This window comes from Euphorbia lathyris, chromosome 10, assembly GCF_963576675.1.
Source record: "Euphorbia lathyris chromosome 10, ddEupLath1.1, whole genome shotgun sequence".
Taxonomy (NCBI): Eukaryota; Viridiplantae; Streptophyta; class Magnoliopsida; order Malpighiales; family Euphorbiaceae; genus Euphorbia; species Euphorbia lathyris.
In genome coordinates, this window is record NC_088919.1 from 64,947,106 (window position 1) to 65,019,194 (window position 72,089).

At 34.6% G+C, this 72,089-nt stretch overlaps 3 protein-coding genes across 3 annotated transcripts in view; 1 reads left to right on the plus strand and 2 right to left on the minus strand.

The window, feature by feature from the left end:
• Nucleotides 1-28,012: 28,012 nt before the first annotated feature.
• LOC136208483 ((+)-borneol dehydrogenase 1-like) lies at nt 28,013-30,275 on the minus strand. The gene is made up of 3 exons (XM_065999396.1): nt 30,087-30,275; nt 29,749-30,005; nt 28,013-28,718 (listed from the first exon to the last, which is right to left on the minus strand). Exons 1-3 carry the CDS (start codon nt 30,128-30,130, stop codon nt 28,084-28,086), a joined length of 936 nt encoding a protein of 311 aa, XP_065855468.1. The 5' UTR covers nt 30,131-30,275; the 3' UTR covers nt 28,013-28,083.
• Nucleotides 30,276-39,933: 9,658 nt separating this feature from the next.
• Nucleotides 39,934-43,134, plus strand: LOC136208402 ((+)-borneol dehydrogenase 1-like). Its single transcript, XM_065999262.1, has 3 exons — nt 39,934-40,131; nt 40,199-40,455; nt 42,424-43,134. The coding sequence occupies exons 1-3, from the start codon at nt 40,088-40,090 to the stop codon at nt 43,059-43,061; spliced, it is 939 nt and encodes a 312-aa protein (XP_065855334.1). The 5' UTR covers nt 39,934-40,087; the 3' UTR covers nt 43,062-43,134.
• A 28,842-nt stretch (nt 43,135-71,976) lies between these two features.
• LOC136209931 ((+)-borneol dehydrogenase 1-like) overlaps nt 71,977-72,089 on the minus strand; it is a 3,376-nt gene continuing 3,263 nt past the window's right edge. The window contains exon 3 of the mRNA XM_066001564.1: nt 71,977-72,089. This exon is cut by the window's right edge and continues 631 nt beyond it. Coding sequence (XP_065857636.1) covers nt 72,080-72,089 — 10 coding nt within the window. The 3' untranslated portion in view covers nt 71,977-72,079.

The window sequence follows — 72,089 nt, forward strand, 5'->3', positions numbered from 1 at the left end:
TCAATACCTTCTGCACTTCTATTGTCTTTTGCTTCTTCTTCCACATGCTTGCTCTGCTTCTCTTCTGATACTTTGATTTCTTTTTCAAGCCTCTGCCTCTTCTTAGATACTTCCGAATTTTTCACATTTTTCTTCTCTGGTTTTACTTCTTCATCTTCATCCTGATCGTCGTCTCTGTCTGAAGACTCTGAATTCTCATCAGCCCATTGCAATACGTCATCTATATGATTGCTTATATATTTGTTGAATGGATCAAGTGCAAATTTCTCAATTCCCATATCTTCCTCTAATAGTCGACAAAGACGGACCGTTGTAAGTTCCTCATAATTGGCTTTAATATAGGAAACTCTCTTCATCATGGCCTTGCTAATGTTGAACTTACTTGGAACTTCTTTCTTCTTACTGACTGGATCAGTTTTTGGCAAAAGACCCATCACAGGAGAATCTTCCATTTTCTCCTCATCATCAGATACATGTTCTTGTACCTTCGCATGTCTTTCACCAATTTCTCCTAAATCCTTAGAATTCTCATCATCATCATTTTCTAAGGATTCCACCAGACATCGCATGACAAATTTCTTTTGTTCATCCAAAGCATATTTCACCAATCCCAAATCATTTTCCAACAACCTCCTGATCTCCTCAAAGGTCAAAGAATCAACTTGTTCTTTGATGTCATCTATGCATAAGCGCATAGCTTTCCAAATCTGGGACTTGGTCTCCCACGAATCAATGGTGATTTCTCTTTTCACCATTATTCTCAATTTTCAGGAGAATTTTTGTCTGGCTCTGATACCAATTTGTTGGATCAAATAAATAAACTTTCACAGGTAACAGAGGAAGAGTATAATTGTTGGAAGAAAATTCTCTTGCCTTACTACATGTATTGATAGGTATATATAGATTACAAACATGACTCTTAGTAAACCACATTAACTCTCTATAAATACAGATACAGACACAGATACAGAAATGACTCTTGGATAATACACTGAACCAAATTAAACACTATTAATTATAAGTTTATTATTTCAACATTTAAAAGTTCAGGAGCCAATCAAATTTTTTAGACAAATTCAGGGGTAAATGATGTATTAAGCCTAAAATCAATGTGTATTATTATTGTATATGGGTTGATTAATTTGAGGCAACTAACTACATTTATATTTGCCTAGCACGTTATGACTTTTATAAGATTCCTCATTATAAATGTTAATACAAGTAAAAATATATGCAAATAATACTAAAGGAATAAACAACCATTCTAGAAAGACTTTTTTTTAAAGTTGAATTTTCATTAAATATATTCATTAACATATAAAAAAAATTCAAATTCTTATAACCATACTAAATTAGTTTGACAATTTGACTTATAACAACTACTAAATAAGGATATAATGCACTTAACAATCTCTCATTTAATTTGAAAAAGACAACTAGGTTAAGTTGCAAATAGGACATAAATTATGTGTTGTCAATTGGGATTCGTTATAAGGTCATCTTCAACCCATTATGCTATTTTCATCTTCATTTTTATTTTCTATAATCAAATCCTATTTTTTCTTCAACTCACAATACCATATATTATAAGGTAAATAATTTATTAGTCATCTCCTTTTTACCTAATACACTGTTTAGTCCCCCTATTTTGAAAAACATATTATAAGTTCCCTATCTTTTGTCAATATTAACCCGTTGGTCCTTCTGTTTAACATTTTCTATATTTTTAACCGTTATATTTGGCATAAACAGACAGACGGAAAATAACGGAGTAACATGACCATTTTGTATTTACTATGGCTGTCTTGAAAACTAAGATATGTTTAATTAAAAATCTAAAAAAACTAGATAGAATGACTAAATGATTAATATTGATAAAAGATAGGGACCTTATAATGTGTTTTTTAAAATAGAGAGACTAAACAGTGTGTTAGATAAAAAAGAAGGGACTAATAAATTATTTACTCTTTATTATATCAAAAAGAATTTTCCACACTTCATTCCATTCTACATAACACTTTTATTAATATTTTATTCTTTTATACGTATATTATTATTATTATCATTATCAATAATCTATAATAAAAATTAATTTGAGAACCAATTAAAAATAATAATAAAAATACAATAACAATGTTATTTAATTTTTAAAAATTAGTAATAATTATTTAAATTTATTTAAATAATTAAATATACTTAACTTTCGTGATAAGCCAAAATTAATATCGCAAAAACCTAAAAGAGAACAAAGATAATGAATTAAAACCATAACGAATTACATAATATAAGAAAATCGGCATACAAATAAAATGTTACTTAGAACTTTGGTATATGCCATACACAAAAATAACACAACACGAGTATTAGAAAACATAAATTTTCATCAAAATAAAATATTAGAAAACATAAAACAGATTTTAAAATACTTAAAAATAATAATAAAATAATGTTTCTACAAAATTGATGGAACCCAACTTCAAACAAAAATGCTTGAAGTTGGCACTCCACACCAAAGTGGCGTAGAGTTTTGACCCTGTCTAGAGCCTCTTAAATACTAGAGTCGACCTTGAAGACGACCATCAATGGTAGCAATTAACAAAGCATAATCAACATTCCTTATCAATCCTTTCCGGAAATGAATTAAGTTTGAGGAAACTAAAAATAGAGGAATAATCAAATAACAATATAATTCAACTATAAATAAAAATAAAACCCACAAGAACAAGCATAACACGCGTTTTTTACGTGGAAAACCTCATCAATGTGAGGAGTAAAAACCATGGGACCCTAGTCCTTTTAAATATTCCACTATATTAAATAATATTTGGTAGTACAATAGTTAATCTCCAGACTAAACTAGAGGCAAACACAATGATACGTACTAGTTGAGTGGATAAACTGATGGTGTAGATTGTGTCCTGATTGTTTGGGATTCTTATTGGTTAAATTATTCAAATAAGTTGTTCCTATTTTCTAGATAAGTTGTTCCTATTTTCTAGTTGGATTTTATTTGTTATGGTTGTTTAGTTGCTGTATAAATCCTTTTGTTTTATCATAAGGGGTGAATAATAAATCCAAAAACACTCACTTCTTCTCCAATTTCTTCTCACTTCTCCTGTTTCTTATAATCACATTTCGTGCTATTAAATTCAGTCTTATCACTGGTATCAGAGTCTGGTTCCAATTATGGATACATGTGGCAAAACTAATGTCGAGTTTCGCAACGAAGTCAATGACATCCTAGCCAAACACGAGTCCTCCTTTTATCAAGTTAATGCGAACTTACAAGTTGTGTTAACTGAGCTTCAAGCGCTGCAAACCACACGAACCAGCCAACCAGAAGTTACTCCGTTTTTGCGAGCAGAGTCCTCTTCCAACAACCACAATACTATCAAATTGTTCTTCCCTAAATTTGATAGTGTTGATCCTACTGGATGGGTGTATAGAGCTAAATAGTACTTTGATTTCAAAAACATTGCCCCAGGACAATAAGCACAACTTGCTTCCTTCCATTTGGAAGGTATAACCCTCCAATGGCACCGTTGGTTAGCAAAGTTTCGCGGACCGCTGACATGGGGGGAATTTACTAAGGCTCTCCTCCTCCGTTTTGGGCCAACTGACTATGTCGTTGAGTCGCCTCAGACACCGTTGGTTAGCAAAGTTTCGTGGACCGTTGACATGGGGGGGAATTTACTAAGGCTCTCCTCCTCCGTTTTGGGCCAACTGACTATGTCGTTGAGTCACCTCAGACAAACCTCAATAGTAGTTGTTTAATAAAAAACCTTTGAAAAGTTATCGCACCGGGTTGATGGATTGCCAGAAACCTTTGTCATTGGATGCTTCATTGGGGGACTTCGCGATGACATTCATATTGAAGTCAAAATCAAACAACCCAAAACATTAGCTGATGCAATAGGTGTGGCCCGACTCATATAGGAAAAGACCCAAATACAAAGGAAACCAAACCAGCCACTCCGCTTCAATCCTACAACCATCCCTCCCAAAGAAAACCATAACCCAACTGCTGGTATTTTAGGCCTTCCACCAAAAAGCAATAACTCCAACCCCACATTCCGATGAATTACCAATCAAGAAGCTAAAGATTGACGAGATAAGGGACTTTATTATTATTATGATGAGAAGTTCACTCCGGACCATCGCTGTCAAAGACCCCAATTACAGGTACCAATCACCCCCAAACCTTGCGAGTAGAAGGGAAAATACAAAGTACATCAGTAAATGTTCTAATCGATGGAGGTAGTACCCATAACTTTATTGATGAATCTATTGTTTTTAAGTTTGGTTTACCTGTAGCTCGAGATAAGAAATTTCAGATTATGGTGGCCAACAGAGACAATATAGTTTCTTCTGGGCAATGTCAGGCACTCACTATCACCATCCAAGGGCACGTCATAACAACAGATTTTTACATCCTCCTAGTGGTAGCGTGTCCTCTAGTTTTGGGTGTTCAATGGTTGGAAACTCTTGGTCCCATTGAGACAGATTACAAAAGGTTGACTATGAGCTTCAAAGTTGGAGGGAATTCTCACATGTTTAATGGGTTGAAGCAACCGGACATGGCCCCTTTTTTCCAAAAAAAGAATGTTGTCATCTATGCCACATACACGGTATGAGGTTCTTTTTTCAAATTGTTCCCTCTGTCGATGACAATGTACCACAAACACACCCACCTGAAATTGACCAAATTCTAACCAAAATTTTCCACGTTTTTGAACCTCCCAATTCATTACCTCCAAAACGTTCACATAATTACCTAAAGCCATGGTTGTCAGAACCGGAAAAGACAAAGGATGAAGGGTTAAAGGTTTAACCGGGGTTCATAAAATCATGTAAAATACTATATTTTATTCACATTTAACCTTATAATATAGTAAAATATCTTTTTTTTTAAGAAAATAGTAAAATATTAACATTATTATAAAATATATACTAATAAAATTATTTCTTTAATATCAATTAACAACTTTTAGAGATATCAAATTTATAAATTAAAAATATATACTTCTTAAACTAAATAATTATTATTATTAAAATTACTTACATGTAAATATAATAAAATAGTAGAGTGTATATTTTATAATCCAACTTAAATTATATAATTTAGTAGACTTTTAATTTTATTTTATATAAATATATAAAGTTTAAAAACTTTATTAATATTAGAAAAATAAAATAATTTTTGTATAATAATAATCAAATACAAAATAGAAAAGCTAGTATTAAATACTATTTTAAATATTTAAGTTGTAAATATTATTATATATATATATTAATTGTTGATAAATATCATAACTTGTATAGTAGTCTAGTGGTTGAGAAGCATATTTAGTATTAAGAGGTCCTGGGTTCAAGTCCACTTGGTAGCAAAGTTTTTTTAATTAAATAGCAACCCTGGTCAGACCGCTTAACCGTGACCGGTTCAACCGGTTCGTGGTTCAGCCGGTTCGTGGTTGAACCGATCGGTTCGAGCGGTTCTGGCCGGTTTTTACATGTGTTAAAATATAGCTCTCTCCGAACCGGAGTAGTGACCGGTTCTGGTTGAACCGGGTCGAACCGGCCAGTTCGTTCCGGTTCTAACTCGAGCCCTTTCTCTTCCCCAGTTCTTCTTGTGAAAAAACTGAAGGACAAGTATCTGATTCCAGTTATTGACGAGCTCGTTGATGAGCTACATGGGGCCAAATATTTTTCCAAATTGGATTTAAGGGCAGGCTATCACCAAATCAGGGTACACGATGAAGACATTCCAAAGACCATTTTGAAAACACATGAAGGGCATTACGAGTTTATTATGATGTCATTTGGTCTTACAAACACGCCAGCAACTTTCCAAAGTCTCATGAATGACCTTTTTCGACCTTATCTTCGAAAATTCATATTGGTTTTCTTCGATGATATTTTGATATATTCACAATCTTGGGATGAACATTTGGAACACTTGCAGGTTGTTTTAAATATACTGTCAATAAACAGCTTATATGTCAAGGAGTCAAAATGACAATTTCGGGTCTCACAAGTTTATTACTTGGGTCATGTAATTTCGGACCAGGGGGTAGTTGTTGATCCAACTAAAATCAAGTCTGTTCTTGATTGGCTAACACCAACCACAATAAAAGGAGTTCGCAGGTTTTTTTTGGCTTGGCTGGCTATTATCGGAAATTCATCCGTAAATTTGTAACATTGCTCCACCTTTGAACCAGCTCCTAACCAAAGACGGATTCCAATGGAATGAAAAAGCAAAAACAGCCTTCAAAACACTTAAAGGTGCTCTAACTACAGCACCCATCCTTCGCCTTCCTGATTTTACACAACGATTTATCATAGAATGCGATGCGAGCGGGATCGGAATTGGAGCAATTTTGATGCAAAATGACAGGCCAATAGCATACTTCAACGAAGCATTAAAGGGGTCAGCTCTAACCTTGTCCACCTATGAGAAATAGATGATTGCAATTGTTAAAGCAATTAAAAAATGGCGTCCCTATCTGCTGGGCTAGGCATTCACTGTTTGCACAGACCAAAAGAGCTTAAAGTTTCTATTGGAGCAGCGCATCACTACTCCTGCTCAAACCAGATGGCTTCCAAAAATTCTTGGATATGACTATAAGATTGAATATAAGAAAGGATCTGAAAATCAAGGTGCAGACTCCTTATCCCATGTAGTCGAATTTCAGTTTCTCTCTATATCCATGCCAAATGCAGATTGGTGGTTTGAACTACAGAAAGAGGTCAACGAAGACATTTTTTTATAAAAGCTTAAGGGAAGAGTCTACAAACCACTTCGCTCCCAAATTGGTTCAGAGGGATGGAGTATGGTTCAAAGATGGCAAGGTTTACCTCAGCTCTTCATCTACTTTGATTCCAAAAATTCTTACTGATATTCATTCTTCACCAGCGGGTGGCCATTTTGCTTTCATAAGACTATTGCTCGTATCCGGCACAGTTTCCTTTGGACAAATATGAGGCAAGATGTGAAGGAATTTTTGAAACAGTGTTGATAACTTGTGAAAAAATCCTTGATCGGAGCACTTCCCTGTGAGGCACCGTTGGGATCGGCCGGGGACACTCCGATGCCAAAGTCAATAATATTTCTGAGAATAAACTGTAAGCACAAAAGTAGAGAATCAGTAAGTGTACCTCAATAGCTTGGGATGCAAGCTATTTATAGTCATGTAGTTGTAACCCTCGGTAACTAGAAAGTCTCCATTAATGCTCCATTAATGGCGGTTACTGATCTTATTCAAGTATGACCGTTAGCACATTAATGAGTTATTAGTTGCCTTTATTGGGAACCGGCTCTGCCGTTGAGTTGGCGTATCGAGGTATGATGGCGGGTCTCCCAAGGCGTTTGACTATTTGTGGCGTGTTGGAGAATCTATAGATCCGCCACCTATGAGTCTTGCTTTATACGCCATCTAGAGATTCGCCAGTGGATCCTTATCCATAAGAGTATTGATGGCGGATCCTTCATTCTTTGTCTAATTATCCTTTTTCCCCATGTATGATATTTGGATGTTATGGAGATGTAGATGAACAGTCATGTCATTACTCATCTTTAATTGCTATCAATTCTCCATTAATGTCAGCATTTATCCTTGAAACCCTCAGAGTTGAGGTATTCGAACAGTCAAGTCTTTATTCCGCTTTAATGACTATTAATTGCCATTTAATTGTATTTATTCCCATTCATGGATGGTAATAAAGGCGCCTTTTGGTATTCTTGGATCCGTCAAGGCGTATGTACGCTCTCCTTGAGAACAATGGCAGGTCTCCGCTACTCGCTCTCATCGGGCGTATCTCGTTATGGCGTATCTCGCCATGGTCCACGTGGTGTGGCATAATGTTAGAAACTCCTTCCTTTTCCTCATTATTTGCATATTCACCCCTGCATTAATCCTGCATTAATTATCATTAATTCCACATTAATCATGCATAAATATCTCTTTTAGAAGGAATAATGGTTTGTCATTATCTCTATTAATTTTCCCTTATTCCTTATTCAAGAATAATTTGGGTTGTTATCAGAAGCCCCCCCTAAAGGTATAAAAAGCTCTTTAGGGCTGTTTAAATGGTGTTTCATTTTTCTATCTTGGAGGAAAGTGGACCCTCCCTAGATGGGGGATCACATATGGATATGATACGCTTTTAGGGGATTTTGCTTCTTCGTGGATAGGTGGCCAACCGTATCCATTGTTAGCCTCTAGGGGCTTCTTGAGAGTTATATTTCCTTTAGAAAGGAATAACCTGCCCTTTATGGGACCATTTGTTCCTACCGCATAGGATTATGATTTGCCTTAGGGACTTCTTTTCTTCAGTTCTGCCATATTGAGGAGAATGACCCGCCCTTAGGGATCAGTAAGAATGATCAGCCATTTAGGGACTTTTGTGCATTTTGTGGGGGGTTTTGACACTCTAGGCATTTGCTTTTTTAGCCTTTACTCATTTTTCAAAGTGTTTTACTTTGCATTTGTGAAGGCGAGACTTCGTTATTTCTATGATGAAGATGAGGATTCATTACTTCGATGAAGACGATGCTTCATTGTTTGGATGAAGACGAGGCTTCATTATTTGGAGATGAAGACGAGGCTTCATTATTTGGAGATGAAGACGAGGCTTCATTATTTGGAGATGAAGATGAGGCTTCATTATTTGGAGATGAAGACGAGGCTTCATTATTTGGAAATGAAGACGAGGCTTCATTATTTAGAGATGAAGACGAGGCTTCATTATTTGGAGATGAAGACGAGGCTTCATTATTTGGAAATGAAGACGAGGCTTCATTATTTAGAGATGAAGATGAGGCTTCATTATTTGGATGAAGACGAGGCTTCATTATTTAGAGATGAAGACGAGGCTTCATTGTTGGATGAACCCTTTTCTTTCCAGAACTATTTTTACTAATGCATTATATCTTTTAGCAAGTAACTTTTTAGAATCTGGTTTAGGATTTCTCCGATTGTTTAGGGTAGGTGGCCAGCCGTACCCCAATGTGTGAACCTTTGTGAAGGTTAGAAGCTTTTATTCCTGGTGAGGAAGTTAAGCTGCCTTAGGCGATCGATTTTGCTTCCTATCTTTGAGGTGAATCGATCCGCCGCCAGGTCTTGAGACTCTTCTTTGGGAAGAGTATTTGAGAGTGTAAAGTTCTCACGTCTGAGAAATGTTTTAACTCTATCTCTGACGATGATCAATCGTTTCCTATCTTTGAGGTAGATCGATCCGCCGCTGAGATTATTGTTCTCCTATCTTTGAGGAGAAAGTTTAGGGTGTAATTTTCTAATGTTTGAGATAATTTTAACCCGCTTTTGATGGTGACCAATATTTTTCCTGTCTTTGAGGAGAGAGTTTGAGCTCATTTGAAAGCTCCTGAGGGTCTGTGCTTTTTATCTTTGTGGAAAGGGGATCCGCCCGTGATGGGGATCAATTGTCCTATCTTTGAGGTAATTGATCCGTCTGTGGAACTTTTCATTCGCCAGCCACTGGGCGTATATCAGGAATAAAAGCTAGGCAACTGAATATAAGAAGTATGGCGAGAAAGAATAAATTATAAAATATAGGATACTATAACAGTTTAATGCACATATAAGAATACGTAAAAATACTGATTTTTAGGCCTATGGTTCCGTCTTTTCTGAGCAACTAGAACCGCATCCTCAATGATGTTTAACTTATGAGTAATCACATCTGGGCTTACTCCTGTGGGGATCTCATTCTCCTATGCAAATAGGCTTTCAGACTCAATGAGAACTTTCGTAACATCCTCCTTAATCTCAGGTTTTAATCCTTTGGCGATCCGCACCCGCTTTCCATCAGCAATAAGGAGTGTTTCTGTGTCGCCCAAAGCTGTAGTGACAAGTTCATCTTCCTCACCTTTGTCATCTTTGAATAGTGGGCGGATCGATAGCGACGCCGAGTAGGTCTCTTGAACCGCCTTTTGGTTCCCGCTAATCATTATTCCTCCTTTGCTGGTGGGAATGTACATTGCCATACGACGGATGGAAATTAGGGCTGCAACCTCTGAGATGAACGTCCACCCAAGAATGATGTTATAAGCTGATTGTCCATTCATAATAGAGAACTCCAGATCACCAATCCACGCTTGATCATCATCCGCCAGCTTGCATTCCAAAGTTACCTGGTCCTTGGTCCAGATAGTGTGACCTGTCACTCCCATGATGTCAACAATGGTTGTTTCTATTTGGATCGGATCAACCTTTAGTTTGGCGAATGCACATATGGTGATGACATTGCAAGAACTGCCCGTGTCTACCATTACTCGCTTCATTTCATCTCCCATCCTTCAATTGTCAACGCATCTGTATGTGGAGAGATTACTGGACCTGTTTCTGCAAAAGGGGCAATTGAGGGATGTTTTATCCAGAACGGATATTTTTGCTTTTTCCACGGGTGGCTGATACACTGGTCCATCTGCTATGACATTAATGACACTTTTGAATTTCTTTTTGGGATCTGTCTTTTGCTTGTCGTCTTGTTATTTGTTATTCTGGACAAAGCTATCTAGTTTGCCAGCTCCCAGCAAGCTTCAGTGTGGTGGCCAACCTGTAGTACGCTTTGGCGTTTCTTCCAACGGTTACATGCTCCCCTCCTTTAGGTTCGGGATATGTAATATCCCGCTTATATTGATTCTTTTCTTTTATATTGTGGCAAGTTGGAAGCTTTAATCATTTTTTCCGCCTCGTACCCCATGATTCGCGCTGTGAATGGCGAATTCCTGTTAACTGGATGGCGTATCTTTCTGCATTATTCTCTTGTCTATCCAGAGTGGCATGCACTCGCCTTTCAATCTCATCATTCGTGTGTTCAATGTTGAATCATGATGGTGAAGCCGGCTCTTGATCTTGATCTCGATCATGTTGAGGTTATGCTTGGAGCTATGGTTTAACACGGATGGATGTTGTCACAACCGTGGGAGCCATTTTATCTAGCTTCGAATATCTTGTCTCCGCATCCTTCAACATTTTGCTAACATAATAGATGGAGAACTGCAGACCTTCTTCTTCTTGAATAACCACGGTGCACATAGCTTTATCCATGACATATTGATACAAATGCAGGTCTCCCCTTCAGATTGGTCTGCTCATCAAGGGTGGTTCTGCTAGGAATTGTTTTATACCTTGATATGCTTGTTGACAATCTTTCTAGTACGATGATCCGCCCGTTCAACCTCTGGATCTTTCTCACCCATAGTGGGGCTTTCATTTAGGCGCTCTTTTCACCTTTTTCCTCGCATGGCTTTTATTTAGGCGCTCTTTTCACCTTTTTCCTCGCAGGGCTTTTTACTTTATCTGGATTTGCTCTAACTCCTTTTTTGCTAATGACATAGTCAAGGAATTTTTCTGAAGTGACTCTGAATATACACTTCTCTGGATTGAGCTTTATTTTTCATGCTAGTGTTTGGCACTGGTTGCATTGTTAGCAATTCCCTTGTACCTGTGGGTTAGCACTGAAAGAACTCCAGAAGTGGGGCATACCCTGTCCATTATTAAAAGATTGTGGTAAGGCATAAAAGCTATATTCACTTACCTTGGGGATCAGTGGCTTAATCCACGGAACATACTTCATAGCAAAAGACTGTTTGCATTGGCCTTGTTGGCAAATATCATGTATAATGCAATGTCTCTTTATGGAATTTTTAGTTCATCTTGGAATCAACTTAATAATTCCTTCACGTTGGTCCCTGACTCTAGAATGAACTTAGTCAAAGGATAAAACCGAGTAAATATTATATGTCAAACAAATTCATAATAGAATTTTAATCGTTCTTGTTTTAATAATAATATCACGTATAACGGTCATAACCATAAAGATTTCTACTGCACATGAATATCATAATGAATTCTTAATAAATAGCCATAATGAGAATGGCTTAAGAATAATGTCTTTTTGTATTTCAATGCGCATTAATATCCAAGATAGCATATTTATTTTAAACATCATAAAAGTTATGACATTCTATATTGGGTAAGATATCTTACATAGTTGCTATTTACTTGCAATTAATATTGTGCATCCATACATTAATGGCATTCAGAGATCATCAATGCCTCGTTTGGATGAAATATAATTATAGTAAGGTAAGTGATGGTTTAATAATGTAGTTATATATGAAATTACTCTTATATCATTTCATTTGTATAAATAAAATAAATACAAAGGGTAATTTTGGAAGAAAAAATACATGTACCATGATTCTCCTCCAATTCGGGGTGTATGGAAAATTACCCAAAATTCATCCTCACATACCTTCATATACCATCATCCAAACAATCTCTAAGGAATTATCATGTATATCCTAAGAATTTTACATAAATTAATGTTCTGATCCAAAACTGACACTTGCACTATTTTGTAGTTAGCTCAGGGTATGAAAGTTTCGTTTATCCAATTTGGTAATTCATCAGTCCATAATGGCCTTAATAATTAGAGACAATTACATGATAATCACAAATAGATTCAATATGTTCAAGTCTCTTACGTTGGTAAAAGAAATTCTAACAATGTCAGATAAACAGTTTTTATTATGAATAAACACATCCTTGTAAAAAAGGGAATGAAATAACTGTTTGACAAAACAATATTCAAAAATATGAATTTCTGATATTGAAAGTACTATATATGAGAAAAGCCATACATAGATGGTGAATTGTACAAGAAAAACCAAATATGATTTTTTGTAATTTCTTCTAATAGTTGTATGCATGTTCATCCAAAAGACTGGTCAAACCTAAATTATCTGTAATTACACGAGCCTTTTATGGTATCTTAATATTAAGTGATGAAATCACCTTGAATGGATGAATTTTTTATAAAATTCCAAGATTACGGATCTTATACATGCATCTTGTACTAATTCAATGATAATGACATATTATATTCGTCATGCATAAAAATATAAGGCATATTGAGCATGCAAGATTTAATGAAAGATTTATGTCTATTACTTTATCTTTCACAATTTATTAGATTTATCATAATAACATGTAATGATATTCATAGCACTTTATAAGAGTGAGAGATCTCAATTTTCTTTAATTAAAAATGGAATAAGAAAGGGGAGAAAACTTATCTTTTTCATCATAAAATTCCAGATTTAATGTAGAAAACTATTTCTCACCAATATATGGAGAACTGTATCTTTGGATAGATTTGTTGTACTGATTGAGCCAAAGTTTGAGATTGTGATTTCTATTCCGTTAACCCCATTGTTTTGTTCTTTGTGAAACTCTATACAATCAGGATTTTGTGATCTTCAGTTTGTTAGAGATCCACCTTCACCGCACCAATTGATAACTTGTGGAAAAATCCTTGATCGGAGCACTTCCCTGTGAGGCGCCATTGGGATCGGCCGGGGACACTCCGATGCCAAAGTAGTAATATTTCTGAGAATAAACTGTAAGCACAAAAGTAGAGAATCAGTTAGTGTACCTCAATAGCTTGGGATGCAAGCTATTTATAGTCATGTAGTTGTAACCCTCGGTAACTAGAAAGTCTCCATTAATGCTCCATTAATGGCGGTTACTGATCTTATTCAAGTATGACCGTTAGCACATTAATGAGTTATTAGTTGCCTTTATTGGGAATCGGCTCTGCCGTTGAGTTGGCGTATCGAGGTATGATGGCGGGTCTCCCAAGGCGTTTGACTCTTTGTGGCGTGTTGGAGAATCTATAGATCCGCCACCTATGAGTCTTGCTTTATACGCCATCTGGAGATTCGCCAGTGGATCCTTATCTATAAGAGTATTGATGGCGGATCCTTCATTCTTTGTCTAATTATTCTTTTTCCCCATGTATGATATTTGGATGTTATGGAGATGTAGATGAACAGTCATGTCATTACTCATCTTTAATTGCTATCAATTCTCCATTAGTGTCAGCATTTATCCTTGAAACCCTCAGAGTTGAGGTATTCGAACAGTCAAGTCTTTATTCCGCTTTAATGACTATTAATTTCCATTTAATTGTATTTATTCCCATTCATGGATGGTAATAAAGGCGCCTTTTGGTATTCTTGGATCCGTCAAGGCGTATGTACGCTCTCCTTGAGAACAATGGCAGGTCTCCGTTACTCGCTCTCATCGGGCGTATCTCGTTATGGCGTATCTCGCCATGGTCCACGTGGTGTGGCATAATGCTAGAAACTCCTTCCTTTTCCTCATTATTTGCATATTCACCCCTGCATTAATCCTGCATTAATTATCATTAATTCCACATTAATCATGCATAAATATCTCTTTTAGAAGGAATAATGGTTTGTCATTATCTCTATTAATTTTCCCTTATTCCTTATTCAAGAATAATTTGGGTTGTTATCAAGTGTGACATATGCCAATGCTGTAAATCAGACTGTATGCGACCAGCGAGATTACTACAGCCCTTGCTAATCCCTAAAAAAGTTTGGACTGATATTTCAATGGATTTTGTGGAGGGATTACCACCATCGAAGAAGTGCACCGTGATCATGGTAGTGGTTGATAGGCTAACTAAATATGCCCATTTTTTGGCACTCAAACACCCCTTTACTGCTGTTGATGTTGCTAAGGCTTTCATTGACAACATAGTCTGACTCCACGACATGCCCAGTTCAATTGTCAGTGACCGTGACAATGTATTTGTTTGTTCCTTTTGGAAGACTCTCTTTCAACTCTAAGCCAACCAAACTTTGCATGAGTTCCAACTACCATCCACAATCTGACAGGCAAACGGAGGTAGTTTATCGGACACTTGGACAATATTTGTGATGCTTTGTAGGTAATCAGCCACACAAATGGGTGGAATGGCTTGCTCGGGCTGAATATAGTTACAATACTTCTATTCACTCCTCAACAAAGATGACCCCATTTGAAGCGGTGTATGGCGTCGCACCTCCAAGTGTATTAAACTATGTCATAGGGACAGCCCGTGTCCAAGCTATTGATGAGTACCTTCGAGACCGCAATACCATTTTGTAAGAGCTGCAATATAATTTAGTTGTTGCTCAGAATCGAATGAAGATTTAAGCAGATCAGAAGCGAAGGGAAGTGATATTTAAAGTTGGAGATTATGTTTACTTCAAACTTCAGTCGTATCGACAAACTTCAGTGGCATTCTGCAAATCCTTGAAGCTTGCCCCTCGGTTTTTTGGGCCGTACCAAGTAGTAGAAAAGGTGGGAGAGGTTGCATACAAGTTAAAGCTTCCACCAGGTTCTCAAATTCACAATGTTTTTCATGTGAGCTTGTTGCGTAAGCATATTGGCACGTCAACTCCGATTTGCAACCAACTTCCTTCTGTCACTGATGATTCTGCCATCCTTCCTCAACCTGAGACTATACTTGATCGTCAGGTCATTACTAAGGGGAAGTATTGGCCTAAGCGGGAAATCTTAGTTTAATGGAAAGGTGCCCCAATAGAAGATGCGACTTGGGAAAACGAATGGCGATTCTCCAAATCTTATCTGAACTTCATCCTTGAGGACAAGAATCAATTAAAAGGGGAAGGAATGATGCATACTAGTTGAGCGGGTAAACTGATGGTGCAGATTGTGTCCTGATTGTTTGGGATTCTTAGTGGTCAAATTATTCAAATAAGTTGTTCCTATTTTCTAGTTGGATTTTATTTGTTATCGTTGTTTAGCTGCTATATAAATCCTTTTGTTTTATCATAAGGGATGAATAATAAATCAAAAAACACTCGCTTCTTCTCCAATTTCTTCTCACTTCTCCTGTTTCTTATAATCACAGTCTGTGCTATTAAATTCAGTCCTATCACACAATCAACATCACATTCTTGGAAATCTTCTTGAAGAAGTATTGGGAAAAAAGCAAAAACACAAAAGCAATGAAATACCTAAAGAACTCTAATTCGTCCCCAATCTTCGTTGTGGATGAAATACACATCGGAGCAGACAACTTGATCTTCGAACACAGAAAAAGAACAAATTTCAAGAAGTCTCAAATTTTACGATAATCCAACGGTTGAAACTCCGGGAAAGCCTGAATCTTTGCTAATGGTCGGATGGAGCAAAAATTAGATTTTCTCCTCCCTTTTGTGTTTGTGGCTATGTGTACTTATCCCTAATTTTTCCTCGAAAGGTTTAAGTAAGGGAAAAATAGTGTTTAATCTATTCTCATGGATTAGAAAAGCCCAACAAACAAACAGGTCCTTAAATAGAAATAATGTTCAGTTAGCCCCCTGAACTTGTGCAAAATATAATCAATTGATCACTTGGTTGCAAAAAAGTAAGTTAAATAAGGAAGATGTATTGCACGAGTTTTAAAAAAAGTAAAACGGCTAAAATCGGGGTATGCAGTTCTAATATTAAAAAATACAAGTTTTATAGTTAAGCAAGTAATAACTTCATTTTTAATATATTTTTGAATTATGTAATAACATTCTAAGATGCGTGGAATACATCTTCCACATTTAACTTACTTTTTCATGACCGAGTGATCAATTGATTACATTTTATGCAAGTTCAAGAGGCTAACTGAATATTTTATGCAAGTTGAGGGGGCTATCGGGACACTTTGAAAGTTTAGAGGGCCAATCAACCTTTTTGAACAAGTTGGGGGCAAATGATGTATTAAGCCTTATTTATATATAAAATTTATCATTATACATATATAATTTATTATAATTATAATTATTTGATGCAACTTGTTTGCAAATTTTGCGAGAAGTAAATAAATATTATACCAACATATATACGTGACAATGCTCTACATAATTAACTGTCTCAACTAAATTTTATTTTTATAATAATCTTCTTCAACTTCATCATCATCGTCATCTTCATTCTCCGCTCGCGCTTCATTCTCCTCTAGCCATGATTGTCAAATTTGTTGCGCTGTATCATTCCGCACTGTTAACATGGCTGCCTTACGATTTATATTAAACATATCTGAATCTACCCTTCCTTTAACATTTGGACCATGTTGTATAATTGGTATCCCAAGCATGCACAGTCTTATGAAATTATGTATTTGTATTTAATTTCATAGGCTTTAAATAATATTAAATAATATTTATTCAAATATTATTCACGAGCTTTTATCGAGCCAAGCATCAAGCTGCTATAATTGGTATTTTTAATAATATTTATTCAATATTATTTATTCAATATTATTATTATTGTTGTTGTTATTATTATCTTTAAAGTCTAATATTATTTTTTTAAGTTAAGTTAAGTTCAGTTAATTTAATTTAATTTCACTAAAAAAACATGGCGTAATTCCATTTTGGGATAATTCATATGGTAAGCATTTTGCTAATCACCAAATTTCACAGGCTCCTGGCGGCGTTGGTCGTAGGAGACCAGTAGAGAACATGGTTGAGATTCCACCACCCCTTTCTTTTTGCGTTATAGCCTCCGGGGGTCGACTAGTCAATGCTCCTTCAGCCAAGTCAGTAACTCGAAATGTTGCTCAGTTGGAAGATGTGTTTGTGCAATATGTGCAACCTTCTATAACGTTCTTGAGTAACCTGAAATGGAGGTAAGAGTAGGTCAAAGAGAGGTCGGCGTCCAGGGAACGTGCTCCGATGCTTAAATTAGCAAAGTTTGAAGAGAGGTAGAAAACAATAGACATATTGGTAGTTAATGATGTTTACATGCCTCTTATGGATTACTCGTCTTATCCATATATAGTAGTTGTCAGGGTAACTATCGTAATCATGAGAATGTACCCTAATGACTCATTGGACATGTGTCGGCCTTGAGTTGGCTTCGCAATCTTACCGCAATAACGTCAGGTGGTGCACCCTGCCATATAACAAGCGAGCTGTCATGTGTTCTGATTTCATCAGGCCTAAGACCTTCGGGTCATTATGGTGTCAACGTCGCGCTCTGTCACATATCCATTGTCCTTTGCATAACCATTTCTCATGATCCAACGCCTCTCTTTTCTTTGTCGTACGAATACTGGAATGGACGTGGATATTAATCAACGTGGTTGGAAGGTATCGTTCGAATCTTTAGAGAATATTTTTTTTTCAGATTGGACAGTTCATGTGAGCTTTCATGATGTGATATGTACAAGTACGAATTGATTGGTAACATATATTGTTGGAAAAATACATTAAAATTTCTCATTATTTGGCGGTTTTGAGCTGGCTAGCTTCATTAAATTGACTCATATCAACATTTATGACAAGATGGAAATTAAAACCACCAAACAGCCCCAACATAAATGAACCAACCAATGGAGTTCCATACAAGGATGAAATAAATACTCCTCATTGAACTAGCAAAAAGATTAACAACACTAAACCCACCATCAGCAATAAGATTAAGACCACTAACATGATTAGCATCATCACTAGCAAGATAAAGTATAACTTTAGCAATATCTTATGTGTTGGAACTAGAATATAAAAACAGCAGGAGACCGAACAAAAATTAAATGGGCAGAGTCGTGGACAATGTCGCTTTCTTTAAGACGTTCACAGAACTGCCGGAAAATTGCAAGTAGTATAAACTTCGGTCGCCTCCAGGATAAAACAGCCATCTGTAATACGAAATTGTATTGCAACCGTACAATTTCGTTTCTGCCTACACTCTCAGTTTGCTCAGTTTCGAAATATAGAATGAATGAAAAGTAATGTGTAGAAAACCAGTCTATCTCACACCTATTTATACTAAGAAAAAGAGCTGTTGAGCTCTGATTCAGTGGAGAAGAAGGTGGGAGGAAAATCAGGAAGGTGGAAGAGACTGGGTTTGTGAGAGAGACACGTTCAGAAAAAGAGAAGTTAAAAAACGTTCAGAAAAGACTAATTCAGAGTATAAAAATAATAAAAAAAATATTATTAGTTTTTTCAATAAAAATTATAGATTTTACACCACACCAACCCAACCCGGCCCGCCCCGGTTCGGACGGACGACGGCGGCGTGCGCGCGCGTGTGGTGGTCAACCAAGGAGGTAGGTCCTCACCCTTTCATAAAAGTGGGTACCCCTTGGGGCACACCCCAAGCATGTGAGGACCTCCTTAATAAGTATCTCCACCAAGTGCTTTGAAAGCAATGTGGGATACTTTCCATCTTAAAAATCAAATGTATGGGCTCTTTTCACAAATTAAAATTGGGCCAAGCCCAACAATCCCCCACTAGAATTTTTGAAAAACGTTTTACTGAGCAGTTACATAAGGTCAGACATAAACAAATGTATCTTTCGATTTGAACCTTTGCGTAGTGAGTATAGTTCAGATTTTACTAGAGTGACTCGTAGTCTTGAACTTTATCTCTGACATTATATCACGCCATAACCTTTTCAGAGTGTAGTTCTAGTAGCTCGTGCGTTTATGGCCATGCACGTCTATCCCGGTTTAATGAATGCTCTAGAGTTTTGCCCTAAACTCATAGGAAGCGGCCTCACTTCCACATTCATATAGGCGAGTCTATCAAAAGTACTCATGTAGCTATGTACTTCACTCCAAATAGAGTATAGACTTCATTAAGAGTTTCTATTATCTCAATCTCACATCGCTTCAGGATATTCATGCTTCAAATTGCATGATCTGACACATATTACATCACAATTTGTTATTACCATTGAATATTTTTCTTGGGATCTCCAGTCTATAGGTTGGGTTAGCATTGTGCGTAAATCATCACTGTAGGGGAATAAGTCCCATACTCTTTGCCGTATTCTGGACTTTCTCTCTAGCTAATCCTTTCATCAAAGGATCAGCCTCTGAGCGTATATGATCCACTCTAACAGCTCCTTTAGTGAGTAGCTCTCTCACAGTGATGTGCTTACGACGTATCTTTCGTTTCTTATCGTTGTAATAACGATTCTGAATCTTAGCAATAGCCGCGGTACTATCGCAGTGGATCAATACAGCTGGAATCGGTTTTTCCCATAGGGGAATCTCAGCTAACAGACTTCTCAACCAACCTGCTTCTTCACTAGCCACAGCTAGTGCAATCAGTTCTGATTCCATGATTGATTGAACTAGAATAGTCTGTTTCTTAGACTTCCATGAAACATCACCACCAGCTATATTGAAAATATAGCCACTAGTAGCCTTGGAATCATCTGATAAGGTATTCTAGTCAGCATCAATGTATCCTTCAAGGACTGCTGGAAATCTTTGATAATGTAATCCAAGTTTCATGGTTCTTTTAAGGTATCTCATGACCCTTTCTATATCATTCCAATGCTCCACACTAGGTCTACTAGTAAATCTGCATAGCAATCCTACGACATACGCGATGTCGGGTGTAGTACAATCAGTGGCATAACGAAGGCTGCCAATTAAGCTAGCATATTCTGATTGTCTTACACTGTCTCCAGTGTTCTTAAAAAGTTTTATACTAGGGTCATAATGTTTACATGCACGTTTACAATCAAAGTAGTTATATTTCTTTAGAATCTTCTCAATGTAGTGAGATTGATCTAAAGAAATTCCAGTTTCAGACCTAGTTATCTTTATGCCAAGAATGACGTTTGCTTCTCCTAGATCTTTCATGTCAAAGTTTTCACATAACATTGACTTAACAGAATTCACAACATGAATATTAGATCCAAAAATAAGCAAGTCATCAACATATAAGCATATAATGGTGCAAAGACCATTTTCATATTTGTAGTAGATGCATTTATCACTTTCATTCACCTTAAAGCCATTTGAAATAATCAGGCTATCAAATTTTGCATGCCATTGCTTAGGTGCTTGTTTTAGCCCATATAAAGACTTATCTAACTTACATACCTTATGGGCTTGATAAAAAACTACAAAGCCCCTAGGTTGATCCATATAAACCTCTTCTTCTAATTCACCATTCAAAAACGCAGTTTTAACATCCATTTGGTGCACCACTAGATTGTGCACAGAAGCAATAGCAATCAAAACACGTATTGACGTAATCCTAGTAATAGGTGAATAAGTATCAAAGAAATCAACATTTTCTCTTTGTCTAAAGCCTTTAGCTACAAGGCGAGCTTTATACTTATCTACTGAACCATCAGGTTTCAGTTTCTTTTTAAGGATCCATTTACAACCTATTGGTTTACAACCTGGTGGTAAGTCTACTAAGTGCCAAGTTTGGTTTGACTCAAGTGAGTCCATTTCATCATTAATGGCTTCTTACCATAGATCAGCATCTAAGGAGGTTAAGGCTTCATGTAAACTAAGTGGATCCTCTTCTACTATGAAAGCATAAAAGTCAGAACCAAAGTCTATGGATAATCTAGGTCTCTTACTTCTCCTAGGTTCAGACTCCACACTCTCATTTTGCACTATAGGTCTAACAGTAGGCATGCTACTAGATGATGCACGCCCACTATTTCTCAATTTAAAAGGAAATCTATCTTCATAAAAGTCAGCATCATTTGACTCCAAGATAACATGTGCATTCAAATCATAGAACCTATATACTTTGCTATTCACAACATATCCAATAAACACACATTCATAAGCCCTACTAGCAAGTTTGACTCTCTTTGGGTTAGGAATCCTAACATAAGCCAAACAACCCCAAGTTCTAAAATATGATAGGCTAGGTGTTTTATTTTTCAAGATCTCATAAGGAGAGATTTTGCTTCTTGATTTAGGGACCCTATTTAGCACATAGCAAACAGTCAAAAGGATTTCTCCCCACCAATGTGAGGCAGCACCTGAACTAAGCATAATAGCTACTACAGATTCGGTAAGTGTCCTATTTTTCCTTTCAGCCTTTCCATTCATTTCTGGTGAATAAGGTGTTGTGGTTTCATGTATAATGCCATGTGATTTATAAAAATCAATAAACATGCTAGAACCATATTCTGTGCCTCTATCACTACGAAGTCTCTTGACTTTCCTATTGTATTGATTTTCTATTTCAACTATGAACAGCTTAAACATGTCAAATGCTTCACTTTTATTTTTCATCAAATAAACAAAAGTAAAGTTAGAACAATCATCAATAAAGGTTATAAAATACCGTTTGTCATTTCTAGTCAACTTTCCATCTAATTCACATATATCAGAATGAATTAAATCTAGAGGTTCAGAATCCCTAACAACAGATTTATGAGGTGTTTTTGTGATTTTTGCCTGACTACAATAATCACATTTAAGAAACTCATTTAAATTCAATTTTGGAATTAATCCTAAGGTACTCATGTTCTTAATGATACGCTTATTAACATGACAAAAACAAGCATGCCAAGCATTAAAAGTACACAAGCAGTAAACAGAAGCATTCACTTATTAATCTCAACATTCAATTTAAACATGCCTTCAGTTGCATAACCTTTTCCTACAAACACATTGTTCTTAGTCAAAGTAAATAAATCTGCTCCTATAGTCTGAGTGAAACCAGCCTTGTTGAGAAGATAGCCCGAAACCAAATGTTTCCTCATTTCTGGAGTGTGCATCACATCCTTCAAAGTTAAGGTTTTTCTAGATGTGAAGTTCAATTCCACATTACCAATTCCAGCAACAATAGTGGTATGAGAATCACCCAACAGCACTTTCTTATCTTCGGTCACAACAGTGTATGTTTTGAACATATTTCTATCATAGCAAACATGGCGGGAAGCACCAGTGTCCACCCACCACCCATCTGATCCACCTATGAGGTTGATCTCAGAAATCATAGCAACAAAATTATGTTGCTCTTCAGTCAGGTTAACACTAGGAGTAGTGTTTGGCTTGTTCCTGCACTTTCGTGCCATATGACCTGGTTTCCCACAATTAAAGCATAGGAAAGCAGCATCATTTCTAGGTGGCTGTTGATGTGACCTATTTTGGTTCCTTTGAAGGTTCCAATTCAAATTAACTCGGGTGTTGTGATTTTGGATTGGTTTGCGGTTCTGATTCTTAAAATTTTTTTGAGTAGGTTTCAGAACCGCAGTGGATCTTTTAGTGTTATTAGAAACAATAAGCACTTCTTCTTTTAAATCTTGTTTTCGAGCTTCCTCCTCAATTCAGAGACGTATAATCAGACTTTCCATCGAAAATTCTTTTGTTTTGTGCCTCAAAACATTTTTAAAATCTTTCCACGAAGGAGGCAATTTGTCAATAATGACAGCAACTTGAAATTGATCATTTAGAGGCATACCTTCTGAAATGATTTCATGTGCTATTTTTTGCAATTCATGAGATTGAAACTCCACTGATTTGTCATCCGTCATCTGAAATTTGATGTAGCGGCTGGCAACATATTTTTTCGACCTAGCCTCATCTGTGTCATATTTCCTCTGCAGAGCTTCCCAAATTTCTTTGACAGTTTTTTCTTCAGCAGTGTAATAATCATACATGTCATTTGTTAACCCATTTACGATATACTTTTTGCACAGAAAGTCTGTCTCTGTCCATTTTTCAGCAGCACGAATATCAGCACGAACATTTGCCTCATCACCATCTTCAGGAACAACCGGTTTTTCAGAAGTCAGAACAGAAGCTACCTTCTTTGTTGTGAGGTAGAACAACATCTTCTGTCTCCATCTTCGGAAGTGAGCTCCTTCAAACCGGAATGGTTTGTTGATTTTAGCAACTCCATTTGATTGTTCCGTAGCCATCACAGCAGTAATTGAACCGTCTTAAAATTGTTGGAACTGGAATATAAAAACAACAGGAGACCGAACAAAAATTAAATGGGCAGAGTCGCGGACAATGTCGCTTTCTTTAAGACGTTCGCGGAACTGCCAGAAAATTACAAGCAGTATGAACTCCAGTCGTCTCCAGGATAAAACAGCCCTCTATAATACGAAATTGTATTGCAACCCTACAATTTCGTTTCTTCCTACACTCTCAGTTTGCTCAGTTTCGAAATATAAAATGAATGAAAAGTAATGTGTAGAAAATCAGTCTATCTCACACCTATTTATACTAAGAAAAAGAGCTGTTGAGCTCTGATTTAGTGGAGAAGAAGGTGGGAGGAAAATCAGGAAGGTGGAGGAGACTGGGTTTGTGAGAGAGACACGTTTAAAAAAAGAGACGTTAAAAACGTTTAGAAAAGACTAATTCAGAGTATTTAATTAAATAAAAATTAAATACAAAATTAATAAAAAAAATATTATTAGTTTTTTCAATAAAAAATTATAGATTTTACACCAACTCAACCCAGCCCGCCCCGGTTCGGAAGGCGGCGGCGCGTGCGGTGGTCAACCAATGAGGTAGGTCCCCACCCTTTCACAAAAGTGGGTACCTCTTGGGGCACACCCCAAGCATGTAAGGACCTCCTTAATAAGTATCTCCACCAAGTGCTTTGAAAGCAATGTGGGATACTTTCTATCTTAAAAATCAAATGTATGGGCTCTTTTCACAAATTAAAATTAGGCCAAGCCCAACATTATGTCTTCAAAATCTGTCCCTTGAGATTAGTACTTGAACTTGAAGCAAAATCTGCTATACATTTGAAGGGTTGAGGGACATTTGTTCCATTTATAGGGGTTACAATTCCAAAAGGTGAAACACAATTAACTCTAAGAACTTAATTTCAGTATCAGTAATTCCAGTTCAGTTCAGTAGATTTCAGGCCAGTTAAGTTTAGTTTTAGTTCAAAAATTTATCATTATTTATTATAATTATAATAACTTAGGCATAATACATACACAGTCCCCTGAACTTGTCCCTTTTTTTCATTTTACCCTCTAAACTTAAGGGACAATCTATTGACCCCTAAACTTCCAAAAAGCCACCCAATTTACCCCTCCTCTCTGACGTGGCGCTGACGTGGCAAAATACAAAGCTACAATAATCCAAGTGCCACGTCGGAGAGAATGGATAAATTGAGTGGTTTTTTGGAAGTTTAAGGGGTCAATAGGTTGTCCCTTAAGTTTAGGGGATAGAATGAAAAAAAAGGATAAGTTCAGGGGGCTGCGTATGTATTTAGCCAATAATTTATATATAATTTATAATTTAGTATTATTTATATATAATTCATAATTTATTATGTATATAATTTTTCATTTTTTATTATAATTATAATTTTTTATATATTATATAAGGTAAATAATTTACTAGTCCCCTAATTTTTAACTAACACACTGTTTAGTCCCCCTAATTTGAAAAACACATTTTAAGGTCTCTATTTTTTTCCAATATTAACCATGTGGTCCTTTTGTCTATTTTTTTTAGATTTTTAACCGAACATATCTTAGTTTTTACGACAGTCACAGTACAATACAAGTTGACCATGTTACTCTATTATTTTTTTTTTTTTTTTTGACAACCAAAGAAGCATATATTAAGAATCAAGAAGAAGCATATTACAAATAAAATCAGGGGGTACAGAAAACCACTCACCCCGATGTAAAGGTAAAATACTACTTCTAGCTAACAAATGAGCAACAGAGTTTGCAGAACGACAGACAAAACGAATAGAGCAATTAAAAGACTCGTTCAATGAAAAATGACAATCATTGGCTAAGGCGTTAAAAGGAGATGAAACCTCTAATGGGCGAGCCATAGACTGTACCACGATCAAAGAATCTGATTCAATGATTACATCCTTCCAATTCGCGGTCTTTGATCCAACTAAGAGCTTCACGGACCGATAGGGCTTCAATGAACGATGCATCTTGATAATTCTGCAAGATTCCATTTTTAGCCGCAACAAAACGGCCCGACTCATCCCGAACAATACACCCAAACCTAGCCACATTCTCGTCCGCGAATGACGCACCATCCACATTCAATTTTAGGAAGCCTGTTGGAGGACACTGCCACACCGTCAGGCTTGGCACAGTTGGACTGCCTGAAGAAGAAACAGACGCCTGCGCTTTCTTCCAGGCCTGTAAAAAGGAGCCGGCCGAATGCTATAGGATCGAGACTTGTGAACCCTTCCGATTCCACACCATGTTATTTCTATAACACCAAATGATCCACCATAACACGGCTACAAGCTCAACAAGCTCCACTGGTTTAGAGAAGATCCAGCCCCAATAATAAAAAATGTTATGAAATTGGGTTCCCACATCCCCAATAGGCGAAATAGTCCAAATAGCTCGAGCCATAGTACATTTGAGAAAAATATGATACGAATCTTCCACCGCCCCATGACAGAGCTCGCATAAATCTGAGATAGGAACCCTTCGGGCTTTCAGCATGACTTTAGAAGGAAAACAGTTAGCAAGAACCCGCCAAAGAAGGTTCTTAACTTTAGGGGGCACTTTAAGATTCCAAACTGGAGAATCAATGAACCAATTTGTTCCAAATCCAGACATAAGCTTTCGATACCCACTTTTAACTGTATAGATGCCCCGACGGTCATCCTTCCAATACCACACATCATGATCAACCCGATTAGATAAGGGGATACAAGTCTATTATTTTATATATGTATGTTTATGCTAAATATAACTGTTACAAGTCTAAAAAAACTAGACAAAATGACCAAAGGTTAATATTGGCAAAAGTTATGGACCTTATAATGTGTTTTTCAAAATAGGAGGACTAAATAGTTTGTTAGGTAAAAAGTAGGGGACTAATAAATTATTTACCCAATAATATATATATATATATATATATATATATATATATATATATTATTTATTATAATTATACTTATTTATATATAATATTTATCATTATACATATATAATTTATTATAATTATAATTATTTGATGCAACTTGTTTGCAAATTTTGCGAGAAGTAAATAAATAGTATACCAACATATGTACGTGACAATGCTCTACATAATCAACTGTCTCAACTACATTTTGATTTTTATCATCATCTTCTTCAACTTCATCATCATCGTCATCTACATTCTCCGTCACACTTCATTCTCTGCTAGCCATGATTGCCAAATTTGTTGCGCTATATATCATTCCGCACTATTAACATGGCGGCTTTACGGTTTATATTAAACACATATGAATCTACAACCATGTTGTATAATTGGTATCCCAATCATGAAAAGTCTTATGAAACCATGTATTTGTATTTAATTTCATAGGTTTTAAATAATATATATATATATATATATATATATATATATATATAATATTAAATAATATTTATTCAATATTATTCACGAGCTTTTATCGAGCCAAACACCGAGTTGCTACCATTGGTAACTTTAATAATATTTATTCAATATCATTATTATTATTATTGTTGTTGTTATTATTGTTTTTATTATCTTTAAAGTCTAATATTATAATTATTGTTAAGTTAAGTTTAGTTCAATAGCATTCAATTCAGTTCAGTAAATTTAATTTCACTAAAAAAAATATGGCGTAATTCCATTTTGGGATAATTCATATGGTAAGCATTTTGCTAATCACCAAATTTCACAGGCTCCTGGCCGCGTTGGTCATAGGAGACCAGTAGAGAACATGGTTGAGATTCCACCACCCCATTCTTTTTGAGTTATAGCGTAGGGGTCGACTGGTCGATGCTCCTTCAGCCAAGTCTGGAAATGTTGCTCAGTTGGAAGATGTGTTCGTCCACGCTCACCGCACCAATGATGTTGTGCAATATGTGCAGCCTTCTAGAATATCCTTGAGTAAATAAACTGGAAGTAACAATATGTCAGAGAGGGGTCGTCGTTCAGGGAACCTGCTCAGATGTTTAAATTAGCAAAGTTTGAGGAGAGGTAGAAGACACTATACATATTAGCAGTTAGTGATGTTTACATATATAGTAGCTGTTAGGGCTAACTATTGTAATCCTAATAACGTACCCTAATGACTAACTGGACAGGTGTCGGTCTTCAGTTGGCTTTGCAATCTTCAGACTGTAATGATGTTAGGTGGTGCACCCTGCAATATAGCAAGCATGTTGTTAGGTGTTCTCGTTTTATCGGTCCTAAGCCCTATTATGGTGTAAGCGGCGCGCTCAGTCACGTATCCACTGTCCTTTGCATAACCATTTCTCATTATATAACGACTCTCCTTTCTTTGTCGTACGAATACTGAGAATGATGTGGATATCAATCAACGTGCTTGACAGGTATCGTCCGAATTTTTAGGCAATATTCCTTGTTTCAAATCGGACAGTTTCTATGACTCTTCGTGATGTGATATGTACAAGTATGAATTGATTGGTAACATATATTGTAGGAAAAAAACATTAAAATTTCTCATTATTGGGCGGTTTTGAGCTGCCTAGCTTCATTACATTGACTCATATCAACATTTATGACAAGATGGAAATTAAAACCACCAAACAACCCAACATAAATGAAGCAATTATTGGAGTTCCATACAACTTAACAAACCCTTGGATGAAATAAATACTCCTCATCGTAGTAGCAAAAAGATTAACAAAACTAGGATTAACAACACTAAACCCTCCATCAACAACAAGATTAACACCACTAACATGATTAGCTTCATCACTAGCTAGATAAAGAGCAGCTTTAGCAATATCTTCTGTCTTCAAAATCTGTCCCTTGAGATTACCAGTAGAACTCAAGGCAAAATCTGCTATATGTTTAAAGGGTTTAGGGGGATTTGTTCCACCTAAAGGGGTTACAATTCCAAAAGGTGAAATGCAATTAACCCTAATTCCATTTGGGGATAATTCTGATGCTAAGCTTTTGGATAATCCCCAAATTCCATGTTTAGTGAGTGCATATGATTGAGTTGCGAGTCCTCCTATTTCTGTGCAAGCACTTGCTGTGAATAATATGCAGCCTTTGTGCTGTGGAATCATGACTCTTGCTGCATGTTTGGCTCCGAGGATTGCACCAATTAAGTTTATGCTTATTAGGCGATCTAAGTCTGATTTTTTGCTCTCTATGAACTTTGTGAATGGTCGATCCACTATTCCTGCATTTAGTTTAGGATTGATTTCATGTCAATTTAATTCTAACAACTTTCCAAACAGAGCAAAAGTTTCGTTTTTCTCGATAAACTTATTTGGAAGTTTTTTTTGACATTAAATAACAGTTCAAATAACTATCAAACCAGCTAGTTCAAATTTGCAGGTAAAAGTTTACAAGTAGGAGTTATGTGTTTTGTGAAATTTGCGGTTTAAAGAATATGTGAGTCAATTTTTAACTAAATAATAATTATGGTTCAGTTAATTTGTAAAATCAGACCTCGTACGTTTGGGAATTTGCAGAGTCAATCTTTGGTAGAAACTTAGTTTTTAAACCGCACAAAACACCTAACCCCTGTTTGTAAGCTTTTAAATCACTTGACTGTCTTTGCAAATCGGCCAAACCAAAGGAACTGTCCATGTATCTAGAATCTAGAATGTTTGTTGTATTAGTACATGGTACAAAGAACAGTCCAAATACACGAAAATGCTTCGGTTTTTCGAAAACATATAGTCAAATAATAGGTCAAATAACTATTAAATCAGCTGGTTCAAATTTTCCTTTAAGGTAAAAAATTTCTTGCTTGGAAACCTTTGGTATAATATAATTGCAACAAAACTGACTACTGTAACTGTCATAGCTAATAATAATAGCTAATTGTGAGTCTTATTTATCAGAATAGTCTGTATTGTACATATTTCAAGTTCGGAAAACTATTGTAGTGAAACTCTTAGTCTAATGATCGAGAATTTACTAATGACTTGGAAAGTCATAGGATAAAATCACATAGAGTCGTGTGGATTTTTTTTTTTTTGTTATTTAAAGTAAGCGTATTTGCGCAAATTTTAAAAAAAAAAGTTTAGAGGGCTATTAGGACTCAAGAGTGTGATAATGCTAAAAGTTATCTTCAGACGGAATGTAACCTTTTGGCAATAATTTTTTGGATAGAGACAAACACGACATACTAGTTGACTCGTGTCAATACTGTTAAACAAGAGTTGACTCTTGTTAACCGTGTCAAAAATTATCACTCTTACCTGCATTGTTGTACATAATGTCTAGCTTCCCATACTTGATAACTGTTTGATCTACGAGACTGCTGATTTCTTCTTCTTTGCTAACATCACAGCGGATGTAAATGGCGTTTTGGCCGAGCTTTTGCGCAAGGGCACGGCCAAGGGTGTCTTGAATATCCGCAATAACAACTTTGGCTCCATTTTCGTGGAAAAGTTGAACCGTGCTGGCTCCTATCCCGCTTGCTCCCCCGGTTATAATTGCCACTTTTCCTGCTAACCTGAAATTGAAAGAAACTAGTTGAAATTGAAAGAAACATGAATAAAACTAGAATATTAAGTTTTTTAAATTAGTAGATTACCTTTGTTCAGGCGTTACAAGGATAGGAATAGTCTCCTTTTCCATAAGTATACTTCTTTGAAGATCCAAACAAGAGAATTCTAAGTTTTGTGCTTCTCTTTAATGGGAATTTATAGTTATAAAAATTAGAACAAGTAGAAAATGGACGGTGAAAGGGTTCACTTTCTCCTTTAATGGCCATTTATTCTTTGTAACAAAAAAGATGACACTCAAATTTGTCTTTGGATACGTGAATCACTAAGGAGCTTTAGGCAAAAAAAAAAAAAAAAAAAAGACATAATTGCCAGGACACGTGTTCTAATTACAAGACCGAATTCCAAAGATACACTCTTAATCTCTAAGAAGCACCGTAATTTAAGGTAAAGAGGTGACATGCACAAAAGCATCAGTAAAAGCTAATCACATGTCAACACGTGGAAAGCTAAAGAAGCACAAGGTACATAATCACATATGTCTTCACTTTACTTTCAAGTCTTACTTGCTCTTTTCTTAGTAAAATACTGACTCAAAGAAGGGACATCGTACACCGGTCCCCTTCCGACTATTTGTTGATTCTCCTCAGGCTACTACAAATCAGCCTATATCCATTCTACAAATTGAAGGACATCATATATATTTCGTCTTAGCGTACAAAATGATGAAATTTATCCCCTAATATTTCTAGCAATTTTAAGTTTACCCTTACCAAACAAATTGAATGTGTTGGTTTGTGCACTATTTGACTGTTATATCAGATCTTTCAACCATGTTTGTTGATAAACTTAAATAGTTTTGTACACGTTTACAAGTTGTTTGTGATATTTATACGCCGCACCATAGGTGCGGGGGTGATAGCCTCACGCCATCACCTATGTGAGGGCGTGATAGCCTCACACATGTCCCCTATTTTTATTTTTATTTTTAATTAAATTTAATTTTGTTTAAATTTTAATTATTGTTATTTTTATTTTACTAGTTTTTGACCCGTGCGATGCACGGATTCATCTTAATATATAAATATTAACAAAAATATAATTAATAATTACAATTAATGATATAAAAAAGGAGGAAGTGACACCTCAGCTCCATCGTTACTGTTTTATATTATATATAGATATGCAAAGAAATAGAGAGATTTTAGGGACTAATTTAAATTATGTAGAACTTTTAGATATAGATATGCAGAGAATTAGAGAGATTTTAGAGATTAATTTAAATTCTGTAGAACTCTTAGATATAGTACGGATAAAATAATCTTTTTATAAATAAATATAATAATATAACTAAAGTTAATATATTATATTTTTTATTAGTAAAAAAGGAGGAAGTGACACCTCAGCTCCATCGTTACTGTTTTATATTATATATAGAATAGAGATATGCAGAGAATTAGAGGGATTTTAGGGATTAATTTAAATTATGTAGAACTTTTAGATATAGATATACGGAAAATTAGAGAGATTTTAGGGATTAATTTAAATTATGTAGAACTTTTAGATATAGATATGCAGAGAATTAGAGAGATTTTAGGGATTAATTTAAATTCTGTAGAACTCTTAGATATAGTACAGATAAAATAATCTTTTCATAAATAAATATAATAATATAACTCAAGTTAATATATTATATTTTTTATCAGTAAAAAAGGAGGGAGTGACACCTCAGCTCCATCGTTACTGTTTTATATTATATATAGATATGTAGAGAATTAGAGAGATTTTAGGGATTAATTTAAATTCTGTAGAACTCTTAGATATAATACGGATAAAATAATCTTTTTATAAATAAATATAATAATATAACTGAAGTTAATATATTATATTTTTTATCAGTAAAAAAGGAGGAAGTGACACATCAGCTCCATCGTTACTGTTTTATATAGAATATAGATATGCAGAGAATTAGGGGAATTTTAAAGATTAATTTAAATTATGTAGAACTTTTAGATATAGATATGCAGGGAATTAGAGATATTTTAGGGATTAATTTAAATTATATATAACTTTTAGATATAGATATGCAGAGAATTAGAGAGATTTTAGGGATTAATTTAAATTATGTAGATCTCTTAGATATAGTACATATAAAATAATCTTTTTATAAATAAATATAATAATATAACTAAAGTTAATATATTATATTTTTTATCAGTAAAAAAGGAGGAAGTGACACCTCAGCTCCATCGTTACTGTTTTATATTATATATAGATATGCAGAGAATTAGAGAGATTTTAGGGAGTAATTTTAATTATGTAGAACTTTTAGATATAGATATGGAGGGAATTAGAGATATTTTAGGGATTAATTTAAATTATGTATAACTTTTAGATATAGATATGCAGAGAATTAGAGAGATTTTAGGGATTAATTTAAATTATGTAGATCTCTTAGATATATTACAGATAAAATAATCTTTTTACAAATAAATATAATAATATAACTAAAGTTAATATATTATATTTTATATTATATTTTTTATCAGTAAAAAAGGAGGAAGTGACACCTCAGCTCCATCGTTACTGTTTTATATTATATATAGATTAATTTGATTATAATTTTATTTTTGTTAAATTTGTATGTTGTAAATTTTATTTTGTTTAATTATAGTTAAATTTAGTTGTTGTAAATTTTATTTTGTTTAGTTTAGTTTTGTTAAATTTGTATGTTGTAAATTTTATTTTGTTAATTATAGGTAAATTTAGTTGTTGTAAATTTTTTTTGTTTCATTTAATTTAGTTTAAATTTTTATGTTGTAAATTTGATAATGTTAATTATAGGTAAATTTATTTGTTGTAAATTTTATTTTGTTTAATTTAAGTTTGTTTAAATTTTTATGTTGTAAATTTTATAATGTTAATTATAGGTAAGTTTAGTTGTTGTAAATTTTATTTTGTTTAATTTAATTTAGTTTAAATTTTTATTTTGTAAATTGTATAATGTTAATTATAGGTAAATTTAGTTGTTGTAAATTTTATTAATTTAATTTAGTTTAAATTTTTATGTGTAGACGGAGCGGAAGACTGTGGCGGGAAAATCTATCTCGTCAGCAGCTAGGCATCTAGATATGGAGGAGGATGAGGATACACCACGTCATACGATACGGCGTGGTATTGATGTATCGGGACGTAGACGGAGAGGGATTGGAACGCAGCAGGTGCGGACGACTTCGATAGAGCAGGCTGTGTTGGACAGTCCGAGTTTGGGGGGGGAGGAGGCGGATGATTTGGGAGACCGAGATCCTCGTCTTCACCTTGTGGATGAGTATTTTCAAGAGAAAGCCGAGGCACAGCGACGACCGGGATCTGATGGTAATGATGATGTGCAGCCGACCCAGGGCTCGAGCACACAGCGCAGGGATGGTCGCTGCTAGTACATGTATTATTTATAGTTTTAGTATTATTTAGTATAGTATTATTTAAAATTTTAGTATTATTTATAGTATAATATTGTAGTATAATATTATTTATAATTTTAGTATTATTTAAAATTGGGTGTTGTTATTTCCATCCCCAATTTTCCACCCTTAGCCCCCTAAAATGACGAAAATGCCTTTTCAGGTGTTAGGGTGGGAATCAGACTTTTTTTTTTTTGCTTTTCCGACACGCGAGCGTGAGGCAATCACGTCTCACCACGTGGTGCGATGTGATAGCCACACGCACCACCATGTGGTGAGGTGTGATAGCCACACGCCTCACCATATGGTGAGAAGTGAGGCAATCACGCCTCACCATATGGTGAGGCGTGTGGCTATCACGCCTCAACACGTGGTGAGACGTGATTGTCGCACGCCCCACGCTCCTGGTGATTTTTTTTTACAAAAAATACAATTTAAACACATAGCAATCATATAAGTTGATAAATAAATTAAATTAAAATACATAACAATCATATAAGTTGATAAATAAATTAAATTTAAACACCTAATAATAATGTAAGTTGATGAATAAATTAAATTAAAACATGTAGCAATCATATAAGTTGATAAATAAATATTGTCAATTAAAACACATAAATTCATATATATCAATGTAATATATTCCAAGCAGCTCTCTTGTGAGCATAAATATTGTCCAAGTGACGAACACTCGGATCATGATATTTATGCCATTGGACGGGAATGGGAGGGACTGGAAATCCAGTTTTTAAATAAAGATGTATGTAGTGTTCATAACTTCTCAAATGACAAATGACAATCTCTCGCTCCGATGGTCTTCCATCGTCTGAACGCATCAGCAGTATAGTACAACATCCTAATCGTGGCTCAGTAAAAAGGAATATCGCTGCATTCAAAACAGATGCAACAACATATAAGTCATCCGGACTCACCATCCAGTGGGACTCACCACACCCCGCTCCTGTCCATCTAATACGCGTGAGTGCACCATCTACTCGGTTCCAGAAATCTGCTTCTATAAGTGTTCTTACCAGCTTCCACTCCTCTTGATTATTTGTGATGGCATCGGCTAAAACACGAAATCCATATTTACTATCTGATACAACATCTAGGTATCCAGTAATATATGGTACAATGAGTCCCTAGACCCTATGTAAATGCTGGTATCCGCTGATATCCGCATTAAATCCGACTACAAATATGAATATATGAATTTCGTCAGTGATAATATATTTATTTTAAGATGAACTTATTTATTACGAAAATAATAAATACCCAACATCTCATTGTTATGTACAAGGACGATGAGCTTCGGCCTCGACTACGACTACTCCTCAAAGTAGAAGACTGAGCACGACCACGTGCACCCTGACTATACTCCTATGCACTCGAATTGTGCTTCATAGATGAACTCCCCTTTGGTCTATCCCTAACTATATCTTAGACCTCAAGTTCTTTGTAACTGCCTTGATTTGGGTTAATTTGATCATGGATGTAGACAGATATGCTACGCACCATTGCAGGATCTAACTTGTCAACCTTTTCCACAAGAGAGTGAAAAAACAGGTGATCCTCGGTCCCATCGCCAAATAGGGGAGCAGTAGCTGGTATGTCACTCAAACCATCAAAAGTAAGAGTTCTCCAAAATGGATGGATGCGTTCCACACTAACCGGCGTATTCGAATAAATGTGTTTTTTTAATTTCACATGCACAAGGAATATCATAAGTTATGGGCAACACACACCCGCAATCGGTAAACATATCCACACGCAATCCACGCATACACACCATCTCATCATATAGTAGACGCAAACAGTAATGTGAAACATGTAAGTCGAGGTAACTGAAAGAAAATCCGCAGTGAGACACCACAGATCTTCATCTCGAGTCCTCAAGTGAGTATCTGGTTATATACAATAAAACATTACAAAACTAATTTATTACAATTAAAAAGATTAAATTTAATAACAGAAAAAACGTCCTACTTGATCGCATCAATCTCAGCCTCAATGTCTTTGTGCACCTTCGCCCACACTGTATCGTGTGCTCCGGTAGATGAATTCAACAACTGGTTCAACTGTGCATGTGCACTCTCTACTCGACATGTTGATGTGTTTCCTAAGTGCAACATATTATTCGTCCATGCTCGACAGAACTTCTCCTTATGCACTAGCCATGTGGTCTCCACATACTATATCACACGAGGCCATTTGGCAGTAGTATTCTTCATGATTCTCACTGCCTCCTCATATTCGACTACTGTTGGCGCTTCAATTATATTTTTTCATTTGCTATTCTTAAAAATTTCTCCAAAATCCTTCATTTCAATCAATTACCTACTTTATCCTCCATATCTTTATTAATATGCCAATACACAACAAATGATGAATTTCTGGAAAAACCACACTAACCGGTCTCATCAATCCTAACTCTCGGTCAGTAGCAATGGCTGCCGGATGAACATCACCTCCGAGCAAAAGCCTCAATTTTCCTAAAACCCACATATAACTACCCTTAGTCTCATCCTTCATAATTGCATTGGGAATCAAGAAGTTCTTGTTAGAAGGCGTCATTCCAATGATCTCAAAAAATGGTACTTTATACTTGTTTGTTTTATATGTTGAATCTATGACAACAAACAAGTAGTAGGATCGGAACAAGGTGATCGAAGTAGGATGTGCCACAAAGAGGTGAGTCACAACATTGCTATCCGGATCCGCTTGCGTCTAATGTATGTAATCCATATCTATAGCAAGCCGATAAAACTGACTGATTATATCTCGACCCTCAAAACTCCCAGTCCTTATTTTTTTCCTGTAATTATACACATGTTTTTGGGTCGGGTTATCCTCAGAGTGTTTTTCTTTAATCACTGCAAAAATAGCATAAGGCTTTGCTTGAGTTGCACTCATTTGACGCACAATTTTTTTTTTTTTTGAACCGGGACTTAGTCCGTTCATCTGTCGATATCCCTTACGATATACAACCAATCCATGATTATGCTGTCCTCTCTCTCCAGCAACACCATTTACCACCCAACCCCCTAATTCTCCGATTTCTATAACATTCACCTAGAATTTGCAACCACAATATTTGGTTTTCGAATTCCTCCGTATAGCGTCCTCCATATCCCTATCCCTTTGGGTATTCTTTATACCACATGCACTTTTAACCAATATCCATTTTAATTTACCTCCGGTCTTGTGAGAAGCTATAGTTAACTCGAAGCCAAGACGAATCGCCGTCTGTTTTGCCCGTTTAACAGCTTCCTAGTATGTTTTAAATGTCTATAGAGGACAAATTTCCCCACTGTAATCGACACTGTCACCTCCAAAATCTTCTAATGGAACCTGCAAATGTTAACTAACGAACATTAGATTCCATTACGAGCAAATTCGCCAATATTTCGAGTCTATATCCTAAAATTCCTAAAATTCGATTTTCTAGGTACGAGGCATGTGCATATTGCGCCCCACCTAGTGGTAGGGCATGTGAACATTGCGCCCCACCTGTAGGTGGGGTGTATGAACATCACGCCCCACCACTAGGTGGGCGTGATGTTCAAACGTCACGTAACCCGACAGCCACTTTTGTCCAAAAATTTTAAAACGTGCTCAAAAAATTTTAAATGGAAATATACATCGACTTCAACAGATTGGTCGTTCTCGTCTCTTCCCGGGGATGACGGATTGCTCTCCATTACACGTTTAATCAAGGATTTCGAAAAGAATTGAGTTTGAGAGAGTTTAGGGTTTTTCAAATTTATGGTAATGAGCAGTATCGTCTTTTTCTGGAAGCTGATGGTGGGAAATTGGGGCTGGATATAGCAATCCACTTTTTTTATTGATTAAAAAATATTATTTTTAATTCTATTGATTTATAATAAAACGAATTGGCTTCCCAATTAATTATCCTCTTTCCGCATGTTATTTTTGTCTAAGCACTACTCCCTCCTTCTCTTATGGTTCTTTTTCAAGATCTCTGTTTTTGTTTTTTGTTTTTCTTCTTCCATTGTTGTTTGGTGATTCAGATTTCTAGTGCTGAGATAAATTTTTCAGAGTAAATCTTTTTAGGTAAGATTTTTTGGTTTTTTTCTTTTATTTGACTTGAAATTAGGTTTTTTTGGTAATGTAAAGTCCCTAACGTTTTTCTCGGTGAACTGTTTAGTCCCTAATGTTTTTCTCGATGAACTGTTTAGTCTCTGCCGTTAGACTCTCATGAAGATTCTGTTAGTCAATTTGGATTTGCGTTCTTATTTTCCTTTATTTTCCTTTCCTTTAAACTCGAATGCATCTGAAATCAACTTTAAGTGTTCTTTTTCTTGATTTTCTTCTTAATCGTTCAAATTCGTAAGCATTGAGTCTGTTCTTTTTCTTGTTCTCCATACAAATAGCTTCTTCTTCTAAATTGGATTTCCTCTTCTGAAGTTTGAAGGTAAATAGTAAGGGGTAATTTAGTCATTTCCAAAGTCATAAACGGTAAAAAATCTAACAAACAGATGGAGGACTAAACAGTTCACTGAGAAAAAGGTTAGGGACCTTACCATGTGTTTTTAAAAATACAAGGACTAAACAGTGTATTTTGTCAAAATATAAGAACTAATAAATTAATTATCTTTTTTTTTTGTACGCTTTCTGATTTATCCTATCTTGCAGCTGGGACTATTGTTGTATACGTTTGGTTGGTGTTCTTCGATTATCCACATTCTTTGTCAAAATTCTATCTGGTCAATTTGTTATCCTTTTGTTTATTTAATCTGCATTTTTTAGTTCCATTTTGTTTTATTGCTTATAATTCCTTATTTAATTTATTTGTTATGAATTTGCTATTTATTTGTGTATTCTTTCATTAGTACAGAAATGACATTTAGCCACGATTTATTGGTGATGGTTTTAATATAGAATCAATGCTAAAGGTCATTGGAGTCGGTTGTTACCGACTCCAATAACGCCTTATTGGTGACGGTTAAGGCAACTAACCGTCGCCAAATGTCCTACTTATTTAACGCCGGTATTTTTGTGGGTTATTGGCGTCGGTTGTTTCAAATAACTGACGCTAATGACCCTAATTATTGGACTCAGTTGACGTTAAGCCGTGCCAATTAGGGTCATTAGCGTCGGTTTGGCAAGTAATCGACCCCAATTAGGGTCATTGGCGTCGGTTTGGCAAGTAACCGACCCCAATTAAGGGGTCATTGGTCAATTAGGGAGGCCTGATTAAAATGTGGAGGGATTTAATTGACGAAAATAAAAACATACATGGCCAAATTAGAAGTTGAGTAAACAAACAACCTCTCAAAATGTTAACAACTAAATCTGCGAAATATAAGTTATTTACAAAAAAAGGACTAAATTATTTACTATACAGTTACAAACAACTTGCAAATGTGTACGAAATTGTTTAAGTTTATCAATAAATTTAGTTGAAAGATCTGATATAACAGTCAAATAATGGACAAACTAGCATAATCAATTTGTTTGGTAAGGGTAAAATTAAAATTGATAGACATATTACGGGATAACTTTCATCATTTGTACGCTAAGATGAAATATATATGATGTCCTTCAATCTTCAAAATAGATTAGATAGGTTAATCTGTAGTCACCTGACGAGAATCAACAAACAGTCAGAAAGGGCTGGTATACGGCATGTCCTTTCTTTGATGCTTAAGTTAGTATTTTACTAAAAAAAAAAGAGCAAGAGTTGAAAGCAGAGTGAAGGCATATGTGATCATGTACCTTGTGATTCTTTAACTTTCTAAGTGTTGACATCTGATTGGCTTATACTATGCATGCTTTTGTGCATGTCTCCTCTTTACCATAAATTACAGGTGTTTCTTAGGGATTAGGAGTGTATCTTTGGAACCCGATCTTGTAATTGGAACATGTGTCCTTGGTGTTATGTTTTTTTTTTTGCCTAAAGCTCATTATTGATCCACGTGTCCCGATGGTTATATTTCTTTATCGTAAATTACGACGCTTCTTAGGGATTATGAATGTATTTTTGGAATCCGGTCTTGTATGGTCATATTTTTGTAGGCTTAATGCTCCTCCGCCCCCTTAACTTGTCCAAATTGGTCATTTTACCCTTCCAACTCATTGAATGTCTTATTTACCCCCTTAACTCCATAAAAATGGTATTTCTCACCCCCTTAACTTGTTCAAATTTGTCATTTTACCCCTCCCCAAGTCATCGAATGTCCTATTTACCCCCTTAACTCCATAAAAGTGGTATTTTTTACATCTTTATAGTGCAAAATTAATAGGACTTATTCAAATAAGTTTCAAAATATATTTAATACCACTTTTGTGGAGTTAATGAGGTAAATAAGAGATTCTATGAGTTGAGCGGGTAACTGGACAAGTTGAGGGTGTGAGAAATACCACATTTATGGAGTTAATAGGGGTAAATAGGACATTTGATGAGTATATATATAAAGCTCCTTATTGATCCATACTGAATGTCCATCTTTTTTGTTACAAGGAATAAATGCCCATTAAAGGAGAAAGTGATCCTTTCACCATCCATTTTTTGTGGTCATGTTTTAATTTTTATAACTATAAATTCCATTAAAGGAGAAGCACAAAACTAAGAATTCTCTTGTTTGAATCTTCAAAGAAGTATACTTATGGAAAAGGAGACTATTCCTATCCTTGTAACGCCGGAACAAAGGTAAGGTACTAATTAAAAAAACTTAATATTCTAGTTTTACTCAACTAGTAATTTCTTTTAATTTCAGATTAGCCGGAAAAGTAGCAATTATAACAGGAGGAGCAAGCGGGATAGGAGCCAGCACGGTTCAACTTTTCCACGAAAATGGAGCCAAAGTTGTTATTGCTGATATTCAAGATGCCCTTGGCCGAGCCCTTGCGCAAAAGCTCGGCCAAAACGCCATTTACATCCACTGCGATGTTAGCAAAGAAGAAGAAATCAGGAGTCTCGTAGATCAAACGGTTAACAAGTACGGGAAGCTAGACATTATGTACAACAATGCAGGTAAGAGTGATAATTTTTGACACGATTACTAAGAGTCAACTCTTGTTTAACACTATTGACAGGAGTCAACTAGTATATGCCTGTTTATATGTGTCCCGAAAAGTATTTGATCCAAAAGGTTAGTCGATAGGTAAGCTATAAAAATTAAATTTTGTTATTATATCAGACACACTTTTGCATCCTAATTGCCTTTAGAGCTTGAAATACCATGTCAAGAAACCATTTAATCGAAAAATTTATTATTAGCTCGAATGTAACGCTTATCATGTTTGTTGCAATTATATTATAGGGATGAAATTCAACTTCGTTGTTAATATTTTTGGAAAACATAGATTTACCTTTAATGTACGAAATGGTAAAGAAACTTATCCCTAGCATTTCTAAGCAATACTTCTTAAAAAAACAAACATAAATTAAATTATACCCAAATATTTGGTTTCATGTGACGTATTTAATTGTTCACATTTTGATAGGTTGTTTGTAAGTGTGTTATTAACATAATAAACATTTTAGATATAATTAATATTTAACAACTTCGATATGGTAGTCAAATAACCGTTAAACCCGTTATTTTTCTTTTTAAGAATTGGTAGGAATTTTTTTATATTTCATACTTTCTTAATATAAAACAAATTTGGCATAATGCATTGTTGCCCCCTTGTTAGCACAAAATTTCAACTACTCCTGAAACTTTCAAAAGTTACATATGATTACATATTCTTATTCAATTGCATATTTGATAACCTCTTAGATTTTCGATAAGTTCATATTTTTATCAAATTGCATTCAATAATCTAAAACTTCAAAAGTCCTATGAACTTTCAAAAGTTTCTAATAATTTATCTCATAGTTGTTAGAATCGTACGAGTCGCGAGTCCACTCGTACGATTCGATTCGTTTCATGAAGAATTTGAGTCGTATCTATGGCACGACTCGGAAACTTCATGAATCAGACGAGTCACCACCGATTCGGCCGATTCACCAAGTCACCCGATTCGGTCAATTTAGACCACCATGTAAAAAAAATCAATTTTTAACAACTAAAAAACGTATATCAGAAGCCGTTTCGAAGAAGATGACTATTTACTTTACAAAACAAGAAAACGTATAGAAGTTATGAAATACGATTAGTTTCAATTAGACGACTCTTCACTTTACAAATCTCAAAACCTTCCCTCTTCTTTTCTGTTTATTTGTTATTATCTTCTTCTACTCTCTATTATCTCTATTTTTTTATTTTCTGTCTGTCTCTATTTTCTTTTCTAACTTGATATTTGCATTTTGGGCTAATATTTAAAGTTAAATATGGTTAATATTTTATTTTTTTATAGCATTTTGAATTTGATCTGAATCTTATGATCCGATTCGATTAACGAGTCCCGATTCGCAAAATGAGATTTCGAGTAACTAGTCGAATCTCGATTTAACAACTATGATTTATCTATTTGACACATACGGACTACTTTGACACGTGAGAGTATCTCCCATTTGGACCTTATTAGAGCACCTCTAATGGGTGTTACAAGCTTATTGCTTGTAACACCCAACCAATAGAGGAGCTGTGTTTTCTTTATTACAAGTTGTTGGGTGTTACTAACAGTAGTAACATGAAGTAAAAAGTGCATGGAAAATGAAATTTATTGTTTATATTGGAGCTTGAGATACACCGAAAAATGAGAAGCCTCTAAAAGAGAGAATGTATTCCAAACTCTGTATTTAGAGAGTCTCTTTGTGGAAGAATCGTGAAACAAAGTGGGAGACAAAGTCTGTCATCCATTATTAAATACATAAAATTTCTTTTCATTATTTTTTTTTATATATACACAAATCTTGTTATTTTAATTCTAAAACCATTATTGTTTTTAATTTATCCATTTGGCAGCTCATACACTTACCCCGTGTTGCAACCAGTATTGTTGCTCTTACATCATATCAATCCTAATTTTTTCACCTCTAAATTAAATGCAGGAATAGTAGATCGTCCATTCACAAGGTTCATAGAGAGCAAAAAATCAGACTTAGATCGCCTAATAAGCATAAACTTAATTGGTGCAATCCTCGGAGCCAAACATGCAGCAAGAGTCATGATTCCACAGCAGAAAGCCTGCATATTATTCACAACAAGTGCTTGCACAGCAATAGGAGGACTCGGAACTCAATCATATGCCCTAACTAAACATGGAATTTGGGGATTATCAAAAAGCTTAGCATCAGAATTATCCCCAAATGGAATTAGGGTTAATTGCATTTCACCCTTTGGAATTGCAACCCCTGTAGCTGGAATAACTGTCCCTAGATTTATATCAGATTTTGCTTTGAGTTTTACTGGTAATCTCAAGGGACAGATTTTGAAGACAGAAGATATTGCTAAAGCTGCTCTTTATCTTGCTAGTGACGAAGCTAATCATGTTAGTGGTCTTAATCTTGTTGTTGATGGTGGGTTTAGTGTTGTTAATCCTAGTTTTGTTAATCTTTTTGCTAGTTCGATGAGGAGTATTTATTTCATCCAAAGGGTTGTTAAGTTGTATGGAACTCCATTGATTGCTTCATTTATGTTGGGTTGTTTGGTGGTTTTGATTTCCATGTCATCGTTTATGATGATATGAAACAATGTAAATGAAGTTATTCGGCTAAAAAAGCCACCCAATAATGAGAAATTTTAAAGTATTTTTTGGAACATTATATCATATCAATCAATTGATATTTGTAGTTTCACAGTAATCATCCGATATGAAGTAATTAATTTTCTTAAAGATGCGAATGGTACTTTATAATCTCGTGGATTGATATCGACCCTCTGTCCATGTATCTGTATGGTGAAGGAAGGAGAGTCATTCAGAGCAAGCCGCCCGACATCATAAAGGCCTCAAGGTCTTAGTGTTAATTGAGAATTGAAAGGAGATAATAATCTGTATATTATATTTGCTTGATTTGTGTTACAGTATATTTGTGTATAAATAGTAAAGAGATGCTAGCCCTAATTAGTTACAGAGAGACCTAATTAGACTAGACTTGTGAGAGATGTATTCTAAGTGTACTAGGAAAGGTAAGGATAAGTGCAACCGTGTGCTGTATGGATATATACGGTTAAATACAAAGTATATCACTAATACCCCCCTTAAGCCGAGGACGAGAGCAAAGCGTGAGTCGTTGGCGAAGTATGTTGAACCGCGAACTGGAAAGTGGTTTGGTAAGTATATCGGCGACTTGATCCTCGGTAGGAATGAAGTGAACTGATAAAAATCCGGAGGCCACTTGTTCTCGAACGAAGTGATAATCAAGTTCAATGTGTTTGGTGCGAGCATGAAATACTGGGTTAACAGTGAGATAAATTGCACCGACATTGTCACACCATAATCGAACCGGTCGCGGGATTGGGATGCGAAGCTCAAGCAGAAGGGATTTGATCCAAAGAAGTTCGGCAGTGGCATTTGCAACAGCTTTGTATTCACTTTCGGTGGATGATCGTGCAATGGTTGGTTGTTTGCGAGTGTTCCATGAGATGAGGCTTTTGCCTAAGAAGATGCAGAAGGCTCCCGTGGAGCGACGATCATCGGGGCAGCCACCCCAATCATTGTCTGAATAACAGTGAATAGCTGTGATTGGTGAACTAGAGAATTTGATACCGCAGTCCTGAGATCCGTGAATGTATCGTAGTACTCGTTTGACTCCTTTCCAATGTTTGTCTGTTGGACAATGTAGGAATTGACATAGCTTATTGATGGAGAAGGCTATGTCAGGACGAGTGAGAGTGAGGTACTGTAGAGCTCCAACGATGCTCCTGTATTCTTCTCCGGATTGTAGACGAGTTCCTTGTTCACGAGATAGGTTGGGAGTTGTGGCCATGGGTGTGGAACAGGGCTTGCAATCGAGCATGTTGACTTTGGCAAGGATATCGCGAGCATATTTGGTTTGGGAAAGATGAAAACCATCTGCAGAATACACAATTTCAAGGCCAAGAAAATAGGAAGCACGCCCTAGATTCCGTATTGGGAATTCCTGTTCAATCTGTAATATAGTTTTCTGAATCAAAGATGGATTAGTGCCAGTAACCAATATGTCATCGACATAACACAGGATGAATGTTTTGTCATGTGAAGTGTGATTGATAAACAGAGAGTTGTCAGCTCCAGACATAGTAAAACCAATGTTACCCAAAAACGTTTTGAGACGCAAGAACCATTCTCGAGGTGCTTGTTTGAGACCGTATAGGGATTTACGGAGTAAACACACATCATTTGGTCTGTCTTTATCACGGAATCCTTGTGGCTGTTCCATATAAATGGTTTCTGTCAGATTGCCATGAAGGAAGGCATTGGACACATCCAATTAGTTAATGGTCCAGTTGTGAGCAGCTGCAAGGGCAAAGACAAGACGAACAGTGGTGGCTTTAACAACAGGACTAAAAGTTTCCTTATAGTCCAGGCCAGATTGTTGGCTGAATCCTCTAGCCACAAGTCGCGCCTTGTGACGTTCAACGGTTCCATCTGCTTTTAACTTCGTGCGGAACAGCCATCGTGAGGTGATGATATTTCTGTCTTTTGGACGCGGAACCAGATCCCAAGTGCGATTGGTGATTAATGCATGTATTTCGGATGCCATAGCATCCTGCCATTCTGCTTTTTGATTAGCAGACGTAAAACAACTGGGAGTAAAATTTGCAGATGAGACAGTAGTTTAAAGAGCCATAAATTTTCCTCTAGATTGAAGCGAGGAAAGCCGAATTTGCATTGGATGACGTCGGACAGGTTCCGAGGTTCCCGGGGCAGTGCATAAATTTGTAGGAGAGGAAGAAGAGAGTGATGTCGTGATCTGAAGTTGTGGGCTGGAATTTTGTGCTGATGAGATTGGAGAGGAGAGGATATTAATTGGTGAAATGGGTTCAGGGATAGGCTGAATGTTATTTGATGAGGAAATAGGCATGGTGAGGTGATGATGAGAGTTTGATGAGGTGTCTGGCGGGTTAAGGAATGGTGATTGGTGAGTGGCGTGATCAGGAGAAGAAGTGGAGGGAGATTTAGTGGCTGTCAGCTGGGGTGGTGATGAGGGCGTGATTGTGGGAGAGTGGGAGAGGTGGTTATTGGGTAGTGTTGTGATAGTGGGAACCAAATCAGGAAAGGTAGATGAGGGATTTGTTGTGGGAGTTAAGGTGGAATTTATGTCAGCAGGTAAATTTGTATTGGTAGATTTGTGGTGATGTGCAGGAATTGAATTAAGTGGTATTGATGAATGCAAAGAGATGTTACCTGGATAAGGCCCGAGTAGAGACGGAACCGAGACAACAGCATTTGTGACAGGAGAGGCGGATTCCGGTGTATGCACAGTTGTCGAGGCAGCTTGAAGAGGAAAAAGATTCTCACGAAACACAGTGTGTTTGCAAATATAAATGCGATTGGAGTTGAGATCAAGACAAAGGTGACCATTGTGATTGGGGGAGTCCCCGAGATAAACACATAAGCGAGATCGAAAGTCAAACTTATGTTTATTATATGGATGAAGTAAAGGCAAAATACCACATCCAAAGACACGTAATTTTGAGAAATCCGGTGTTTTGTTGAATGCTTTGGTGAATGGAGACACAGACCCAAGGACTAAAGTGGGTAGAAGATTAATTAAGTAAACATTGTGTATGACGACATAGTTCCAAAATTTTAAAGGTAGTGAAGCATGAGCTAAAAGCGTTAAAGCTGTGTCAACAACGTGCCGAATTTTCCGTTCAGAAATACCGTTTTGTTCATGAGTATGAGGACACGCTAATTTATGCAAAATTCCTTCTTTAGCAAAAAAAGATTTGAGTTTTTGGAATTCACCACCAAAGTCTGAGTAAAAGTTCTTAACCCTAGCCTTATATTGACGAACAATCATTGCATAGAATTCAAGAAATAGGGAATAAACATCACTCTTATTTTTCAAACAATAGATCCAACTAAAACGAGTAAATTCATCAATGAAGATAACAAAATAACGATGTCCAAAATTTGATAAAATAGGGGAGGGTCCCCACACATCTGAATGTATAGATTCAAACATGTAAGTACTTGAACGAATAACAGAATTTAAATGCGATTTGGATAGTTTGCCCATTGGACAAGAAGAACACGCCTGAGTACTCTTGGATGAAGGAAGCTGATGTTGACGAATGATCTGAGATGCAGTTTGTGAATGACAGTGACCAAAACGAGCATGCCATTGTGCAAACGGAATCCGTTCTCCAACTAAAGCTTGCTTCAAAGCAGGAGGCATGATGTACAGTCCGTCTCTACTCGGTCCTCGCAAGAGGATTTCCTTGTTGGCCTGGTCCTTGATAAGAAAATAAGATGGCCAAAATTCAAAATAACATGAGTTGTCACGTGAGAATTGTTGAACAGAAATCAAGGATTTAGTTAAACGAGGCACAAGTAAAACATCTTTAAGATTGAAGTTGTGGAGAGAAGAAGACCCCATGTGGGATATAGGCAAACCTTGTCCGTTACCAAACCGAATATTATCATGACCCTGGAATGGAATCATATTTCGAATCTGTTGAGCATCATTGGTCATATGGTGAGTGGCTCCGGTATCAGGGTACCATGGCTGTTCCTGACCCATTCCATCATCCAAGGGAGGATTTCCCTGATAGTCCATACATGTGATGTGTGCCTGAGGACGAGAAGCTCTGTTTGGTGGCGCCCCATGCTGAAGTGTCCCCCGATTTTTCTTCTGAGGACATTTGTCAACCCAGTGTCGAGTATCATTACATATGAAGTAGTGTCCCCGCTTGCGTTTAGATTTGAGCATGGAGGCAGAAGAATCTATTTTGACAGTGAAGTTCGCCATGGGAGATGGATCAGCACTGTGCTGAAGTAGTTCTTCTCTGATCAGTTCATCATATAACTCATACCAGTGAACAGGTTCTCCACGTCTGACATTGAGAGCCGTTAAGACGGAGTGATACTCCTTGCCAATGTTTTTGTAAATGGTGGCAATTAACTGGGTGATAGACGATGGACTGCCGGCTGATGTAAGTTCATCGGCAAGAGCTTTGATTTTCTGAAGATACGCGGAGACACTCATATCATGGCGTTGAAGTGAATTAAGCTCAAGAGTGAGTTGAATACGTCTGTTTTCTGAGACGGCACCATAGGTGCATTCTAATGCATACCAGACCGCACGAGCAGAGGTGAGATTGAAAACGGTGGAGACGACCTCCTCACTAAGAGAGGCCAAGATAGTGGCACGAGCAATACGGTCACGCTGTTCCCAGTTAACATAGGCCGGATTGAGCATGAAATCAGCGGACTGAGTTGGATTTGCACCAGCAAACCGAGGAACATATTTAGGAGGTGAGGGAATTGCACCAGTGCAATTTTCATCGAAGACCCTCATTGCATCAAGGGTGGCCACAAGGTAAGTATGCCAAGTTCGATAGTTACGAGATGTCAGTTTGACACTCATGACAGGGATTGATGTTAAGGATGATGTGGGATAAGAAAGCTGACTTGCAGGAGGTACAGAATCAGTATAGGTACCAATTGGGGGAGGGAATGGTGGTTCATGGGTTGTATGAGAAGGGAGATGAGGCTGGAATGGCTGGTAGCCACCCCTGGAGGTAGGAGGAAGCATTTGGTGATGATTTTGCGGGATTGGAGCAGGTCCATGTTGATGAGGAAGGCCAAAATTATTACTGGTTGGAAGAGAGGAGAAAGGAACAGGTGCACCGATGATATTTTGGGGTGGAAGATAAGATGAAGAATAATCGTATGGGACATACGGGAATTGAAGCAAACTTTGATTTTGGGCAGGAAACAAATACGAATCAGTTACGGATTGTATCGGTGCAGTCGAAGGTGGTAGTGCAGTGGTGGCTGCCGGAATTGACTGAACCAGACCAGACATGGGGTGAGATAGGAAGGAGGATGTTGTATCAGTAATAAGAGTAAATTGGGTATCTGTTTGCATAGACGATAGGGAAAGAGAGGCCGTGGGATTCTGAAGGGAAGCAGCCGGAATTGAGTTAGAGGGGGCAGCGGAATTATGAGGCGGGGAGGCGGAAGAGGAGGGACTTGCAGTGGCGACTGATACCATGTTAATTGAGAATTGAAAGGAGATAATAATCTGTATATTATATTTGCTTGATTTGTGTTACAGTATACTTGTGTATAAATAGTAAAGAGATGCTAGCCCTAATTAGTTACAGAGAGACCTAATTAGACTAGACTTGTGAGAGATGTATTCTAAGTGTACTAGGAAAGGTAAGGATAAGTGCAACTGTGTGCTGTATGGATATATACGGTTAAATACAAAGTATATCACTAATACTTAGGTCCAGTGAAACGAGAACATCTGACAATGCGCTTGCTATGTGATAGGGTGCACCACATGACGTCATTATAAGGAGGTTGCAGAGCCGATAAAATATCCACATGTGTCCAATGAGTCATTAGGGCACATTCTCAGGATTATGTCAGTTACCCCTCGTAGCTACAATATAAGGAGAAGGTGAGCAATCAATCTACCAGAAGTATGTAAACATGACAGTACAAATATTTCTATTATCTTCAACTTTTGCTAATTTAAGCGTCAGAGTGGGTTCTTCGCACACTTACCACTCTATGATGTGATGTTACCTCTTCATGTTACTCAAGGAGGTTGTAGAAGATTGCACATATTACACAACATCATTGGTATAGTGAGCGTGGATGAACACGTCTTCCAAATGAGCAATGTTTCTGATTACTAACTTGGCTCAAGGAGCATCGACTAGTCGACCTCCATAGCCTATAATCCAAGAAGAAGGGGTGACATAATCTCAACCAGGTTCTGGACGAGCCAGGGGCGGATGTAGGGGGGGTGAAAGGGGCATTTGCCCCCCCCCCCCCCTTTCATCCCATTAAAAAAAAATTTAAATCCAAAAATAAGGGTTAAAGTGCAAAAATACCCGTTAGGAGCAATTTTATCCCTAATGTTGGAAGCCAGGAGCAATTTTACCCCTAACGTTGATAAATTGGGTCAATTTGAGAAATAATTCATCAAACTGTCTTCTCAGTCATGAATAATAGTGTCTGAAATTGATCCAACTTATCAATATTAGAGGTAAAATTTGTGCAAAATTACAAAATTGATATGCAATTGGTGCAAAATAAAGAAAAATGACTGTATTTATAATAGTGTCTGAAATTGATCCAATTTATCAACGTTAGGGATAAAATTGCTTTTGGCTACGAACATTAGGGGTAAAATTGCACCATTTTATAGATGTTAGGGGTAAAATTGCACCTGACCCAAAACGTTAGGGATATTTGATGCGTAACAACCCGAGAATCCCGGAAATGGATGATTACGAGTCGGAAACATTATAATTTACGTTTTTTATCAAAAAGAATCATGAAAATAATACATGACAATTGAACGATTTTTCATTTTTCGTCAACAAAAATTGAACAATTTTGCATTTTTTGACATAAAAAATTGAACAATTTTACATTTTTTGTCTAAAAATTGTTTACGTAGAATTTTGTCCCCGCTCCTTCAAATCCTAGATTCGCCACTGGGACGAGCCTATGAAATGTGGGGATTATCCCCAAGCTTAGCATCTGAATTATCACAAAATGGGAATTAGAGTTAATTACTAAAGCTGGATGAGAAGTTTTTATTTCATCCAAAGGTTTGTTAAGTTATATGGAACTCCATTAATTGCTTCATTTATGTTGGCTTGTTTGGTGGTTTTAATTTCCATCTTGTCAACATTTATGATGGGATGAGGCAATGGAAATGAAGTTAGTAAGCTGGAAAGCCACCCAATAATGAGAACTTCTAAAATTACCTTTGAGAGTGATATTTTATGAAATTATCTACACAATAATTCACATTGATATTTTTATTTGATAGTATTATTGATGAAATTATTTAGATAACTATTTTTTTATAATAACTATTAGGGAAATATATTATATTTATTGTTTTTATATTGTAATTATGGTGATTGGAATAAATTACAATATAAAAACAATAAATATAATATATTTTCCTAATAATAACCACAAGTATATAAAGCACAAGGATAGAAATGAATTATAACTTCAATAGGAGTATCTTCTAAGATTAATGTATAATTACCAAGGTTATAAAACATATTGGACACTAATTAGACGGATAGAGCCATTGAGAATTATCGTAGATTAACCGAAAATTAATTAAATTTTTATTTTTATATTTTCTTATATAAATGCAATTAAAATAGACATTATACAATCTATAAATAATAATATAAAATGATTATATATATATGTATATATTTTGCAACATATATCCTTACAAATGCGGCAAGTAAAAATAATGTCTAGTTATGAAATTTGTCGAAAACTATAAAACGATGACATTAAAATTTATCAACCATATCATGAAAACAAGTAGATTACTCAATTAAACAAAAACTATGCGACAATAATCAAAAATCAAAAATCAAAAATCAAAAATCAAAATAATAATGATATATATATATATATAGTAAAGTCTCTATGTATGAATATACTATATAGGAATAACCTCTATTTTATTATAAAAAAACTCGGTCCCAACTTGGTAATAACCTCTATGACCAAACTCTATTTAGTAATAACCTTTCCATTGTTATACAAACAGTCTGGTCCCAATTGTATTCCTATATAGAGGTTTTAATGTGTGTATATATATATATATATATATATTTATTTATTTATTTATTTATTTATTTCGATTGTCGCCCATGCGGCTCCCATATGGCTAAAAAACACCTAAGAGACCTATGCGAAAAAATTCGGACCATATTTTCGATTATGAGCGTGTAGGCGGTCCAATTCTTGGACTCTGATAATATATATATATATATATATTTATATATATAATAGTAACGATGGAGGTGGAGTGTCAACTCCTCCTTCTTTTTACTGATTAAAAAATAATATTTTTAATTCTATTTATTTATAATAAAGCTAATTGGCTTCCTAATTAATTATCCTCGTGGGTTGGAGCAGGCCAAGAGAGGGGGTTGTGAAGCTGAATACTGATGGCTCCTGCCTCAGTAATGGTAAGATTGATGCCGGAGGTGTTCTTAGAGATGCGGGAGGCGCCTGGCTTTCTGGGTTTACCCAGAATTTGGGGTTGGGTTCTTCTTTTTCTGCGGAGCTCTGGGGCATTCTCTCTGGTATCCAGCTTGCTAAAAGGCTGGGTGTGAAGAGGCTTTCTGTGGAGTCAGATAACATGGAGGCCATCAAAATTATTTCGGATAATCATGCCTTGGGTCTTCATAGCCGCAACCTTATCAGAGCAATTAAAAGGCTTAGCTCCTCCTTTGAGATCTTAGAGTTCAGTCACATTTTCAGAGAGCAGTACCGTGTTGCGGATCACTTGGCGGCGGCTGGCCATGAGGGGGTGTTAGGTGTTTCTACCCTTACCGTTCCCCCTATTGCTCTCTCTCCTCTTCTTTTAGAGGATAGGATTAGGGTTAGCTTCCCTAGGCTAATCCCTGTGTAGTTGTTTTTTGTTTTTTCCTTTCCTTTTCTACCAAAAAAAAAATTATCCTCTTTCGCACGTTGTTATCTTTGTCTAAGCGCTACTATTTATTTATCAAAGATCCCTTCAATCTAAAATTTTATTTATTTTAATATTTACAATTTTAGTTCAAATAATATCATCAATGAGGGTAAATATGATTATAAAAACTTGAAACATTTTAATGAGAATTTTTTTAATCATTTTAAACATTTTAATGAAATAATTTTTTTATCATTATTAACATTTTAATGAGAAGATTTTAAATCATTACAAATACTTTAATGAGAATATTTGTTTATCATTATAAAATATTTTAATATTGATTAAAAAAAGGAGTAGTTGATACTCCAACTCGTTGGCTCTTCACGACAGACCAATATTTCATAAGAAATTGATTGTTGACATTGTAAGTTTTATTTGTTTTTTAATACTACTTCAGTTCAAAAAACAATTATTATCTTGTTATGAAATAATGTATATGAATAAATGTAGTTACGTGCTTTAGACATGGGCTTTAAGGAACAACTAAAAAGCAAACCCGCAAATTATCTCGATAATAAAGAAGTAGAGAAGAAGAAGTCTTTATTAATGAAGAAGAGAAGGAAATAAGAAATCAATTTACAGGAGAAGAAAATGAAAAGTGCCTAAAACCTACAGATATCTTTCCTATTTATAGAATACAACAATAAAAAAATAATTATCTGTCAATTAGCTGAATGGTAAAATACACAAACAGCACCTATATTTTAACTTACTTAACACCCCCCCCCCCCCCCGCAAACTGACAGTGATTACTTTGCTGTCTGCTGAACATTCAAAACTCCAAGTCGTGAAAGGAAAGAAGTCAGCAATGGTGAATGTAATGGTTTGGTTAAACAATCTGCTAACTGATCTGTAGTTGAAACTGGCAGCAAATGTATCACACCAGCTTGAACCTTTTCTCTCACGAAATGACAATCAATCTCGAGATGTTTTGTTCTTTCATGAAAAACCGGATTCTTAGCAATATGAACATCAGATATATCATCACAAAACAATAAGGCTGGTTGAGGATGAATAATTTGAAAGTCTTGCAAGAGATAAAACAGCCACTGAAGCTCACATGCTGTGGAAGACATGGCTCGATATTCTGCTTCAGAACTAGATCTACTAACGGTTTGTTGCTTCTTAGATTTCCAACTAATTAACGAACTGCCTAAAAAAACACAAAAACCTGTAATTGACCTTCTTGTTTCTTTACAGTTAGCCCAATCTGAATCCGTAAATGCTTGTAGTTGTAATGAAGATGCAACAGGATAAAACAAACCTTGAGCATGTTGACCCTTTAAATACCTCAAAACTTTGTGCACTAAGGCCATATGCTTTTCTGTTGGTTTATCTAAGTATTGAGATAACTGTTGAACAGCAAACGATATATCAGGCCGTGTGTTGGTTAAATAAAGTAACTTACTTACGATTTTCCTATATTCTGTGTTGTCTGATAGAGGTAAAGACTGTATACCATCCAAGCTTTCTGGTGTAATAGGAGTAGAACATGGTTTCGCTTCTAAAAAACCTGTGTCAGCCAATAAATCAAGAGTATACTTCATCTGGTTAATATGGATTCCTGACTTATTTCTCAGAATTTCAAGTCCTAAAATGAACTTCAGCTTTCCCAAGTCTTTAATTGTAAAACACTTATGTAAATGATCCTTAATGTCTTGTATAGCCTCAGTATTAGAACTAGCTATGATGATATCATCAACATAGACAGCCAATGCCATAAAATCTTGTCCAGTTCCCCTTATAAATAAAGATAGATCTGCTTGAGACTGTTTAAAACCTAACAACAACAACGCTGCCCTTAGCTTTGAGTTCCATTGTCGACTGGCTTGCTTCAAGCCATACAAAGATTTGGTTAACCTATAGAAAGCATTAGGTACATCGGTCTTCACCCCAGCAGGTAACTCCATATATATCTCCTCTTCTAATTCCCCATGGAGAAATGCATTGTTGATATCCAACTGCTGCAAATCCCATCCTTTGACAGCTGCCAAAGCCAATAATACTCTAATTGTAGATACCTTTGCCATATGAGAGAAGGTTTCATTATAATCTAAACCTTGTTGTTGTGTATATCCCTTAGCCACAAGCCTAGCCTTGTACCTCTCAATGCTACCATCACTCTTCCTCTTGATTCTAAAAACCCACTTATAACCAATAACTTTCTTCCCAATAGGCAAAGAACAAATCTCCCATGTCTGGTTAACAGCAAGAGCTGCTAACTCATCTTGCATTGCTTGTTTCCATTCTGGAGATTGAGAAGCCTGTTTGTATGTTTTAGGTTCTTCCTCTGCATACAAAGAAAATGAAAAATTCTGTTGCGAAACAGACACATTAGCATAATCAAGTACATTAGATAAAGGATGATTCACTCCCTTTTCTGGAACAGGTAAAACATTATTCTGCATCATAGCATAATGATAATCTCTAAGGTACTGAGGCTGCTTATGAACTCTACCTGATTTCCTAGGAACATTATGTGTTTTCAGTAAACCTTTTTCCTCTACTGGTACAGGCTGTATAAGATCACTAGCATCCACAGACTCAACATTGTGACTATCATAAGGAAAAACACGCTCATGAAAAATAATATTGCGAGAGACTAATACTTTATGATTATCCATATCATAGACCTTATAACCCTTCATACCTGAACTATACCCAAGAAAAATACACCTCCTAGAACGTGGATCCAATTTTGTTCTATTGCGAGTAAGAGTACTAACATAACACAAACTACCAAAAGATTTAAACATCGAATAATCAGGCACTTTCTTATGCAAAACTACATGAGGTGTTTTATTGTCAAGTAAAGGAGTGGGCATACTATTAATTATAGAGACAGCATGAAGAACAAAATAAGGCCAAAACTGATTAGGAAGATTACTTTGAAATTTCAACGAGCGTGCAACATTCATTATATGCTGATGCTTGCGCTCAACAAGCCCATTTTGCTGTGGTGTTTCAACACAACTCAACTGATGTTGAATTCCAGTTTGCATACAAAATTCTTTTAAAGCAAACTCTAGACCATTGTCAGTCCTTATACACCTTACTGTTCCTGCATACTGTACTTCTACCATTTTAACAAAAGCTTTAACTAAATCAGGTACCTCAGATTTTGTTTTAAGCATATAAACCCAAGTATACCTGGTAAAATCATCAACAATGGTCAGAAAATATCTATATCCATTCATTGAAACATAGGTTGGTCCCCATATATCCATGTGAACTAATTGAAAAACAGAACTAGTAGAAGAAACAGATTTAGGAAAAGGCAATTTTCGCTGTTTTGCCTTATAACAAACATCACATACCAAGTCAGTACTACTTACAATATCAGGAAATTGTTTGGTAATTTCTGCTAACCTAGAAAAAGACGGGTGTCCAAGCCTATAATGCCAAAGATCTTCTTGATTACAGGTAAGAGAATGAACAGGAATATCAACAGAATTACAAGCAAAAGCATAACCAAAAACAGGATCATCCAAGTGATATAACCCTTCTTGCACTTTAGCTAAACCAATCCTCTTCTTGGTTTGTGCAGCCTGGATTACACACTGATCCATAGAAAAATTCACATAACAATTCAAAGTAGAAGTCAACTTAGCAATTGAAATCAAATTATAATTAAAAGAAGGCACAAAGACAGCATCATATAAGATCAAATCTTCAGAAAGATGAACATTACCAATATGAGTAGCCTGTAATTTCATATTGTTAGGTAAGATGACAAACCAATTATCAACTGGTCTAGAATTTGTAAAATAAGATAGTGAACTAAGTACATGATTACTGGCACCAGTATCTAAAATCCAAGAATTATTAATAGAAGAATGTGTAGAAGAAAAACCTGTAACTCCAACATGATGAGCAGGTTGAGTATGAGAATTTTGAGCAATAGCAGCATTAACAGAATAAATCTCAGATTGTAAATCAGCAATACGATAAACATCTGATTGACAAAAAATTTCTTTCAGATTATCCCACAGATCTTTAGCATCATCAATCCATCCAAACGATTGAGCAACAGAAGAATCTAAAGAACGAATTAACCAAGAAAGTACCATATTGTTGCAGCGTCTCCAGGCGGCGAAGTGGGGATCTCCAGGAACGAGTTTCTCGATGGTTCCATCTATGAAATCCAGTTTATTCTTTGAAAGCAAAGCCATCTTCACGTTTCTGCTCCAAGAATGATAATTCTTTCCTGAATTAGCCAAAACTGGTGATACAAGAACAACAGAAGGATTTTCGCTAGGGCGAAGATAATAGGGACTCGATTCGTCAACTCGACGATTTGCCATGATTGTGATTAAAAATAGAAATTGAAGAAGTAAAGAGAAATTGAAAGAAGATGTGCGGAAGAAAAGAATATCAGAGCTCTGATACCATCTCGATAATAAAGAAGTAGAGAAGAAGAACTCTTTATTAATGAAGAAGAGAAGGAAATAAGAAATCAATTTACAGGAGAAGAAAATGAAAAGTGCCTAAAACCTACAAGTATCTTTCCTATTTATAGAATACAACAATAAGAAAATAATTAGCTGTCAATTAGCTGTATGGTAAAATACACAAACAGCACCTATATTTTAACTTACTTAACAAATTACAACTTCGCTAGCTTTACAATTATCCGTGGAAAAAATGTTCCTAGACAACCAAATGATTTCGACTGTGGAGTGTTTGTGATTTTATTTATGATCAAGCATTGTCAGTTTGATTCAAGCACTTTTCAGGTAATATTTATAATAGTCATTGAGAATTCAGTTTTTTTTTAAATACAGTACACTTTATTAATTATATTTTTCTTCCGTTTGTTTTTGTAGTTCAACTCTAATAAAGAAAGATGTCGAATAGCTTGATGGATTGCGAAGTCGGACTATAATAGGAGAAAAACCGAAATATTAGAAAAAGTACAATAATTTATTTAAATTACAATTGTTATTATGTTTTTTTGTGGAAACTATTGTGCATGAATTACAACGTGCGAATTACTTGGTTGTATGTATCATTGGAATCGTTTTGATATATGTATTTTTTTTTTTGTTAATATTTATTCTTAATGCATCACAAATTGCCAAGTCTTATTTCCCCTACTTAAATAACTCAATGATGTTAAAATAAATACACTTATTTGATAATCAAAAATATTTAACATAAACATTGTAACGACTCGCTCCGTTCTTTTTAATATATTAATGCAATATTAGTGAGACTAATAACATGAATAATTTACCCACATTAATTTGTATGTCTTAATTAAGTTTATTTGCATAAATGGGGGGCAAATTAGAGAAATCATTATAAAATGTCGTCTTTTTAATACAAAACGATATATAAAAAAGCACAAATTAATATTTCTAAAACGTCATATAATACCAAATAGAGTGATTAATGTTTCGTATTCTTTTTAAAAAGTGAAGTTCAATCATATAATACCAAAGGGAGGGATTAATATTTCATATTCTTTTTAAAAATAAAAGTTCAAATAAATATAAATGACTCAAAAAATAAAATGAGATTCATGGGGTTCAAAACCCCAACCTCTCTCTTTTAATTGAAACAACTCAAACCAACCCATCCAATTCAAATCATTGAAAGCATTCTACATAATCTAATATTAGAGGTGTTTTGGAGGGTTACAATATGTAATTAATGTCGACACAACTGTCCATTAATATCATTGGGGCTCGCGAAAATTTGAATTTAAACTAAACACAAACGCTATATTGGATTACTATAAACATATTATCAACAAATTTTATTTCAAATACCATTGTTTAAAGGATATGGAAAGCTCCAAACAGCCTGTTGATTATGAAGACGGAAATGGCCAAAATAGTGATGAGGGAAGACATGAGGAAGAGACAACCGAGGTCAATGAAGATGAGTTGATTGTAGAAACAGGGGCGGATGGAAAATGGATCGAACCAGATATTGTAGAGTGGATCAACCTACTTACTTTTCTGGAAATCGACAAAGATCCAATGAATATACCGTTATCGGACTTCGATAACAAGAGATTTGTAAGTGTTGAACAAGCTGAGTCTTTTTATATGTTATATGCAAAGCTGGTTGGGTTTAGTGTTAGGAGAAAATTAAAAAGGAAAGACAAAAACAATAATATAGTTGTTAGAAGTTGGGTTTGCTCAAAATATTGTAATACTGAAAATAGGACTCGGGAAGTACGTCATGTAACAAGACTGATTTGTGCAGCGGAGTTTAGAATTAATATCGATAAAGAAAATAAAAATTGGATAGTTAAATGCTTCAATAACATCCACACACACACAAACTAGCGGTCTCGAGCGAAAAAATATTTCTGAGGTCTCACAGAAAAATCAATGATTCTACTAAGGAGCAAGCATTTTCAATGATGAGAGCTGGAATTAATACATTTCAATGTTACAATTACTTCTTACATGTTAATGATGGTTGGCAAAATGTAGGATTTCTGAAAAAAGACCTGTACAAGGCAATTGCAAAAGATAATTCAAGTGTGGATGATACCAACACAAATAGTGCGATGTGTTTACTTGAATCGAAAAAAGGAGCAGATGATAAGTTTTTCTACAAGTTTGAGGTAGATGAGGATAGACGACTAAGAAATTTATTCTGGTCTGAAGGAGTTGCCAAATTGATTACAAATTGTTTGGTGATTGTTTGTCTTTTGATGCTACTTACAAGACTAATAGGTATGTTTTCATAATCCCTTTTTTAGTTACAATAAAATCTAATAAGTTTTTATTATTGGATCTCTTCTTTTTATCTGATTCATAATACTCCTTATAGGTACGGAAAACCATTGGTTATTCTACTTGGATCAAACAATCATGACAAGACATGTGTGTTTGGAGCTGCACTCCTCCAAGATGAGACGACAGAAAATTATGTTTGGCTATTGGAAACATTTGTAGGGTGTATGGATGGCAAGATGCTGCGGACGGTTGCAGATCAATGAGTAAGGCACTAGAAGCTATAATGCCGGAAATTCCACGTCGTATTTGCTCGTGGCACATATTGAAAAATGCAATTGCACATATTAAAGCCTCAGGTTTCAATACAGATTTTAGAAAGTTTATTTTCAGGTAAAAAATTATATTTATGGTTTTAAGTTTACGATCCCTTAGATACTAATTTCATTACTGATTTCAATACTGATTACGTCGTTTATATTTTTTTTGTAACATACTAGATACTACGAAGAGGCCGAATGAGAGATTAAATGGAATGAGATGGTAGAAGAATATAATTTGGAAGGCAATGCATGGATAGAGGCACAATATGCAACTAGAAAGCAGTGGGCAGACACTATTCTTCGTGGTCATTATTTTGGCGGTGCAAAAGCTACGGGCCAATGCGAGTCAATGAATTCTTTGTTGGAAAAAGACTTGGATAACAGAGTATCATTGTGGAAGTTTTTCAAACACTTTGAGATTTCTCTGTCAATGTTACACTTCAATGAGATGGAAGAGCACTACAGAACCAATATGACCGAAACATTGCCCAACTAAACTTCGATGCCAAGTGTGGAGGATGATGTTTCTTCAATTTTCACGAGGGAAATTTATAAAAGGACAAAGCGGGAGATGCAACGCTCAGAAAAATATATTACCATCATAGACCGTGAGGAGAATCAAGATGTTTGTAAGGTAAAACCATTCGGGGGTAAAAGGGCAAAGTGCATGGTTAGGATTTCCGATGATCGAGCAACAGTTCAATGCGATTGCTATTCATTTGAGATGAAAGGAATTCCATGCAGACATATTTCTGTTTGTATGAAGAATTTGGAGATACTGAATTTCCCTGATTATTTGGTGAATCGTCGTTGGCTGAAAGATACTAAACATTTTGATTATTTAACCAACCATACGGAAAGAAAGTACCCTCATCCAGAATCAGCTAGAAATTTGAGGTACGAAACACTATCAAAGAATTGTGGTATAACTTCATACCTTGCTTCAAGATCAGACAAATCTTTTCAAAGGGCTATGCAAGTTATATCTGATTTGAATGTGGAATTGTCCAAATACCCCCTAGAGGATGAGAGCCAACATCGTCAAAATGCTGAAGGAATGTGTCATGATGTTGTTTTGGACTCCAATGTTAGCAAAACAAAGGGTCGACCTACCGTGGCTAGTACGCTGAAATCAAAGCAGGTTGCTTCTTCATCAAAACCCCAGAACAAAGGCCAAACCAAAAGAAAAAGAAAAACTTCTAACCATTGTAAAATGTGTGGTCAGACTAGTCATGATTCAAGGAATTGTCATAAAAAGAAGGAAGCCGATTTGGAAGAGAACTCTGATAGCTATATTGATTAGTTCATCAAATGTTAATCTTTACTTGTTGTACATTTTTTTTTTTGAACCCAAAAAACGGAAATCTCATATATCAATAGGATTCGCATCCTCAATAATAGTGTTTAACAACCATTCCGGCACTTCGGAAGATACAAAATCGCTAGCATTGGAATAGGCCTGTCTAGCTACCAAATGAGCAGCCCTATTCGCTAAATGTTGTACATTTTCATTGCTCATTTAATATTAGTTACAACATAATTTAACAATGTTATATCTCATGGTTGTTATTTTTTTAGTAACTTAAAAAAATAATACAAAAAAAGAATATCTTTCATTTAATTAAACAATTTGCAACTCATACTCAAATCGGAAAGAATTGTGAACAATTGAGTGAGACATATTACATAAAGAGATTACATCGTTAAAATAGTATAGATTTTATTAATAGTTATACGCTTCTGATATATATTGCATAAGAAGACATCTTCTTCTTACTTATGTTTCAAATTTCTGCAAAATATGTATACATCTTCTTGATCATATTCCTCGTTACAAATTGTTGCAGTTTTCATAATTGAAGCATCCACACCTTTATATACCCATAGTTTTATCACTTCCATATAGACATCTTCTTGATCATACTCCAATCTCAAATTTCCAATTCTAATTGTATATCCCAAATCAGAAATTAACCGAATACAGAATTATATAAATCAACTTAAATCCATAAGCTTATCTTCAACTTCATGAACTTGAATGAAATCAGAAATAAAAATGGTGGTCGAAATCAGAAACCAAAATCGATTTATGAATCAATGATAAAGATCAAAGGAAATCGAAATACCTTCCATATGGATTTCGAATCAGAAAAATTAACGATATGGATTTCGAATCAGCCAGAAAAAATTAACAGGAAGGATATGTATTTATTATAACGATATAGATCTCGAATCAATCAGAAAAATTAACATAAAAAGACCGTAAAGAAAGATATGGATTTAGTATCCATGAGTAAGATTAATACATAAATTAGTAAAGAACCAGACACCATAGGTATATCGATGGACGGCGAAGAAGAAGAATTTATTATGGTGAGAGAAACTTTTATTAAAAAACGTAATAGTATTTATCATGGAGAGAGAAATATGCATTTAGCTAACTTGGTAACCTGCTATAGCAGGTCACCTATTCAAAATATAATAGTCCACATGGATGGAGACTCACCATTGAGAACTCTTCCATATATATATATATATATATATATATATATATATATAGAGAGAGAGAGAGAGAAGAGATCCAGTGTGACAGATTTTTTATGGTGAGATAAGTCTTATGGTGTGACAATGATCAATTTTGTAATTAAATAGGGGAATGTGGTAAATTTGTAAATAAAATGAAAGAGAAAATTGTTTTATTTCTTTTCTTTAAAATGTATTTTCCCGACTTTTTCAACCTCATTTTTCAAAAAATTTTATACCGTTAGACTCATCTTAATTAGACGGTCATTTTAAGATCTCAGAAGCTCAGGTAAAAAAAATTCCGGTGAACGGAATCCGACGATCTGTTTTTTTGTAAGAAAATAAAATGCCCATAAAATTTTCATAAAACTCTAGAAAATGTAAAACATCATTCTAAGAAACTTTAGTTCTTAACTTAAAGTGAGATTCCTTACGGTTTAGTCCGAAATCAACGGAATCCGGCGATTAGGTGGGCGTTTTCCGGTAAGAAAAAAAGTACCCCAAAAATTCTCAAAACTTCCTGAAAATCTAAAACATTATCCTGAGAAACTTTAATTCTTGGGTCGAAGTGATATTCCTTACGATTTAGTCCCAATAAATTGTTGAAATATGTAAAATGGATAAAATTAAGGAAAATGATTTATTGATTTTTAAGGGTAATTTTTTATTTTCAATAAATTTTAATGATTAAAATTATTTTCTAAATAATATAACTAATATAAATTTGAAGATGCTATATTAAATACTAAAAAACAAAAATGAAATTGAAGACGATAGATAATAAAATTGATTTGGAACAATTGATAAACTGATTTATTATGTTGGAATAATATAAGTATTATGATGGAACAATATAACTATTTTGTTGGAACAATTGATACACTGATTTATTCTGTTGGAACAATATAAGTATTATGTTGGACCAGGGCCGGCTGGGCTTCTAGGCAACCTAGGCAATTGCCTAGGGCCCCCTAAAAATTAGGGCCCCATATATATATATTATTATAGTAATATATTGATTAGTTTGGTTACTTGGTAAAAAAGAGAGGTGGGGTAAATATGCTACATATATATGATTTTAAGTTTAAAAAAATTGTCAATTTCATTTAATGTGGAGATTGGAAAGTACAAAAATATTGTCATATTTTATTATTTGGAAGGAGAAAAATGCCCCACTTAATTGACTAAATGCTAGTAAGTAGATCATAATCTCCTCTTTTTATGTTTGATCACAGACTTGGAAAAGAAAACATATTCAATTGATATCAGTTTTCTAACGTTCAAAAAATTGAAAAGACAAGATGTTTATATGCATCGGTCCTTACAAATTGAGTTCTTTACAATTAAATTTCTCTATTATAAGTTCTTCTTTATATTCACTTACAATTGTGCTCAACTACAATTATTCTAATCTGGTTCTCTACAAGTTCTTCTTCACACTCACTTACAATTTTGCTCAACTATTCTAATCTAGATTGATTTTTGTTCACCGATTCATCTTATCAGGTATAAAATTAGTGTTCCCTATTTAATACTTCCTTTGATTTTTCTTTAGGTGACTTTGCTATAATTTTTATAGTTTCCATATTTTGTTTGTTATTTGCAGAAAGAAGTTTTTCAAAATTAAAGTTAATTAAAAATTATTTACGTTCTACTATATCACAGGAAAGATTAAATGGATTAGCTTTATTGTCTATTGAAAATGAGACATTAAAGGATATTGAATATAAAAGTTTAATTAGTGATTTTGCATCTCAACGGGCTAGAGCAGTTTTTAGATGAATATTAAATTTATAATTTCATGTATTTGTAAAAGTTGTAAGGTATTCCTCCGCCAAAAGAGATGATGATATTATACTTAAATACATCTATTTATTTTTATAGTTTTGCTTGTATATAAGGGCCCATATTTTATATTTCGCCTAGGGCCTCAAGTAGTCCCGAGCCGGCCCTGTGTTGGACCAAATGGTACACTGGTTTGGAACAATTTCGTACACTGTCAAAACAATATAAGTATTCTGTTGGAATAATTTAAGAATTCTGTTGGAACAATATAATTATTTTGTTGGACCAATTAATACACATATTTGAAACAATTAGTACACTAATTAGAATAATTTGTATACTGATTTAGAACAACATGCTGGCGTCCAGCAATATGTGCTGGTTTTTCTAACACATAGTGCTGAAAGGTAAGACCAAACATGTCTCCAAAAAATTATCAAAAAATTTCAAAACATGTAAAACATCATTTTAAGAAACTTTAAATCTTGGCTCAAAGCGAGATTCCTTACGGTTGTGACCCAATAAATTGTTGAAGAATGTAAAATGGATAAAATTAAGGAAAAAGTTTTATTGGGACTAAACCGTAAGAAATCCCACTTTGACCCAAGAATTAAAGTTTCTCAAAATAATGTTTTACATTTTCTAAAAGTTTTTGAGAATTTTCTGAGAAATTTGTTTTTCTCGCCGGAAAATGGCCACCTAATCGCCGGATTCGGTTCACCGGAAATTTTTTTACCTGAGCTTCATGAATCTCAAAATGACCGTCTAATTTAGACGATTCTAACAATATAAAAATTTTCGAAAAACGAGTTTAGGAAGGTCGGGAAAATGTATTTTAAAGAAAAGAAATAAAACAAATATTTTCTCTCTCGTGTGTTTCCTTTTATTTACAAATTTGCTACCTTGCCCTTTTCAATTATCATCAAAACTACGTATTTTTATTCTGTCACACCACAAAATCCTTGTCACACCACAACTCCTTGTCTCACTAGATCTCACCCCTATATATATATAGGGTCCAAGAATTGGCCGTCTACACGCTGAAAATCGAAAATATGGTCCGAATTTTTTCGTATAGGCCTCTTAGGTGTTTTGTAGCCATCTGGGAGCCGCATGGGCGACAATCAAAATAAAAAATATTTTTTTTTCATTATTATTTTGATTTTTGTTTTTTCATAATTCACTTTTGATTATTGTCGCATGGTTTTTGGTGAATTGTGTTAATTATTTTTAATTATTTTTGTTTAATTGAGTTATCTACTTGTTTTCATGATATGGTTGAAGATTTTAATGTCATTGTTTTATAGTTTTCGGTAAATTATATTACTAGACATTATTTTTACTTGTGGCAGTTGTTTCAATGATATTATTATTAGAATGTTATTTTGTTGAAACATTTGTAAGGATATATGTTGCAAAAAATATTATATATATATTTGTTAAATCATTTTATATTATTATTTGAATAATTCTCAATGCTCTATCCGTCCAATTAGTGCCTAATATTTTTTATAACCTTGTAATTATACATTTATCTTAGAAGATACTCCTATTGAAGTATCCTTGTACTTTATATATTTGTGGTTACTATAAAAAAAATAGTTAATAGTTATCTAAATAATTTCATAAATAATACTATCAAATAAAAATATCAATGTGAATTATTGTGGAGATAATTTTATAAATATCACTCTCAAATGTAATGTTAGAAGTCTCATTATTGGGTGGCTTTTGAGCTTCCTAACTTCTCATCATAAATGTTGACAAGATGGAAATCAAAACCACCAAACAAACCTAACATAAATGAAGCAACTAATGATTTTGGATACAACTTAGCAAACCTTTGATAAAATAAAAACTTCTCATCCAAGTAGCAAACATAATTAATAAAACTAGTCGAAAACCCGTGCGATGCACGGGGTATGAAACTTTTATATAATTTAGATAAATAAATAAATTGACATATTTACTTTTAAATAATTTTATATCATGCTATGAAAAAAATTTATATTATGTATATTAGAAATTAATATATATTTTTTAATGATAATTCAAATTAAATTAATTTTAAAAATAATTGACTACTTTTTTATAGAATTTTAACTAAAGATAATTTATTTATTTTTACAAAATTCAATGATTTGTACTTTTTAGAAATTTTAATACATTTTCATATTCCAAATATTCTGTGAAACAATAATAATAAAATAGCAGATTAATTAAGAAATATATTAGAATATAATAAAAAACCAAAAATTAAATTAAACTATAATTAAAATTAAATATTATATTTACGATACAAAAGAATTACAATATAGGTTAAACAAAAATTGAATTAAACTACAATTAAAATTAAATATTATATCTACAATACAAAAGAATTACAATCTATGTTAAAATGGAAACAACATCAATATATTATTCTATAAACTATTACAATCAATAATTTTCTAATGTTGCATATGAAGAAACTTTATCAATTCAATATGTTACATATAGAAAAATAAAATTTGTAAGAATTAGTCACAAATTCATCTTGATGATAATTATTTTGGTTGATGGAATTTCATGATCACCAAGTATTCGAATTCAATTATTCATTCTGCTACAATAACCCAATATATCTAATTGAATCAGTTTAAGATGATGATTTCTCCTATTTTCATCTCGTAATATCTCATCAAGACATTCGATCAATTTGTTCTTCATTCTTTCACTATATAGAATATCAGTCATACTCGCAGATATCACTTATTTGACTTCATTAATATTTTCTAATAATTATATATTCTTGAATTTTGTAAGTAAAAAAAACAAACAAAAGAATTGAAAAAAAAAATGAAGGGACGAAAAAGATAATTAGGAGAGAACCATCTTCCTCTCGGGTTTTTTTTTTTTTTGAAAATAAGAGAGAATGTCGAGACATAAGCGTATAAAGAGGAGATTCAAAAAACATTTTATTTTTTCTTAATGAAGTATTAAGTCCATAAATTAATTTTAGTTAAATAGAATTAAATCGCAATTGTAACCACTCAGTACAAAAAAACACGTTTTATAATTAATATGTGAAATTAATTATATTAATTAGAATCATTATGCTCAACATTTGAGAATTTGAAGAGATTCAAATAATAATATTTTCTTAATTAATATTTTTCAACAATTTGTCCTATGATCATATTTCATTTTCATCTGTTAAAAACTTTTGAAATACTAACAATTTTGTACGAACCATAATATAATAGTTAAAAATTATATAAGCCAATGTTGCAAAAGCAATTATCTCAATTAGGGCTGGGCGCGGATCCTGGAGATACTGGACCGGACCGAATATCCGAGGGAAAAACTCCGGAATTGGACCGGACCGTTGACTTTTTTTGGAGAACCGAACTGGATTGGACCGTTGACTTTCCGTCAAAGAACTGGACCAAACTGGACCGAAATTTATCCAGAACCGGACCGATAACCGGATTGGATTGGACCGAACTGAAATAACCGAAAGTTTAGCAATAATAAATTTATATTTCATACATTAACTTTATATAAAGAGAAATATTATATAATATATAGTTATATATTTTGTAAGGTTCGGTAAGCTAATTACAATAACATAAATTTATAATTTATTAATAAGGTATAACATTATTATATAGTCATAAAAATTATCCCGATTAATTTCCGTTTATAAAATGAAATAAAAAATATTTACCTAAAATGTAGACATAGAGAATTGAACACCTAAACCAAATGAAACATTGTTAATCGCATAAACCATCTGAACCAATTCTACTTCTTGTTAACCATTTAATTAAGTAACAAATATTAGAAGTTTTAAATATTAAAATTTTAAAACATTTTACAAAATAGAATCTCGTGCTTCTCTTACTCTGCTTAATATATATAATTGAAGTGTTCAAAGCTCAATTAGTAAACAGATTAGTAAGAATGTGGGACTTTTTATGTGTCAATCAGTCTCTTCATATGAAAGCTATGTTTTTGTTGTTAATGAATCACGACAAGGAGGACCGAATACAATCTAGTCTTAGGGCTGTAAGCGAGCATAGCCACTCATGAGCAGCTCGGCGTTCGGCTCGATAAAAACTCGACTCGATTTGTAAACGAGCCGTTCGTGAGCACGATTTTCAAGCTCGGTTTGTAAACGAGCAGAGCTTGAGCAGACCAAAACTCGGCTCGAAAGCTCGTGAGCAAACTCGATTAGAGGTTCATGAACAAATTCATAAACAAGCTCGTGTAAAAGCTCGTAAAGAATACAAATTATATTTACATAAAATATGATTTACACACAATAAAAATGATAATTTAAATTTAGTAAAAATGGTAATATTAGGCCCAAAACAATTAAATAAAAAGAGCAGCCCATCATCCATAAAATATGATTAATAGGAGGGACCATGGTTTAATTTTAGACATCAGCACATCACATAAGTTAACAGGTGAGAACGATGCTAATGAGTTGGTGGCACAAGTCACAAAGATTAGTATTGCATTATTAGATGAGTATATAGTGCAAAATGTGCAAGAAAATATGAATCTTGGAGCACATTCTTCTAGTTTGGATGAAGCGGATGATGACATTGATGATGAGATTGATGATTATTTTTTGAATATTGATAAAGATATGTCAAGAGGGCGAGCCTTGGCGCAACGGTAAAACGTTGTTGTCGTGTGACCAGAGGTCATGGGTTCGAGTCTTAGGAGCGGCCTCTTGCCAATTAAATTGGCAAGGGAAGGCTTGCCCCCAATACACCCTTGTGGTGGGACCCCTCCCCGGACCCTCGCTCAGCGGGGACGCGTAATTCGACCGGGCCGCCCTTTTTTTTTTTTATTGATAAAGATATGTCAATTGAGAGAGAATGGGAAAGATATATCAATGAGGCACCTGAAAAATATGTAATTGAGTTTGACCTTCTATTGTGGTGGAAGATTAATGCTGTGCGATATCCTGCTTTATCCAAAGTTGTAAAAGATGTTTTTGCAATTCAATGCTCAACCGTGGCTTCTGAATCTACGTTTAACACAAGTGGTAGAACTTTGGATCAATTTAGGAGTTCTTTAACTCCTGCTACAGCTGCGGTTTTGATTTGTTGTCAAGGTTGGTTGAAAACTTCAACTCAAGCTTTCAAGTATGAAGAAGAAGTTGAAGATCTTGAAGCTATTGAGGAAGGTAATATTTACTTAGCAATTATATTTCATAGTTTTATTTTAATTAAATGTTTATGAATACTAACTATATAAATGTTATTTAATTTGTAGAAATTAGTTCTGATCCTGAAATTGCATCATCTCTTTTATCCATATTTCAATTGGATATCTAAGGTTTTTTTAACCGAATCAAACGCACTTTGGTAAGCATATTTTTTTCCTTTTACTTTTTGCTAGTGTGTTGATTAATTTTATTGAAGTGAAAGCTAATTAATTTAACATTTGTTGATTCACTAATGTGGTATATTTTATATGTTTAGGTTGATGTTTGGCTTTTACTGCCTTTGCTTTGGAAAACAAGGAACTTGTTGTGTTAAGAATATTCAATTACAAATTGGGATGATGATTAAAGAGATTTTGCTAATGAACTGTTGTCTTTTTTGAATTAAAGGTTTGTTTGTTTGTTTTTATAGATTTGTTATTTTGTAACTTTGATTTTGTGGGCTTTTTTAGCCTTGTTGTCTACCGTAACTTTTAATACTTTGATTTTGTGGGGTTTTTTTTTATCCTTGTTGTCTACTGTAACTTTTAATGAATGTTGTTTACTTCCTAAAAAAATATCATTTATTTCAAGTTATGTAAGATAATAAAATTTTATATTATATTATCTTGTAAATTAAATTTTTAATTTATTTTTAGGACATAAACTATTAGATATTTATCCGAATCACCGAAAAATTATATTGGATTGGACCGGAACTGAATCTCCGAATCTCCGAACTGGACCGGACTGAAAATTTGGGGCAATTCAATTCTGGAGATTTATTCTTTCAATCCAATCCTGGAGATTTCCTTTTATTAATCTCCGAATTTCAATCCAATACTGGAGATTTATGAATCCCCGACTTGGACCGAACTGTGCCCAGCCCTAATCTCAATATCCATAATTAATGTACATTTTTAAGATTTTGAGCATCAAAATTTATTTTTATTTACCTTGATTTTGAATTCGTATCAAGCATAATCCAGATTCTTCAAGAATAAACATCTTATCAAGCGTATTGGACGCTTACAATCTCATTGTCTAGAAAATTGGGAAAAAATAACTTCTTGATAATAATAATAATAATAATAATAATAATATAACATAATTTATACTGAAATAAACTTCATTGTAAGTATAATATTCCAATATCTCTTTAATATTTTATTTAATGTCTCAAACTTCAAGGAACAACTATCGTGTGAAACTTTATATCTATTTGTATCAAAATGCATAAAAATAAAAAATACAATCCATATCAATTAGCTAAACTCAAACTAAAAAAATGAGTGGATTTCAACATGTTCTGAATTAGAAAAATTAATCTAACTTCAATTAAAACTAAAAATTGAGTTCATAAAAAGCCGAAAATCTAAATTTTAGTTAGAGTTAATAATCAAAACGATAACACCTAGGAACATATACTAAAAAAGAATGCAAATATACAAAATCTTTATTTTAGTCATTTTGAAAAATAAATAAATAAAAAAGAAAACATGGATAAGGTAGCGAGAGGTATAGAATCTGGATAACGACAGAAATGGAATTTCATCTCTGAAAGATGAAACTATAACAACAATTGTTTAATAAAAATAAAACAACAACACAATTGAGAAAGCCAAAAATTGAGTTCATATAAAACCGAAAATCTAAATTTTAGTTAAGAGTTAGCAATCGAAACGATAACACCTAGCAACATATACTAAAAAAGAATACAAATTTACAAAATCTTTATTTTAGTCATTTTGAAAAACAAGACAAATAAAAAAGAAAACATGGATAAGGTAGCGAGAGGTATGGAACCTGGGTAACGGCAGAAATGGAATTTCATCTCTGAAAAATGAAACTATAACAACTATTGTTTAATAAAAAGAAAACAACAACACAATTGAGAACAAAAATAACTACAACATGTGAAAAAAAATCGAATAATTACCTTGAGAAATATAAGAATTTATTGTAATTTTTGACACTTTTGTGTTTTCCGGTTTTAGTTGTTCATACATCTTCTATTTCTGTCGGATTTCTTCAATTGGAGCTATCAGTTTGGAAAAAAAAGACAAATAAAAAAAACATGGATAAGATAGCGAGAGGTATAGAACCCGCGTAACAACAAAAATGAATCTGAAAGATGAAACTATAACAACTATTGTTTAATAAAAATAAAACAACAACATAATTGAGAACAAAATAACTACAACATATGAAAAAAATCGAATATTTACCTTCAGAAATATAATACTATCTATCGTGACCAATGAATATAATGGTGGAATACTATCTATCATGCTTTATATAGAAGTTTATTTGTGACTTTTGGATTTCCTTTGCTTTGTGTTTTTTCATCTTCCCGTAACTCTTGCTTTCTTTTATTATTTTAATTAATAGGCTAGTAATTATTTAATATATTATAAATATAAATTTGCTATTTTTAATTAATTAAATATTTATTTTTAATTAATTAAATATTTTAATCTGATTTTTTACTACATAGACAACTCATCAAAAAGACTTCTAAAACACTTCTTCTCATTTCTCTCTGCTTCCGTAATTATATATAGTATAGACTAGGATTAACAACACTAAATCCACCATCAACAATAAGATTAACACCACTAACATGATTAACATCATAACTAGCAAGATAATGCAATTAACTCTAATTCCATTTTGGGATCAGATGCTAAGCTTGGGGATAACCCCCAAATTTCATAGGCTCGTCGAGAATCTGGTTGAGATTCTGTCACCCCTTCTTCTTGGATTATTAGCTATAGAGATCGAGTGGTCGAGGCTCCTTGATCGAAGTGAGTTATTAGAAACTTTGCTATTACTTAGAAAATGCATTCGCTCATGCTCACCACACCAATGATGTTGTGCAATATGTGCAGTTTTCTACAACCTCCTTAAGTAATTGAAGAGGTAACAACACGTCATAGAGTGTCGGCATCTAATGAATCCGCTTTGATTCTTACATTTCCAAAAGTTAAAGATAATAGGAATATTTGTAATTGTGATGTTTACATTACTCACTTTATACATATATATAGTAGTTGTCAGGACTAATTATCTTAGTCCTAAGAATGTGCCCTAATGACTCACTGAAAACGATATTTTGTCGACTCTGCAACCTTCTTCAGGCTGTAATGATGTCAGGTAGTGCACCCTACCATATAGCAAGCGTGTTGTCAGATATTCTCGTTTCATTGGACCTAGACGTTATGGTGTCAGCCGGCCTGCTCTAACGCCACTTGCATACTCATTGTCCTTTGTGTAACAGTTTCTCATAATCAAAATGACTCTCCTTCCTTCACCATACCATATAGATACATGGACGGACCGTCGACATCAATCTACGAGATCAGAAAATACCGTTCGCATCTTTAAGAAATATTCATTACTTCAGATCCGATAATTAATGTAAATCTTCATATGGATATGTACAAGTATGAATTGATTGAAATGATATATTGTTCCAAAAAATATTTGAAAGTTCTCATTATTGGGTGGCTTTTTAGCCGAATAACTTCATTTAGATTGCTTCATATTATC

Excerpts from the sequence above, each read along its gene's own strand:
- LOC136208483 (XM_065999396.1), bottom strand. The coding sequence starts at position 30,130 with ATGGAAAAGGAGACTATTCCTATCCTTGTAACGCCTGAACAAAG. Across the intron at positions 30,006-30,086 it reads CTTGTAACGCCTGAACAAAG|GTTAGCAGGAAAAGTGGCAA; the intron begins GTAATCTACTAA and ends TTTCAATTTCAG. Across the intron at positions 28,719-29,748 it reads CATTATGTACAACAATGCAG|GAATAGTGGATCGACCATTC; the intron begins GTAAGAGTGATA and ends AACTAAATGCAG.
- LOC136208402 (XM_065999262.1), top strand. The coding sequence starts at position 40,088 with ATGGAAAAGGAGACTATTCCTATCCTTGTAACGCCGGAACAAAG. Across the intron at positions 40,132-40,198 it reads CTTGTAACGCCGGAACAAAG|ATTAGCCGGAAAAGTAGCAA; the intron begins GTAAGGTACTAA and ends TTTTAATTTCAG. Across the intron at positions 40,456-42,423 it reads CATTATGTACAACAATGCAG|GAATAGTAGATCGTCCATTC; the intron begins GTAAGAGTGATA and ends AATTAAATGCAG.